Source organism: Canis lupus, chromosome 19 (genome assembly GCF_048164855.1).
Source record: "Canis lupus baileyi chromosome 19, mCanLup2.hap1, whole genome shotgun sequence".
NCBI classification, from domain to species: Eukaryota; Metazoa; Chordata; class Mammalia; order Carnivora; family Canidae; genus Canis; species Canis lupus.
The window spans coordinates 39,407,102-39,476,374 of record NC_132856.1 but is presented as its reverse complement, the minus strand read 5'-3'; the positions used below and the strand labels follow the sequence as shown (position 1 = coordinate 39,476,374).

Sequence of the window (69,273 nt, the reverse complement as noted above, 5' to 3'; positions counted from 1 at the left end):
TCAATAAACAAAAGTTCAGGACCAGAAGACAGCTTTACTGGTGAATTCTACCAAACATTCAAAGAAGGATTAATACAACCCTTCTCAAACTCTTCCAAAAAATAAAAGAGGAAGGAACTCTTTCCAACTCATTTTACAAAGCCAGACAAGGATACCATAAGAAAAGAAAATTACTGGCCAGTATCCCTAATAAATGTAAATGCAGAGGTCATCAACAATATATTAGCAAACTGAATTCAATAAGACATTAATCCATGGTCAAGTGGGATTTATTCCAGAGACACAGGATGATTTCTTTTTTTTTAATAATAAATTTATTTTTTATTGGTGCTCAATTTGCCAACATACAGAATAACACCCAGTGCTCATCCCGTCAAGTGCCCACCTCAGTGCCCGCAACCCAGTCACCCCAACCCCCCACCCTTCTCCCCTTCCACCACCTCTAGTTTGTTTCCCAGAGATAGGAGTCTTCCATGTTCTGTCTCCCTTTCTGATATTTCCCACTTAATTTTTCTCCTTTCCCCTTATTCCCTTTCACTATTATTTATATTCCCCAAATGAATGAGACCATATAATGTTTGTCCTTCTCCGATTGACTTATTTCACTCAGCATAATACCCTCCAGTTCCATCCACCTCGAAGCAAATGGTGGGTATTTGTTGTTTCTAATGGCTGAGTAATATTCCATTGTATACATAAACCACATCTTTTTTATCCATTCATCTTTCAATGGACACCGAGGCTCCTTCCACAGTTTGGCTATTGTGGACATTGCTGCTATAAACATCGGGGTGGTTTAATATCCACAAATCAGCCAATGTGATACACCACATTAACAAAATGAAGGATAAAATCATGTAATCATCTCAACAGATGCAGGGAAAAAATTGACAAAATTCAACATTCATTTATGATAAAAACTCTCCACAAGGTGGTTATAGGGGAAATGTACTGCAACATAATAAAGGCCATATATGCCAAAGACATAGCTAGCTAGCATCATATTTAATAGTGAAAAGCTAAAAATTTTCCCCTAAGGTCAGGAACAAAAGAAAGATGTCCAATCTTGCCACTTCTATTCATCATAATATTGGAAACCCTCGCCAGAGCAATTATACAAGAAAAAAGTAAAGGACATCCCAATTGGAAAGGAAGAAGTGAAACTATCACTATTTGCAAATAGCATGATTTTAGGAAACCTTAAAGATTCCATCAAAAAACTGTTAGAATAAACAAATTCAGTAAAGTTACAGGATACAAAAGAAATACACAAAAATCTCTTGTATTTCTTTATACTTATAAATGAACTATCAGAGAAATTAAGAAAACAATCTCATTTATAATTGCATCAAAAAATAAAATACCGAGGAATAAATTTAGCCAAGAAGGTGAAAGACCTGTAAAACTCAAAAACTACACATTAATGAAAGAAGTTGAAGAAGACACAAATAACTGGAAATATATTTCATGCTCATGGATTGGAGGAATTAACATTAAGATATCCATACTACCCAAAACAATATACAGATTTCAATGCAATCCTTATCAAAACTCCAATGGTATTTTTCACAGAAATAGAAAATGACCATCATAAAATTTGTATAGAATCACAAAAGACCCTGAAAAGCCAAAGCAGTTCTGAGAAAGAAGAACAAAGCTGCCAGCATCACATTCCCTGATTTCAAACTATATTACAAATCAATAGTAATTAAAACTATATGATATTGGCATAAAAAGATACACATAGGTCAAAGTACCAGAATAAAAATCTCATAAATAAACTCATATACATGTGGTCAATTAATTTACAACAAAAGAGTCAAGGATATACAATGTGGAAAGGACAGTCTCTTCAATAAATTGTGTTGAGAAAATTAGCCACATGCAAAAGAATGACATTGGCCCACCATCTATATACCATGCACACAAATTAACTCAAATTGAATTAAAGACTTGAATGTAAAACCTGAAATCATAAAACTTCTAGAAGAAAACAAGTGGTAAACTAGTTTACATAGATCTTTGTGATTTTTTTTAAATCTGACATTAGAAAGTAAAAGCAAAAAAAGCAAAAGTAAACGAATGAGATTACATAAAACTACAAGTCTTCTGGACAGCAGAGGAAGCCATCAACAAAATGAAAAGGCAATCTACTTAATGGTAGAAAATAATTGCAAATCATATATCCGACACGGGTTTAATACCCAAAATATATAAAGAACACATACAACTTAATAGAAAAAAAAATCTGACAATCCAACTTAAAAACGAGCAGAAAATCTAACAGACATTTTCCCAAAGAACACATACAGATAGCCAACAGGTACATGAAAAGATGTTCAACATCATTGGTCATTAGAGAAATGCAAATCAAAAAAAAAAAAAAAAAAGAAATGCAAATCAAAACCACAATGAGAGGGGCGCCTGGGTAGCTCAGTCAGTTAAGCATCAGACTCTTGGTTTTGGCTTAGGTCATGATCTCAGGGTCCTGGGATTGAGGCATGTACAGGGATCCATGCTCAAGGGGAGTCTGCTTTTCCTCTCTCTCTGCTCCTCCCCCTTCTCGCTCACTCACTCGCTCTCTGGAATAAATAAAATCTTTAGGAAAAAAACCCACAATGATATATAACTGCACACCTGTTAGAGTGGCTATCACTTTAAAAAAAAAAAAGACAAGAAATAACAAGTTGGTGAGGATGTGGAGAAAAAGGGAACCCTTGTGCACTGTTGGTAGAATGTAAATTGGTGTTGCTACTATAGAAAACAGTATGGAGTTTTCTTAAAAAATTAAAAATAGAGCTATCATACAATCTAGCAATTCCACTTCTGGCTATTTATCTGAAGAAAAAACCACAATTTGAAAAGGTATATGCATCGCCCTAATCATTGCAGCAATAGCCAAGATACGGAAACAACCTAAGTGTCCAACAATGGATGAATGGATAAAGAAATTGTAGTATGTGTGTACATACATACATGGAATGTTATTCAGCCATAAAAAATAATAAAAAATAATGAAATCAGGGGCACCTGGGTGGCTCAGTTGTTGAGCATCTACCTTTGGCTCAGGTCATGATCCTGGAGTTCCAGGATTGAGTCCCTCATTGGGCTCCTCAGGGAAGCCTGCTTCTCCCTCTCCTTGTGTCTCTACCTCTCTGTGTCTCTTGTGAATAAATAAATAAAATCTTTTTTAAAAAAATAATGAAATCATGTTATTTGTGACACTATAGATGAATGTCATGGGCATTATACTAAGTGAAATAATTCAGACAAAGAAAGATAAATGCCATATGATTTCTCTTATATAGAATCAAAAAAAAATAAAGTAAAAACAACAAAAGACAAGCTCTTAGATACAGAGAACATATTGATAGTTGCAACAGGTAAGTGGGAGAAATGTATATGTTTTGTTTTGTTTTTATGGGAAAAAAACCTTACCATATGACCTAGCAATTCCACCCTGAGTATATATCTGAGAATTGAAAACGTATGCCCATGCAAAAACTTGTACATATTTACAACTATATTATTCATAATAGTCAAAAAGTAGAAATAACTCAAATGTCCATTAATTGATGAATGGATTGAAAAATGTAGTATATACATGCAATGGAGTATTATCTGGCCATAAAAAGGAATGATATACTGACATGCTACAACATGAATGGACCTTGAAAACACGTACTGAGCAAAAGAAGCCAGCCAAGAAAGCCATTTATAGTATGATGTAAATCATATGAAATATCCAAAATAGGCAAATCTAAAAGGACATAAAGTAGACCCATGGTTTTCAGAGATTGGGGTAGGGAAGAATGGATATTGACTGCTAATAGGTATGAGGCTTATTTGGGGGCTTATGAAAATATTTTCAAATAAGATAGTGGTGATAGTTGCACAACTTAGTAAATAGACTAAAAACTACTAGATTATACAGTTTTAAATAGTGAGCTTTATAGAATGTATTATATCTCAAAAAAAAGACCTTGACAGGGGTGTCTGGCTGTCTCAGTCAGTGGAGTATGTGACTCTCCATCTTGAGATTGTGAGTTTGAGCCTCAAGTTGGATGTCAAGATTACTCAAAACTAAAATGGTTTTTAAAAAGACTATTATAGAGAAAAATTTTAAAACACTATAGAAAGACATAAAAGAATTATTTTTTAAGACATAAAAGAATTCTTAAGCAAAGAGAGGAATAGTCCATGGTCTTAGAAGGAACTCAGTCTCAGAAGATAGCCTTTCTCCCCCCAAATCAATGCACTTACAGCAAAAATCCTAGCAGGACTTTTCAGGGAATTGACACTGACACTATGAAATGCTTGATGGAAACCTCTATCTTTAATAATAAGTTTGAATAGTTTGTCACATAGGAGATATCTGAATTTGTAAATTTTTTAAAGTTTAGATATGAATCTACCTGGTCTTGTTGTCTTACCTTATTTATGGTGGATCTTTAAGAGCCTTCTCAATTTATCAAGTTTTACATAGTTTCTTCAATTAATTTTGGTAATTTAGATTTTGTTAAGAAATCATTTCCTCTTAGTTTTCAAATTTGTTACCATGATATTCTCATATTTATTTCTCTTTGTGATTATTTTGTCTTTCTCATTGCATTTTTGTTCTCTCTCTCCATCACCAAGGCGCATGGAATGTTTATCTTTAATACTGGTCTTTTAAAAAATACTACCTTTTAAATTTACTTTACACCACCCATTTTTGTTTTCCATTTAATTTAAACTTTTTTTAGATTTTTTTTATTTTTTAAAATATTTTATTTATTTGTTCGTGATAGACAGAGAAAGAGAGAGAGAGGCAGAGACACAGGCAGAGGGAGAAGCAGGCTCCATGCCGGGAGCCCGACGTGGGACTCGATCCTGGGTCTCCAGGATCATGCCCCAGGCTGAAGGTGGCGCTAAACCGCTGAGCCACCCGGGCTGCCCTAATTTAAATTTTTATCATTATTTTACAACTTTCTAGATTCATCTTTTCTCTCTCCTTCTAGTTTCCTATGGTGTATTGAGGTTCTGAAATCTTAGGGGAAGACAGGAGATGCTATCTGAGAAGACAGTAGGGAGTTGTATGGAGATACACTGCCATGGTCCCTCCTGCTCTCCTGTGTGACTGATAATGAAGAGGGTTGTGGATGGGCCCTCCTGGAGGAGAGCCCTGGTATGAAATGGCACCCAAGTGCCCTATCTTTCCACTCTGAACTCTGGTACCACTCTGGCAGGAGGGAAGTAGACAGGCAGTACAAGTTCCCAGGGAGCTTTTTTCTGAGGAAGACTTAACTCTGTGGTAGATATCCTAATCCTTATGTCACAATGCAGTTGTGAACTCATAGCTGTCCCCCTCATTTTACTCATGCCAGACTTTGGTAAGTAGAGAAATCAAGGCTAATGAACCATCTAGAGACAAGCCATGGGGATCCGATTTTGTGTAAGAGACATGGCCAGATTTATTAGGCAAGATAGGAGTGGGTGGGAATCACCTGGGACTTCACAGGTCTTAGTAAAAGAAGGGATACTGAAGCAGGGTGTATCTGAGACTGGGCCATAGAGAGAAAAAAGCAGTCTTAACTCATCCATTCATTTCCCATTTAATTCTGATGACAGACTGAGGGCAATTTAATTGTAATTGTAATCGAAGATGTTGAAGAAATAACTGAACTTAAAAAGAGGCGGAAGCAGAAACTCAAGGTGGGTAAAATCTCCTTGTAGTTAAGAGATATCCAGAACATTTGTTTCTGTGTCGTGAAAGTGTGGAATTGTTCTTTTTATAGATTCAGAGTTAAAATAATCAAGAGTCAACTCAATATTGGCTCATTTTTCCTCCACTCCCTGCTCAGCATGAGCTCTCTGGTTCTCCATCTGATTGTGACATGAAGAGTGAATGGAGAGAATGAAAGCCATCAAGAAACAAATGGGGCTGGGAGGTGAGGTTGTGAGGACTCTGAATTAGAGAGTACAATGTTCAAAATATGGGCTTGAGTAGAAAATGGGATGAGGGTGCTGAAAACCCATCACAGTACTGAAGTACACTGTTGTGGCCAAGAGAAATCAACCAATGATGGTTTGGGACTACATTAGCAGAGAATACCAAGCAAAGGCATTATAAGGCCAAATCTGCCAAACCCAATAAGCACTGAAGAGGTAGAGCATGACTAACACAATCCTTCACATTCCTAATATACCCTTCTAGCTACTAATGGTTTTTCTCTTGATCCATATACCTGTGATATAGTCAGGAGGGTGCTATGACTCTGAAGGCAGAGTGATGTGCCCATAGTGATAGAGGAGGCCTCACTGATCAGGTCTTCTGGCTCTTAGACAGTGTCCTAACTCCCCTGAATTCTCCAAAGAAGTGATAACAATTAAGAGAATCTGGGCCCCTTCCAGGAAGATCTTGGAAATTGATGGCAGGAAGTTCCCTGAGTGGTCTCTCTTATCTCCATCTAGAAAAAAAGTTTAAAGAAAAAAACAAAAGCAGCCACAGAGATTCAGGCCTGGTGGCGTGGCACCCTCGTACGCAGGACACTGCTGCACGCAGCTCTCAGTGCCTGGATCATTCAGCGCTGGTGGAGGCTGACCTTGGAGAGCCTGCTGCAGAAGAAGCGAAAGGCAGCCTTGGTTACCTACGCAAATACAGAGAGGGCAGTGGTCAAGATCCAGTCTTTGGTCCGTATGTGGCGTATCCACTGGCGATACTGTCAGGTGCTCAACGCCATCGATGTCATCCAATGCCACTGGCAATGCCACAACTGCTATACCTGTGCTCTCCTCCGGGGACACTGTGTAGTCACAGCCACTCACCTCCAGTTCCACATTGAGATCATCAACCCATAAGGGCTGGCAAAAAAGGGCTCTGTGTCTCCTATCCCCAGTAAAGAGCTAACCTGGTTTGTTATGTCTCATATTCTCCCCCAGCTAATGGAAATGTTTGGTTCTAGGCCATGCTGCCTCCTCTTCTCCCTGGGAAAGAACTTCAGTGAGGTTTTCCCCTTGAGACCATGGACCCCGTTCTGGACTATGACCATATGCTATTTACTCAATTGTCAAAATAGAAACTAAGGTCCTAGTCTATCCTGATATATGACAGAGCCAGAAGTCTCAGTTCCCATTCCCAGCTCCATCCCTTTCTTCTCACCTGGGGAATCTGAAAATAGGTGGGTTGCATCATCCTGAAGACTCTAAGCACCTCTGCACATGAGAAGAGACCTGAGACTGTTTTCTATCAACCTGGGGTCAGGGGTTGGCCAGGATACCTCAGACAATGTATCTTTGACAAGCACCTAGAGAAAAATGCCAACATTTGCCTGACTCTACCGGAAACAGTGCAGTGCTGCCCCAGGTGAAGGACAGTAGGCTGGCCTTAGTGGTAAGTGCAATTGGGCATGGTGAAGAACAGGTGATGACCCTGGGAACTAATATAAAACAGGAGTTTGGGGCCCTTGGGTGGCTTAGTGGGTTGAGCATCTTGTATGTTTCTAGGAATTTGCCCGTTTCTTCTAGGTTATCTAATTAGTCTGTGTATAGCTGCTCATAATAATCTCTTATGATTCTCTGATTTTCTGTGGTAAGAGTTGTAATATACACTTTTATAATTTTATTTATTTTAATCCTCTCTTTTTTTTTCTTGGTTAGTCTAGTGAAAGGTATGTCAAAATTGTTTATCTTTTAAAAAGTAGCTCTTAGGTTAATTGATTTTTTTTAATTATCATATTATTGTCTGTTTCATTTATTTCTACTCTAATATTTTTTTCTCATTTTGAACTTTTTTTTTTCTAGTTCCTTAAGGTATAAAGTTAGGTTGTTTATTTGAGATCTTTCTTTTTGTATTAATGTAGACATTTTCACTACAAACTTCCCTCTTAGAACAGCTTTTGCTGCATCCCATAAATTTTGATATGTTGTATTTTCATTTTTATTTGTCTCAAGATACTTATTTCCATTTTTATTTCTTTGACCCATCGATTGACCCATGGAATATATTGTTTAATTTCCAATATTTGTAACTTTTTCAATTTCTTCTTCTTTTAAAAAAATATTTTATTTACTTATTCATGAAAAACACACAGAGAGAGGCAGAGACATAGAGGGAGAAGAAGGCTCCTCGCAGAGAGCCCAATGTGGGACTCAATCCCAGGACCCCAAGATCACACCCTGAGCCAAAAGCAGACACTCAACCACTGAGCCACTCAGGCATCCCTCAATTTCTTCTTCTTATTATTGATTTCTAGTTTCATACCATTGTGGTCAGAAAAGACATTTGATATGATTTCAGTCTTCTTAAATTTTCCAATACTTTTTTGAGACCTAACATATGATCTATCCTGGAGAATGTCCCATGTGTGCTTGAGAAGAATGTTATTCTGGTGCTATTGGATGGAATGTTGTGGATATATCTGCTAAGTCCATTTAGTCTATATTATTATTCAAGTCCATTATTTCTTTATTGATCTTCTGTCTAGATGATCTATCTATTGTTGAAAGTGGGGTTTGAAGTCTGTTGCTTTTATTGTATTGCTATTTGATTCTCCCTTCACTTCTATTAAGATTTGCTCTAAAGATTTAGGTGCTCTGGCAAATATCTATTTACAATTGTTATATCCTCTTGATGAATTAACTCCTTTGTCACTATATAGTGACCTTCTTCATCTTGTGACTGATTTTTTTAAAGTAGTCTCCACACTGGATGTGGAGCCCAGCGGGACATGGAGCCCCAATGCAGGGCTTAAACTCACTACCCTGATATCAAGACCTGAACTGAGATCAAGAGTCAGACACCTAATCAACTGAGCCACCCGGGCATCCCACTTGTAACTGATTTTGAATAAAAGTATTTTCTCTAATAAAAGATTAGCTTGCCCTGTTCAATTTCTGTGGGTTATCATTTTCATGGAATCTTTTTACATCTCTTCACCTTCAGCCCATGTGCATTCTTTAAGCTAAGTGAGTCTTTTATAGGCAGCATATTGTTGATCTTGCTTTTTAAAAATCCTTTCTGCGTGCCTTTTGAATGGTAAATTGAGTCTATTTGCATTTAAAGTAATTGTTAATAAAGGATTTATTGACATTATGTTAATTGTTTTCTGATTATTTTGTAGTTCCTGGTTCTTTTAATCCTTTCTTGCTGCCTTTATAATTTATTTTTTGTAATGATATACTTTAATTTCTCTTTATTTTTTGTGTATCCACTAGAGGATTTTTGTGTGTGTGGTTACCATGAGGCTTACATAAAATATCTAATAGTTATAGCAATCTATTTTAAGACATTGACAACTTACTTTCAATTACATACAAAAACTCTATGCTTATACTTTTTTCCCCACATTTTTTATCACTCTACATTTTTTCTATTGTGCATCCATTAACAAATTATTGTAGCTATATTTTATTACTATTGTTTTTTTTCCAGTCTCTTGTTTTTAAAAAAGAATTGAATATAGTTGACACATAATGTTACATTAGTTTCAGGTGTACAACAGTTATTCAACAACTCTCACATTGTGCTATGCTCACTGCTCACCACAAGTGTAGCTACCATTTGTCACCATATAACACTATTACAACACCACTGACTGGGGATCCCTGGGTGGCTCAGGGGTTTAGCGCCTACCTTCAGCCCAGGGTGTGATCCTGGAGTCCTGGGATTGAGTCCCACATCGGGGTCCCTGCATGGAGCCTGCTTCTCCCTCTGACTATGTCTCTGCCTCTCTCTGTGTCTCTCATGAATAAATAAATAAAATCTTAAAAAAAAAAAAAACACCATTGACTATAGTCTCTATCTTGTACCTTTTATTCTCATGACTTAATCACTCCATAATGGGAAGCCTGTATCTCCCACTCCCCTCCATTCATTTTGCCCATCCCTCTGACCTTCACACCTTCCCCTCTGGCAACCATCTTTTAACTTCTATACTAGAGTTAAAAGTGATTTACGTACCACCACTACAATATTAAAGCATTCTGAATTCGACTATATATTTAACAATGAGTTGTATAATTTCATATGTTTTCATGTTGTTTCTTTGGGGGAAAGGAGGGCCAGACAGAGAGGAAAAGAGAGAATCTTAAGTAGGCTCTATGCCCTACATGGAGCCTAACACAGGCTCCTGAGATCATTACCTGAGCTGAAATCAAGACTTGGACTCTTTTTTTTAATATTTTATTTATTCATTCATGAGAGATACACAGAGAGAGGCAAAGACACAGGCAGAGGGAGAAGCAGGCTCCATGCCAGGAGCCCGACGAGGGACTTAATCCGGGGACTCCAGGATCATGCCCTGGACCAAAGGCAAGCACCAAACCACTAAGCCACCCAGGCGTCCCCTTAAAGGTTTTATTTATTTATTTATTCATGAGAATACACAGAGAGGAGAGAGAGAGAGAGAGGCAGAGACACAGGCAGAGGAGATGTGGGACTCGATCCCAGGTCTGCAGGATCACACCCTGGGCTGTAGGCAGCACTAAACCGCTGAGCCACCGGGGCTGCCCCAAGACTTGGACTCTTAATCAATTGTGACACGTGGGTGCCCCATGTTTTCATGCTGTTTCTTAGCATTCTTTCATTTCAACTTGAAGACTCTCTTTAGCATTTCTTGTAAGACAAGTCTAGTGGTGGTGAAGTCCTTCTGCTTTTCTTTGTCTGTTCTTGATCTTTCCTTCAAGATGAAGGACATTGTTGCTAGGTATAGTATTCTTGGTTGGCATTTTTTTCTTTCAGCATTTTTGACTATATCGTCTCATTCCTTTCTGACCTGCAAGGTTTCTGCTGAGATATCCACTGATAGCCTGTGTGTGTGTGTGGCGGGGGGGGGGGGGGGGGGGCACTGCCCTTCTATATGCCAAGTTGCTTTTCTTCTCCTGCTTTCAAATTTTTCTCTTTGTCTTTGACTTTTAACAATTTGATTATAATGTATCTTAGTCTTCTTTGGGTTGATCTTGCTTGGGGTCTTTGAAGCTTCAGTTACCTCGATGTCCATATCTCTCCCAAAATATAAGGTGTTTTCAGCTATTATTTCTTTAAATAAGCTTCCTGCCCCTTACCCTTTCTTCTTCTGGAATTTTATGATGTGTATATTTGTTTAGTTAGTGTAATTCCATTTTTCATGTAGGGATTCTTCATTCTTTTCATTCCTTTTTTCTTTTTTGTTTCTCTAACTGGCTAACTCCAAATGACCTGGAGGCACAGATGGGCCTGTCTTCTAGGTGGTCTCTGGTGGGCAGGACTGCTCATGGATTGTGACTAGGATGGGCTGGAACGAAGTCACAGAGCTGTTTCATGAATCTGCTGTCATGCCAAAAGTGACTGTCCCACTTCCAAGGGAACTGATGGGCATTTCTTGCAGTGGGTCCCCAGGCTGGCAAGACTTCCTAAATCTAGATTGAAGCTGGGAGGAACCGGAGCCAAACTACAGGGCCATTTCATAATGTCCAGGGGTGCAGAGGGGCCTGTTTCCCATTGGACCACTGGGCTGTCAGGATTGCTTGCAGACTGCTGTCAGGAGGAGTTTGAGTTGAGGGCCATTTCATAATCTGCATCAGACCAAGTTTGACAGGCTTGCCTCCAGGGGCTCCCAAGCTGTGGCTGAGAAGGGCTAGAACTGGTTCACAGGCCACTTCCATGTCCACAACTAGGGCCAAGGTCTGGGGCCTATTGTCTGAGACATAGGCACACATGACTTCTCCCGGGTTCCTTGATATATAATGCTGGTTATAAGATCAAGGCCAAACGGGGGGCACAGAGCTATTTCCAGGTCTGTTGACAGGACCATGTTTGGTGAGTTACCCACAGGGCATGGGCCAACATTCTCAAAATGGACCTCCTACGTCTTGAATACACTGGAGTTTCACGGTCTCTTATCTGGATTCCAGAATTCCCATAAAATACTTTTGTCCATGAGTGGCTGCCAAGTTATTGCTTCTGAGGGGCAATATGAGCAGGGAACTTCCTTTTCCACCATTTTGCTGATGTCATTGTGCTAAAATATGCATTTTTTTAAACTCCCAAAGCAAAAAAGTAAAAAAGAAAGAAAATGAACAGAAGACATTAACAGATATTTCACTGGGGTGTATATAGATGGCAAATAAGCACTTGAAAGATATTCAACTTAATTAACCACTTTTTAAATGCAAATTAAAACCACAGTGAAGTGTCACTACATACCTATCAGAACCTCTAAAACAAAAAATAGTGACAAAACCAAATGCTGGTGAAAAGATGGAGAAACTGTATCTTTCATACATTGTTGGAGTGAATGTTAGATGGTATAGTAACTCTGGGAAACAATTTTGAAGTTTCCTAAATAATTAAACATGCAATTCTCATACAATTCAGAAATAGAGCTCTTGGGTATTATTCCCAGAAAAAAAAATGGAAATTTATGTTTACACAAAAGCCTTTATATGAGGTTAAATCTAGAGAAAACATGGCAGAAAGGAAGGACCAGGAATCTATCTCCCTTATCTAGACAACTACTGCACTAGAATCTAATATAGCTGTTTTTGGAGCTCTGGACTCTATTTGAAGTATTATAACTTCCAGAAACTTGGATGGTAAATTGTAGTTAATTTTGGTCAGTTTCAGCTCTTAGCATAGTACTGATTACCCAACTCTGACCCCCTCTAATCCCAAGCACCATGGTAGGCAACCATGCATGAGTTCCATAAAAATTTGTACTCAGCTTTCAAGAGCCAAGATGAGCAATAAAGATTCTGTCTTCTATCAGGTATCTATGTTCAGATTGTTTATTGATGCTTGTGATCACAGAAGTGCAGAAACAGAGGCAAGCAGCCACGGTTGCAATCCCTACCACAATTGTTGCAATACCCTCCCCCTCCAGCTGAAATGATTTCCAGGGAATTTACAGAATTTACCTTTTCTTACCCTTCACTTTTCTCTTTTTCTGTATTTCAAAACCAGACATTTAAGGACTAGAACACATGTACAAGGGAATTTAAGAAGTCATCATGTATGTCAGGGAAAGGTGTGGGCTCAGAAAAGACCAGAGAAGATCTAAAGTGTACACTTTAGATTAATCCCAAGCACAGAGACATTCTATAACAAACCAACAGCAACAACAACAAACCTAGCAAAATCAGAGAAAAAGTGAAAATCTGACCCACTAGAATTACCACACTTTAAGATTCAAATGTCTAGTATTCAACAACAACAAAATTTACAAGGCATACAAAAAACATGAAACTATGGCCTATTCAAAGGGAAAAAAATTAAGGGTGCCTGTGTGGGTCAGTCAGAGTCTGACTTTTGATCTTAGCTCAGGTTTTGATCTCAGGGTCATGAGTTCAAACCCTGCATTAGGCTCTAGGAAAAATCGAATCAACAAACCCTCTGAGAAAGGCAAGATGGAAGCTTTGCTAGAAATAGACTTTAAAACAACTGTCTAAAAGGCACTCAGAGAGCTAAAAAGAAGATATGGAAAAAGTCAAGAAAATGATGTAAGAACAAAATGGAAATATTAAAGATACAAAACATTTTTAAAAGCAATTCTGGGATTGAAAAATACAATAACCAAAATGAAAATTTCCTCAGAGGGATTAAAGCAGATCTGAGTAGGCAAAAGAACTAGGTAACTTGAAGATAGGAAAATTGAAATTATTGAGTCTGAAAAGCTGAAAGAAATATTGAATAAAAGTTAACGCAGCCTAAAGACCTGTGGAAAACCACCAAGCTGTCCAACACATGCACTGTGGAAGTCCCAGAAGGAAGAGAAAAAGAGAAAAGTATAGAGAGATTATTGAAGAAAGAATGGCTAAAAACTTCCCAAATTTGATGAAATGCATGAATATAAACACCCAACAAGCTCAGTGAACCCAAGACATGCACACTATAATCAAACTTCCAAAAGACAAAGACCAAGAGAGAATCTTGAAATCGTTAAGAGAGAAACAACCCATTACATATAAGAGATTGCCTATAAGTCATCAGCAGATCTCTCATTGGAAACCTTGAAGGCCAAAGGTGGTTGTTTGATATATTATTGTCAACCAAGAATCCAATATCCAATTAAACTGTCCTTCAAAAATAAAGGAGAAAAAATTTTTAAAAGGAGAAATTAAGACATTTTTAGATTTTAAAAATGCTGAGGGAGTCTGTTACCACTAGACTTGCACTTGATAATGGTAAAGGGCAAGTTGAAATGAAAGGACCAAAAGGAAAAAAAAAGACAAAAAATTTTAAAATATATATATAAACACACACTGAAAGAAATGAAAGTACATTATGTAACTCAGCCACATAAAGAAATAAAGATTTCTGACAAAGGAAAATACATTGACAATTTTAAAGCTATTATTTTAAATAATTATTTTAAATAATTCAAATTATTATTTTTCTCAACACCCAAAAACCAAATAATCCAATTTAAAAATGGATAGAAGTGGGATGCCTGGGTGGCTCAATGGTTGAGCATCTGCCTTCAGCTCAGGGTGTGATCCTGGCCTGGGGATTGAGTCCTGCATCGGGCTCCGAGCCCGATGAGCTTCCCCCTCTGCCTATGTCTCTACCTCTCTCTGTGTCTCTCATGAATAAATAAATAAAATTTTTAAAAATGGACAGAAGACATACAGATGGCCAACAGACACATGAAAAGATGTTCAACATCACTCATCATCAGAGAAATGCAAATCAAAACCACAGTGAGATATCACCGCACCTCTGTCAGAATACCTAAAATCAAAAACACAAGATACAAAAAGTGTTGGCAAGGATGTGGAGAAAGAGGAACCCTCATGTACTGTTGGTGGGGATGCAAACTGATGTAGCCACTGTGGAAAACTATGGAGGTTCCTCAAAATTTGAAAAATAGGACTATCTTATGATCCAGAAATTGCACTACTGAGTATTCACCTAAATAATACAAAAACAGTGCGGGGGGGGAGAATAAAAAAACCCACTGATTCTAAAGGATATATGAACCCCTATGTTTGTTGCATATTTACAATAGCCATATTATGGAAGCAGCCCAAGTGTCCAACAAAAAATGGATAAAAATGATATGATGTACATACACACAGTGGAATAGTATTTAGCCATAAAAAGCTTGAAATCTTGCCATTTGAAACAACATGAATGGATCTAGAAAGTATAATGCTAAGCTAAATGTCAGAGAAAGACAAATACCATATAATTTTACTCAGGTGGACTTTCAAAAACAAAACAAATGAACAAAGAGAAAAAGAGACAAACCAAAAAACAGACTCTTAAATATAGAGAATAAACTGATGGTTACCAGAGGGGAAAGGGAAGGTGGTGGGGAATGGATGAAATAGGTGGAGAGATTTAAGAGTATCTTTACCATGATAAACATTAGGTAATGTATTGTTGAATCACTATATTGTGTACCTGAAACTAGTATAACATTGTTTATTAACTATACCAAAATTTTTTTCCGAAATTTTTAAAATAAATTAATAACTATTTTAATTTTTTAAAGTTATTATAACTTTGGTTTATAACTCTACCTTTTTGTTTTCTACATGATTTAAGAAACTAATGCATTAAAAATTATTAGTCTAGAATTTTAGACACACAATGCATAAAGGTGTAATTTGTGACATCAGTAATTGAAAGGGGAAGGATAGAGCTATATAGGAACAAATTTTGTGTGTTCCTAAATTTTATCTGATACAAACTCGAAGTAGAGTATTACAACTTCAGGATGTTAAATGTAATCCCCATGGTAACCACAAATAAAATCACTCTAGAATATACATGAAGGAAACAAGAAAGAAAAGTAAAAGCCTCACTACAAAAAAATTAAATGCAAAAGAAGGCAGTAATGAAGGGAATGAAGGACAAAGAAGCTTTAAGACATAAAAAACAAATAGAAAAATGGCAGAAGTAAGTTCCTTGTTTATCTGTAATGATTTTCATGAATTAAACTCGCCAATCAAAAGACAGTGTTTGGCAGAACAGATTTTTAAAAATATGACTCATTGTATGTCAATTATATCTCAATAAAACACATAAAAAAATATGACCCAACTATATGCTGTTTACAAGAGATTCATTCACTTTAGATCAAAAGACACAAATAGATTGAAAGTGAAAGGATGGAAGAAGATATTCCATGCAAATAGTAACCAAAAGAGGATAGGGACACCTATACTAACATTAGACAAAATAGATTTTAAATCAAAACGGTTATAAGAAATGTAAATGAACATTGTGTTTTAAAAGGTTCACTACAGGGATCCCTGGGTGGCGCAGCGGTTTGGCGCCTGCCTTTGGCCCAGGGCGCGATCCTGGAGACCCGGAATCGAATCCCATGTCGGGCTCCCGGTGCATGGAGCCTGCTTCTCCCTCTGCCTATGTCTCTGAGACTCTCTGTGTGTGACTATCATAAATAAATAAAAATTAAAAAATAAATAAATAAACTAACTAGATCTAACAAACATATGCAGAACTCTCTGTGCAGACACAAATAGCATACAAGTTCTTCTCAAGTGCACATGGGACATTCTCCAGATTAGACCATATCTTAAGCCACTAATTTAGTCACAATAGATTTAAAAGGATATCATACCAAGTATCCTCTTTGGCCACAACAGGATAAATTTAGAAGTCAATAATATTAGAAAAACTGTAAAATTCAAAAATTAATACATCCTTAAACAACCGTGAGTTAAGGAAGAAATTACAAGGTAAATTAGAAAATCCAACCCACCAAAACATAGGATGCAGTGAAAACACTTCTAAGAGGGAAATTTGTATTTGTAATTGCCCACATTAAAAAAGAAGAATGATCTCAAATCAATGACTTAACTTTACAACTTAAGAAACTAAAAAAAGAACAAAGAAAATCAAAAGCAAACAGAATAATAAAGTTAGAGCAGAGATTAAATAGAGAATAGAAAAGCATTAAAGAAGAAAGAAAGAAAAAAGAAAAAAAAGAAAAATATTAAAGAAAAATCAATGAAACCAAAAGTTGTTTCAAAAGATTGACAAAACTTCGACTAAGAAAAGAAGACAATACTCAATTTACTAAAATCAGAAATGAAAGTGGAAACATTATTACCAACTCTACAGAAATAAAAGGATTATAAGAGTGCTGTGAATAATAGTGTGTCGGGGCAGCCCCGGTGGCGCAGCAGTTTGGCGCCACCTGCAGCCTGGGGTGTGATCCTGGAGACCCACATTGGGCTCCCTGCTTCTCCCTCTTCCTGTGTCTGCCTCTCTCTGTGTGTCTATGAATAAATAAATAAAATCTTTAAAAAATAATAATAATAATTGTATGTCAATGAATTGTATAATCTAGATGAAATGGAAAAATTCTTGAAAACACAAAAGCAAGATTAAATCATAAAGAAATAGAAAATCTGAGTAGATACTGATCGAATCAGTAATCAAAAACCTCCTAACAAAGAAAAGCCCTAGACCTAATGTTTTCATTGCTAAATTCTACCAAACACTTGAAGAACTAACAGTAATCCTTCTCAAACTCTTCCAAAAAAATTGAAAAGAAGGGTATACTTTCTGACTCATGTTATAGGTCCAGCATTGCCCTGATATCAAAGCTAGACAAAGAAACTGCAAGAAAATGAAACTTCAGACCAATATCCTTAATGAATATAGATGCAAAAATCCTCAACAAAATACTAGCAAACAGAATTCTACAGCACACAAAAAGGATTATACATCAAGACCAAGTTGAAAATATTCCTAGAATACAAAGATTGTACAACACACAAAAATCAAGGAATGTAATATACCACATGAACAGAATGAAGGAAGAGAAAACCACATGAGCATCTCAGTTGATACAGAAAAAACATTTGACAAAATCAACCCCTTTTTCATGATACAAATACTCAACAAATGAGGGATAGAAAGAAATCACCTCAACATAAAGCCCACATATGAAAAGTCCAGAGGTAATATCATACTTAATGGGGAAGACTGAAAGCTTTCCCAGGAATAAGACAAGGATACTCATTTTCACCATTTCTATCCAGCATAGTATTCAATGTCCTGGCTAGAGCAGTTAGACCAAAAAAAAAAAAAAAAGAAGAAGAAAAAGAAAAAGAAAAAAGAAATAAGAGTCATCTTAGTTGGAAAGGAAGAAGAAAAATTACCTGTTTCCAGATAAGAGGATTTTATATGAAGAAAACCCTGGGGATCCCTGTGTGGCGCAGCGGTTTGGCGCCTGCCTTTGGCCCAGAGCGGATCCTGGAGACCCGGGATTGAATCCCACGTCGGGCTCCCGGTGCATGGAGCCTGCTTCTCCCTCTGCTTGTGTCTCTGCCTCTCTCTTTCTGTGACTATCATAAATAAATAAAAATTTTTAAAAAAATTAAAAAAAAGAAAACCCTAAAAATTCCATACCAAAAACAAAACCAGAAACCTGTTAGAACTAATAAATGAATTCATCAAAGTAGCAGGATACAAAGCCAACACATAAAAACTAGTTGTACTTCTATACACTAATAATTAAAAAGACAAAAAAGAAATTAAGGAAACAATTTTGAGAGCATTTGTTATGATGAGCACTGGGTGTTATATGTCAGTGATAAATCACTAAATTCTATTCCTGCAACCAACATTACACTATATATTAACTAACTAGAATTTAAATAAAAATTTGGGAGAAAAAAAAGAAAAGAATTTCACTCAAAGTAACATCAAAAAGAAGAAAATACTTAGGAATAAACTTAACCAAGGTAAAAGACTTGTACTTTGAAAACTATAAAGCATTACTGAAAGAAATAAAAACACAAACTGAATTACATTCTATGCACGTAGTTTGAAGGCAATATTGTTAAGATATCAATATTACCCAAAGGAATCTACAGATTCAGCACAATCCCTATTAATATCCAAATGTAATTTGTTGCAGAAAGAGAAAAATCCATCTTAAAATTCATATGGAACTTCAAGGGACCCTGAATAGCCAAAACAACATTGAAAAAGAACAAATTTGGAGTTATCCCACTTCTTGATTTCAAATCTTATTACAAAGCTAGTAACAAAACAGTACAGTACCAGCATAAAGACAGACATATAAATCAATGGAATAGAATAGAGAGCCCAGAAATTCACCTTCATATATATGGTCAATGATCTTCAACAAGTTGCCAAGATCATTCAATAGGGAAAGGACAATCTCTCAACTAATGGTACTGGGAAAACTGGATATCCACATACAAAAGTGTCCAGAAGATAGTAGCTTATCTTACACCATATTAAAAAATTGGCTGAAGGGCTGCCTGGGTGGCTCAGTCAATTAAGCATCTGCCTTCGGCTCAGGTCATGATCCCAGGTCCTGAGATCAAGCCCCACGTCGTTGTTGGGCTCCCTGCTCAGCAGGGAACTCTGCCTTTCCCTCTCCGTCTGCCTCTCCCCTTGCTCATGCTCTCTCTCTCTCAAATAAAATCTTTTAAAAATTGACTAAGAATGGATCAAAGACCTAAACTTAAGAGCTAAAATTTTAAAACTCTTAGAAGAAAACCTCTTCTAAGAAGAAGACCTCTTCTTTTCTTAGAAGAAAAACTCTTAGAGGGAAACCTCCATGGCACTGGATTTGAGAATGATTTCCAGCTTCATGACACCAAAAGCACAGACCACAAAAGAAAAATATAAATTGGATTATACCAGAATTAAAAACTTCCGTGCATCAAAAACAAAAACAACAGAGAGAAAAACCAATTTAAAAATAGGGTCAAATCTTTGCAAATTATATATCTGATCAGGTATTAAAGTCCAGAATATAAAATAATCCAGAATATACAAAGAACACCTATAACTCAACAACAAAAACTAATTTTAAAAATGAGCAAAGGATTTAATAAGTATTTCTTCAAAGAAGATATACAAGTAACCAATAAACATATGAAAAGGTACTCAACATCACTAATCATGAGGGAAATACAAATTAAAACTACAATAAGCTACCACCATACACACATAAAATGGCTACTATCAAAAAAGAGAAAGATTAGCAAGGATGTTGGCAAGGATGTGGGGAAATTAGAACTCTTGTGCACTGCTAATGGGAATGTAAAATTTTATAGATGCTATGGAAAACAGCATAACAACTTCTCAGAAATGTAAAATCAAATTACTGTATGATCCAGCCCCTCCAATTTTGGGTATATATCCCCAGGAATCAAAAGTAGAATCTCAAGGGAACCTTTGTACACCCATTTTTACAGCAGAATTATTAGTAATAGCCAAAAGGTGGAAGCAGCCAAAGTATCCATCCATGGATGAATGGATTTTAAAAATGTGGCATATACATACAACGGAACATTATTCAGCCTTAGAAAAGAAGGAAATTCTAACATATGCTACAACATGAGTGAACCTTGTAGACATGCTAAATGAGAAATGTCTATCACCACCACCACCACCACCAATAATAATAAAAATACTGTCATTCCACTCAAATTAGGTTTTTATAGTGATCAAATTCATGGAAACAGAAAGCAAAATGGTGATTGCCTGGGACTAGGGGAAAGGGAGAATAATTGTTTAATGGGTACAGAGTTTTAATTTTACACGATGAATAGAGTTCTGGAGACAGATGGTGGTGATAGTTGCACAGCAACGCAAATATACTTAATGCCATTGAGCTGTTTACTTAAACATTATTAAAATGACTAACTTCATGCTATGTGTATTTTACTACAATTTTTTAAATGGTAGTTTTTAAAGAATTGAGGGAGGAAGAGCAAAAGATTATACGGCCCTCCATGCTGCATAACTACAGAGGGGACAACTTACATGGACCTCACTGTAAAGAAGTCTCTGGTGTTGGTCAACTTGGTGGCCCTGAAGTCCCAACTATCCTACCCATAGCAGACATTGCTAATCAATCTTTTCAAAGGTCCTATTCAACCAGCACTGGACTCAGAATCTATCTCCACGCTGGACCCCAGACAAACCCTACCACTTCCTCAGAACTGATTTATGAGATGCCATCATTAGTTCAATGACCTCTTTGAACTGACAGAGAGGTAGGGACACAGATATAGCAGACCTGATCACTCCTTTATTGGAAGGGGTATGCACTGTTGCACTCTACAAGCCTGTGTGCCTAAAGAGATTTCAAGTTGAAGATTCAGTTGACTTTCTTTGAGGATGTAATCGCCCTGAATAAAACCACGGGTACGGCAGTTGTGCCAGCGCCAATAGATTTGGATGATGCGGACAGAGTGGAGCAAACGGCAGTAACGAACACGTATGGGCCACATACGGACCCAGGATTGCAGCTTGACCACTGCCCATTCTTGGTGCACATAGAAATCTAGGGCCAGTCGCTTCCTCTTCTCCACCAGCTTCATCAGGATCTGCTTCCACCAGCGCTGAATGATACATGCTCTGAGTGCCGCATGCAACAGTGTCCGGCGCACCAGGGTGCCCCGCCACCAGGCCTGGATGAACATGGCAGCTTCCTCTTTCCTGGTGTTCTTTATTTGGGGGCCTTGCAAGAGAAAATGGGACACTTAGGAAACTCATGAATTTCAGCCCTGTGGTGTGCCAAGAAGAAGCCCTGATCTCTGTCAACAATCTTCCCCTTCTCTGACATTCAGCAGAGCTATTGTGGGCAACAGCTGGACCCAGGGGACCAAGCAGGGGTCCTGCATCTGCCATTCTCTGATTAATGGACATGGACACAGCATCTTGCCCACTGAGTCTCAGGGTCTCCACCTGCACTTGCAATGTCATCCAGTTTTGCATGGATATGGTTGGCCAGTCTAGAGCAAAAACACCATGATCTAGAAGTAAAAGAGATACAGGTTTCACCTAGACCTGACTATCTACCTAAGATCCATGTCTCTTCCCTCAGACTCTCAGATGGAGAAGTGGCATCTTTTATCCCCCTGCCCTCTCACCTCTGACTTCAAGTTATACCCACAATCTACTGTCTCCCCTCTGCCTCACCAAAGTATGAAAAGATTTTTCCACCTCATACACTTTATTAAGAGCTTAAACATAAGTTAACACATACATTGTACAGAGATACACATACACACACGTGTATACCCAATCTTCCTAGACCTCTACCTTTTCCATCCCCCAAACACAGCCCCCAACCGTGTGGTCTTATTTCATACTCTTTGCCCACCTTCTTGGCACAATCCACACATCTTAGCAAGACCCACATTTCATCCTCAGGAAGAGTCAATCCATATTCATTCTAGCTCTGTGTATGGTGACTATTCATCTCACTTTGCCTGGTACACTTCAGGTTTATGCCTGTTGTCCTGGGGTAATGTTGATAAGTGTCCCTTTCACTCACTGAACCATCTCTCTTTAAACAATAAGTTACATGTTCACAAACTTTTGGGGTACTCTTCTAGACCCAAGGGTCAGAGATGTCACAAGTCAAGGCTCTCCCCAACACAATAGAGCCTGGAACCATCTACCATGGAGGAATGAGGAGGGTAGGGGCAGTGGGTGTGGGTGGGATTGTCAGGGACAGAGTTGCTTCCTCTTCTCCCCTTTGCTCCTTCAAGCTCTGTTCTATCAATGTGACTTCATCATCTCTGACTATAACTTGGAAAATTTGCTATCCTGTAATCAGAGATTAGAGAGAAAAACATTGGAGAAAGTAAGGGCGCTCTCTTTATCACTAGGTGCCAAGTCAACCACACAGCTTCCTGGTCTTTCCCAGGACCTCAGACATGAAAAGAGGGGAAATCCCATCCTGAGGTATCTATGGGAAATTTACTGCCCTCTCAGTAAGTTTTGGTGGATCTGACTATCTATTATAAAACATTAAATGCCTGTGACTTGGGCTGAGTGGTCAAATCCCCCTCAGGTCTGCACTTCACTAAATTACCCATGGTTAGGGGCAAGATGGTCCCATCACTCTCAGGTCTGTCCTCCAGCCATACACTGGCAGCAAAAGTGGAGGAAAGGTGATAGCTATGATGTCATAAGGGCTCCTATGACTCAGGCACAAGGATGGCTTCCAACAATTGAGCCCCTTTCTAAGAGAAACCTAGAAGACCTGCCCTTTCTTTCCTACCAGAAAGTCCAGAGCTCTGGCTACAAAGAAAAACACCCCAAATACTAACCCACTGACAAAAGTGTATAATGCAGTGAAACGCTGGAACACCTGCACCCCGATGTTTATAGCAGCAATGTCCACAATAGCCAAACTGTGGAAGGAGCCTCGGTGCCCATCGAAAGATGAATGGATAAAGAAGATGTGGTTTATGTATACAATGGGATATTACTCAGCCATTAGAAACGACAAATACCCACCATTTGCTTCAATGTGGATGGAACTGGAGGGTATTATGCTGAGTGAAGTAAGTCAATCAGAAAAGGACAAACATTATATGGTCTCATTTATCTGGGGAATATAAAAAGTAGTGAAAGGGAATAAAGGGGAAAGGAGAGAAAATGAGTTGAGTGGGAAATATCAATGAAGGAGACAGAACATAAGAGACTCCTAACTCTGGGAAATGAACAAGGGGTAGTGGAAAGGGAGGTGGGCTGGTGGTTGAGGTGACTGGGTGATGGGCACTGAGGGGGACACTTAACGGGATGAGCACTGGGTGATATGCTATATGTTGGCAAATTGAACTCCAATAAAAAAATAAAAAATTAAATTAAAAAAAAAAAGTGTAGGGCAGCCCCGGTGGCTCAATGGTTTAGCGCCGCCTACAGCCCAGGGCGTGATCCTGGAGTCCCAGGATCGAGTCCCACGTCAGGCTCCCTGTATGGAGCCTGCTTCTCCCTCTGCCTGTGTCTCTGCCTCTCTCTCTCTCTCTCTCTCTCCTCTCTGTGTATTCTCATGAATAAATAAAAATAAAAATCTTTTAAAAATTGTATAATGATACTCCTTAAAGCCTGGCTGGTATTTGTTAAATGGATTGCAGTTCATTTAAACAGTGATATTCCAAATAACAGAATGAGTGTGCTATGTACTGATATAGAGAGGTGTATAAGATTAGCAATCATCAAATCAAGATGAACTCAATGTAAGTATATATTTATACACATGTATTGTAAAAGCATTATTTTTAAAGGGAGTGAGGATTAGGGAGCTATACATTAAAATTAGCAATAATCATCTCTGATGAAGAGAACAGAATTGAGAGAACAGAATAAACTCCCTCATTATGGCTAAACTTCCTATGTCTGGCCTAACTCTAGGTCATCTAGTTATCAGGCCCTTGGGAAAACAGGAGCTGTACAGATCAGAAAATTGAAGAAGGCTCCAGGACCAGCCAAGGTCTTTATCTCAGGCTCAAGTGGCCTCAAGTACTCTCCTGCCTTCCTCTTCCCCTGAGAGCTCAAGTCACAGACAGGAGATGGGTGAGGGACGACCACTACACTAGGAGGGCCCCACTCCTGCCTGCTCCTGGCCTCTGAAGATCCACATGATCATTGTGAGGATCTGGTTCCCTCTCGGGGTCACAGCCCCAAGGGTCACTGAAGCATACATTTGCAATGTATAGAGTATGGATGGGGAGGCAGTGTGGGGCTCTGGGAGGATGTAGATAAGATATACGCTCCTTTCCCCCACCCCCTACCACCATTTCTAGATTCCCCTTACCTTTGAACAGCATTTCTGCTGGTCTAGGCGGTTTGATGAGGGGGAGCAGTTATCCAGCCCTTCATCCCTAAAGTATCTGATTCTCTAGTTATCATACTTCTCACCATGCTTGTGTTCATCTACTATTATACCTGGGCACCAAAGCACCAACAGACCTTCCAGTGAATCACTCAAGCAGTATTCATAGTTTTCCCTGTCTACATAGTGTGGCAGCAGCCCTGTTGCCTTCTCCTGATGACCAGGGTTAATTACCCTGCCAGTATGGTGACTCCTTTTATTACCTGGTTGTCTCTTGGCAAAGGATTCTGTAGTGACTGAGACTCAGCCATAGCTTTAAGTTTAATGGGACTCTTACTATTACCCTTGATGACTGATTGCCTTTCTCCCTAGAAACTAGAACTTCCAGTCAGATGGAAGCTACAAGGACACAAAGCCCAAATTCCCACATGTATAACTGGAAGAGATACTCACAAACGCATTACCACTGCCATGTTCATTCTGAGACACATTCATTCTACCTATTAAGGACCCAGAACTATGTAATGGACATTGATTTAGGGCTTGGATTAGCAAACTACGGCCAGCAGGTCAAATCCAGCCCACTGCCGGCTTTTGTAAATCCTGCAAAAAATGGTTTTTACATTTTTTTAGTGGTTGAAAAAACAACAAAAAAAATCTCATGACACATGAAAATTATAGGAACTCAAATTTCAGTGTCCAAAAATAAAATTATATTGGATCACAACCACATTTATTTGTTTAAATGTTGTCTATAGCCACATTTGTGCAATGACAGATTTGAGTATTTTTGACAGGGACAGTATGTGGTCTTCCCATCACTTACCACTGCTGCTTAACACACAACAAATTGCAGTGGTGCTGTTATAACTAAGCAGTGTTTTGAGTGCCGCATGTATTGCTGTGCTGTGACTTATTTTTTTTATCACTAATACATACATATCTGTCATGTCAAACAAGAAAGGAGGGGGAAAGTAGACTTTAAATGTCACATTTTTAGGACAATAGCAAAGAACTGTGTTCATTATGCAACGATGTTATAGCTGTGTTAAAGGAATACTGTATATCTGTATTACCAGACTAAGCAATCTACAGTACTCTTAACTCACATGAAAGTGATGATCATAAAGTTTAGAAATTTTAAATGAAGTATCTCATCACAACAGAATTTCTTTACAAAAATTAAAAATGAAAATGAGGCTGCAATCAAAGTTAGTTTGCAGATTGCTCATTTGTTAGCCAAGAAAGAAAAGGTGTTTACTAGTGATGAGCTAATTAGATCATGTTTAATTGCAGCAGCTGGAAAAGAAATATGACAAAAATAAACTTAACACTACTAGCCTTTCAATGGGAATAGCTGCTCTAAGAGTTGAAGACACTAGGAACAGAACCAATAGTCAATTTAAAACAAGGCAAACAATGGGACGCCCAGGTGGCTCGGCTATTGAGCACCTGCATTCGGCCCAGGGCACGATCCTGGAGTCCTGGGATGAGTCACACATCGGGCTCCCTGCATGGGGTCTGCCTGCCTGTCTCTCTCCTTCTCTCTCTCTCTCTCTCATGAATAATAAAATCTTTAAAAATATATATATAAGGCAAATGGTATCAAGTGGTTTTTTCTTGGCTCTTGATGAGTTAACAGATATTACCAACAGCTCAGCTGTTGTTCATTGAAGGGGTGCATGCCAAGTTTGAAAGGGCCTGGAGAATTCAGCTTTATGAATAATCTGCATGAAACACATACAGATGAGAATATTTGTTGAAGAGATTGAGAAGACACTAATTTAATACCACCTGAAGTGGAATCTGTTAGGATGTGATAAAATTGTCATGGTGAAAATACATTTGAAGAAAGAAAAAAAGGCTTTGTTGGACAATTTTACAAAGTTTTGGTTTTGGTTTTTATTTTATTTTATTTATTTATTTGACAGAGAGAACACAAGCAGGGGGAGTGGCAGATAGAGGGAAAGGGAGAAGCAGGCTCCCTGCTCAGGAGCCCGATGCAGGGCTCAATCCCAGGACTTCAGGATCATGACCTGAGCCAAAGGTCAGTGACTTTTACTTTAGTGACTGAGCTACCCAGACACCCCAGTTTACAAGGTTTATAAAATATAAAGTGCTTACAGCCTTTGGTTACTCATTATATTATTCATCAATAGATATTTTCTGGAAAGTATTTTAATCTATTGTGTTACTGAAGCAGTAATGTCAACGGTAAGCTTCACTTGCCATTGTTGACTTAAATATCATCAGTCTGTGAGTTTTTATCAGAAACAGAAGCTGAGTATTCTGACTTACCAAGCACACTGCAGCTCCATGGCTTGAACACAGCAGGAGTAGTAGCTGCATAAGCCTCGCTAACTTGGGGCCTATGCTGTTGGGTCCATATATTGCCTCTGTCTCTGCCTCCATGATCAGAATCCATTGTTCCAGTACTGGAATGAGTGACAGAAGCTGGCTGACATCAATCAGCCCAGTCATTTTTGTTTTCTTCACTGTTTAGTGCCTTTTCTATGATAGATGTTCCTTAGTACCATACAAAGATTTTAACTATGTTCACACTCCCATATGTCCAGCTATCTGCTTCTAGCCCAGACCTCCTTGTCTCCAATGTTTCAGTCTTTATGTAGCCAGGAAACTGATCAGTAAGCCATTCACCACTGCTGAAAAGTCCGTATATATTCTATCTCATGCCACTTGTCTTGCCACACAAAATGGTGTACAACCTGAAACTCTGCCCATCGAGAGGGACTTTCTCTCACCACTCAGTCTTTCAAGGCTACCCTTGAATGAGCCCATAGCTCAGCCGCTATTTTAGGATGACATACACATACCAAATTTAGCAAGCTGTAAATCAGCCTCAGGCATTTTCCTCTTATGTTAGCTGGTCTCAAGGGGTTCCCTATAAGCCCACACAAGTATGAGATGAGAGGGGATCATGGCACAATGATGGTGGTTACTCAAGAGTTGAGGATACTTGCCTATGTAATTTGCTCTTTCAGTTTCCCCTTGTCTGTCATCATTGCTATCCATGAGGTTAGAGAGGAGTGTCACATGTCTTCAGACTCACAGGGTTTGGGGGAATTTGAGAATTCAAGATTTAGGGGGCCATCAACCCAAATGACCCTATCATGTGTCAGAGTTTCATTCTTTCTCCTGCCCTGATATTGGCAGAGCACCCTGCCTTGATGGAGAGTTTAACCTTTTTAAGAGGTTGGAAGTCCAATGATTAAGTCCTGGGCCTGGCCCTCAGATTCCAGTACAGATGAGAGTTTCTTTATATGCCATCAAGAAGGCCCTCTGGCTTTCACATTTACCCTTTTAATTGCCAGTTACTTGTTCTCAGCCTTTGGTTATCTTTTTCTAGAGCTTCATAGAACCTAGAAATAGCCATCCAATCTTTTATAGTTAATTCCTCCAATAGTTTTGTTTCTTTTTTTAATGCTTTTTAAATAGATTTTATTTTTTGAGAAATCTCTACACCCATTGCAGGGCTCAAACTCACAATACCAAGATCAAGAGCCACGTGCTTAACTGACTAAGCCAGCCAGCTGCTCCAATTCCTCCATACTTTCCAAATTCCTGCTGTGTCACACCAGCTAGTGCCTCCTATATGTGATCCCATTCACCCTTGAAAGGGTTACCATTTAAACTGCCAGCCTGTACCAGGGGCAATCTGTGCTGCACTTACCACTATTATATGAGGTCCCCATTGCTAGCTGGGTGATGATAAAGTGAAAGATCTCTTCAGAACTCCATTTTATTGTCTACTTTCTCAGGCAACCTCTGGCATTAACTGTTGTAGTTTGGGTTCTCCAGGAAAGGAGATGGAGTGTAATGTTTGGGATGTTCATTACGGAATGCCTTTGGGATCAACACTTGTGGGAAAAAACAGTAGGAAGCAGGATTGGGTAGAGGGAGAAAATCCAGCAATTCAGCCAGCAACCTCAGCAGGCACCACAGAAGTTCAGTTGCTGAAATGGCCCAGCAAAATTGCCCCACATTGACAGAGCCAAATGGCCAGGTCTTTATGCAAGGACTTGGATCAGTCATTATGGGTGGTATCTGAAGGGCTTGATTTTGGGCAAGGTAGGCCTTTTGCAGGTGGAGCAGTCCCTGAAGGGGCTGACAGCTGCTCTCAGACTCCCAGGAGTGGAGGCAACAGGTTCTCCCTTGAGGGGGAGTCTATGTAATTCATCTTCATGTCTACCAAAAGCAAGATCCGTTTAGCTCAGTAGGAGAATATTTTAAAATTTAAAAAATTTTTAAAGAATTATTTATTTAAGGACTCCTGGGTGGCTCAGCGGTTGAGCCTTCAGCTCAGGGCATGATCCTGGGGTCTAGGGTCAAGTCCCACATCGGGCTCCTTGAGGGGAGCCTGCTTCTCCCTCTGCCTATGTCTCTGCCTCTCTCTGTGTCTCTCATGAATAAATAAATAAATAAAATATTTTTTAAAAGAATTATTTATTTATTTTAGAGAGAAGGGGGCAGAGGGTGAGGGAGAGGGAGAGTCTCAAGCACTCCCCACTGAGAACAGAGTCCGATGCAGGGGTGGATTCTATAACCCTGAGATCACCACCTGAGCTGAAACCAAGTCAGACACTTAACTGACTGTGCCACCCAGGTCCCCCAGGAGAGCATTTTTTCTTATAGGTGAATATTACTAATTCACATTTATTGATTCCTAATATGTATGGACTTACTGCCATCTTATATTGTGCTTTAAATCTATCATTTTTTCTTATGGTCTGCTTTCCATTTCCTATTTTTTGTCAGATTGAGTTTTCAGTGAATTTTGAGGTTGGTGAGCTTTTTCTCTTCTATTGTTTTAGGAATTGTGGCAGAGACTGTGAGTTGCTTACCCATATCCATATCCCACTTCTTCCTCACCAAAAGAACTGTGATTTCATTGGGGTTTGCAACATGCTCACTTAAGTAAATGACATTTCTCAAGCTCCCTTGCAGCTAGAGTGGTCATATGATACTCACTGGCCAATGAGATGTCACTGAGTGTTTTTTTCTGGAAGGCTCTTTAAAAATGCAAATGGGTCCTTTTAGTCATTTTACCTTCACTCTCTTCTTCCTTTAAAAGTAGACATGATAGCCAGCACTTTGATAACCACTTTGAGGGCATGAGGACAAGGCTCACATCCCTAAGATAGTGAGGGGGAGCAGATGAGAACATAGTAGCTTAGTTCCATGTACCAAGCCTGGACTGTCCATGCTTAGATTTATGTGATGTAAAAACAAACCAGTGGTTTGTTTATCTCATCATATTTTAGATTCGTTTTTGCTGAACATAAGTTCTAATTTATATAGAAGTTGTACACCTTATTTCTTTTCTTCTAGTACTTAAATTCATTTTAACACTTTCACTTTAAATTTTACATGGTGCAGCACCTGGGTGACTCAGTTGGTTAAGCATATGCCTTTGGCTCAGGTCATAATCTCAGGGTACTGGGATGGAGCCCCATGTTGGGCTCTCTGCTCAGTGGGGAGTCTGCTGCTCCCTCTCCCTCTGTTACATCTCTTATTCTGTCTCTCAAATAAATAAAAATAAAAGCTTTAAAAAATTTTAAAAGATAACTCTTTCAAGCAAATCAGTACCTATCACTTCTACCCCAAAGCAGACAAGAAATTCAACCCAATTTTCTTTACTTCATCCCTGCCTCCAGCATCCTCTCATGTTGGTATCATCTGATAAAGTACACAATTTTTTGGACAAGCAAGACAAATCTTGCTTGTCACAATAAGTCTTACTGATGTCTATACTCATCACTACTTCTTACATCACTCTCCTGGATTCACTTTTCTTTGTCATGAAATTCATTTCCCGGAAATACTTTCAGAGACTTTTGATGTAAACTTTTTTTTAAGTCGACTCTACATCCAGCATGGAGCCCAATAGAAAGCTTGAACGTATGGCCCTGAGACTAACACCTGAGCTGAGATCAAGAGTCAGACCCTTAACCGATTGAGCCACCCAAGCACCCCTTATGTAAACTTCGAACTAATAAAAATGTCTTTCACTTTGCCCTTATGTGGCAAACACTTAAAAAACACTGGCAAACAACTTAAATGTTGTTGTAGGTGGTATATCATTCAATGCTTATTACATTTCTTTTCTTTCAGAACACTGAGGATGTCACTCCACTTTCTCCTCATACCCAGGGTATGTGCTGAGAGATGTCAGTCTGAAACTTACCCCTGGGTGGGTAGTTTGTGGATTTTTTTTCCCTCTTCAAATGTTTACATATATTTATATTCATCAGTTATGAGGTTTTGCTGCGACCTGTTTGAAGCACCATCTGTTTTCCTTCACCTTTTTTAGGGCAATTGAGCCTCTTTAATGACTTCTGGGAAATTCATTAATGCCTTGAATGTTTCTATTCTTCATCTCTGTGCTTCCTTTCTCAGAAACACTAATTCAACCATGACTAGAACTTATGGATGGGTGTTCCATTTTTAAACTTACCTTTCTTTAACCTTTTCAGTTTTCTGCATCTTTCCCTTTTCTGCTGCATTTCAAGAGGAGCTCTTTTGTCAAAGTTTCCACTCATTAACTTTGGTTATGTCCATTCTGCTATTCATCCCATCTATCAAATTCGAATTTTAACACTGTTCCTTTCTAAGATCCATAAATAGCTCTTTTTAATAATGGTTTGTACTTTTATGGCTAATATGTCTCCTCCCATCCACTGAGAATATTAATTTCACTTCTCTAAGTCTTTCCCTTGGCCATTGTGTTCCTTGCTGTTGAATTTAGGGATGCTTTTTCATGCAGTTGGTTTCCTCTTGGTTGGATATTCATCTTTGTTTTGCGATTTTTGTCTGTTGATTGATTTCCGTGTCCACAGATTGCAAGAGAGGTACAGGATAGGCTCTTATGGTGGGTGGTCTCCTGGGCAGGAGTCCTGCTGTGCAAGGGTGTCACCTGGCATCAGGCCCTTCCACGGCTCCCAAGACCAATCACAGCTCCTCCCTGGAGATAGGCCCTCTCTTGCCAACCACATAGCTCAACTAGAGTTGGCTACTCCTCCTATGGTTATATCCAATTAGCCCCTACGGTAGCCAACAACCTCTGCTGCCTCCTGAACCAGCTGCTTCCAAGCTTGGCAAGACTGCATGACCATTCTCTTCTTTTATAGGAGATCTTTTTCTAGAGCTTTGAAATATTTTCTTTCAGTGTTTTCACATCTACCTTCTGTCCTTTAAGGAGTCCACATAATTTCTGTCCATTGAAGTTCCCTTCCTAAATTTTTAGGTACTATTAGAAATATTTTAATTTTTTTTTTATGATAGTCACAGAGAGAGAGAGAGAGGCAGAGACACAGGCAGAGGGAGAAGCAGGCTCCATGCACCAGGAGCCCGATGTGGGATTCGATCCCAGGTCTCCAGGATCACGCCCTGGGCCAAAGGCAGGCGCCAAACTGCTGCGCCACCCAGGGATCCCCTATTAGAAATATTTTAAATAAATATATTCTTTTTCTGTTATTCTTATGAGTTTGTACCAAGAGAAGGAGACTTGAGCCTGTGTGGAATATTTTCATCTATTTTTTCATGGACATTTTTTTCAGTTTTCTTTATGGTTATGTTTCCTTGAGGTTTGAGGTAAAAATGTTGAAGCAGATTTTAGTAAGTGACTGACAGTTTTCTTCTGCAGATGGTTTATCTCTATTTTTAAATGGAAATTTTAGTTTCCTCTCTTCCTTGCCTTCACTTTATTCCCTTTCCTTCCTGAATAATTTAGTCTGAAAGTCATTAGGCTGGGCAATGCAACATAGGTATACCAGGGCAAGAGATATTTTGACACAGAACAGGGCATGGATCCCAAGAGAGTGAAGAAGGTATTGGCAGAAGAAGGCTTCCCAGTTTGGATCCCAGGCAAGGTGAAAGGGGTCTGGACACAGGGGCTCAAGGATATGGCAACAGTAGGTATCATACTATGGGCCAGGTGAAGAGGGCATGCCTAGTGGTATAGGAAGCCAGAAACTCTAGCACAGCAAGGAGAATATCTGAAGACATAAAGAGAGTGTCCCATTTAGTGAGAAGGGCATTCACACAGGACAGCAACCAATGAGTGATACATAAAGAGGATAATGGCCCAGCAGGGTGTCAGAGATCAAGCAGAGTGAAGACAATGTCACATAGCCAGCAGCAGCCATGGAAGATTAGTTACATACAGAGGAGATCAGATAAGAAAATTTATTAAGTATGGTAGTGGCACAAAAACAGACACATAGATCAATGGAATAGAATAGAAAACCCAGAAATGGACCCTCAACACTAGAGTCAACTAATCTTTGACAAAGCAGGAAAGAATACCCAATGGAAAAAAAAGTCTCTTCAACAAATGGTGTTGGGAAAATTGGACAGCCACATGCAGAGGAATGAAACTGGACCACGTTCTTACACCATATACAAAAATAAACTCAAAATGAATGAAAGACCTAAATGTGAGACAGGAATCCATCCAAATCCTAGAGAACACAGGCAGCAACCTCTTGGACCTCAGCCCCAGCACCTTCTTGCTAGACATGTCTCCAAAGGCAAGGGAAACAAAAGCAAGGATGAACTATTGGGACTTCCTTGAAATAAAAACCTTTTGCACAGCAAAGGAAACAGTCAACAAAACTAAAGGGCAACCGATGGAATGGGAGAAGATATTTGCAAATGACATAGCAAATAAAGGGCTTAGTAGCCAAAGTCTAGAAAGAACTTATCAAACTCAATACCCAAAAAACAACCCTGTGAAGAAATGGGCAGAAGATATGAACAGACATTTCTCCAAAGAAGACATAACAAACACACGGGCAACAGACACATGAAAAAATGATCAACATCACTCGGCATCAGGGAAATACAAATCAAAACCACAATGAAAAAAAAAAAAAAAAAAAAAAACAAAAAAAAAAAAAAAAAACCACAATGAGATACCACCTCGCACCAGTCAGAATGGCTAAAAATAACAATTCAGGAAGCAACATATGTTGACGAGCAAGGGGGCCTCTCTTACACTGTTGATGGGAATGCAAGCTGGTGCAGCCACTCTGGAAAACAGTACGGAGGTTCCGCTCCCTTCAAGGAGCCTGCTTCTCCCTCTGCCTATGTCTCTGCCTCTCTCTGTGTGTCTCTCATGAATAAATAAATAAAATCTTAAAAAAAAAAAAAAAAAAGTAAAAAAGAGAACTACCCTATGACCCAGCAATTGCACTGCTAGGTATTTACCCAAAGGATACAAACCTAGTGATCGAACGGGCACATGCACCCCAATGTTTATAGCAGCAATGTCCACAATAGCCAAAATATGGAAAGAGCTCAGATGTCCATCGACAGATGAATGGTTAAAGAAGATGTGGTATAGGGGCATCTGGGTGGCTCTGTTGGTTAAGCATCTGCCTTTGGTTCATGTCATGATCCCGGGATCCTGAGGTTGAGCCTGGTATTGGGCTCTCTGCTCAGCAGGGAGTCTGCTTCTCCCTCTGCCCCACCCTCTGCTTGTGCTCTTGCTCTCTCTCTCTCAAAAAAAATGAAATTTTAAAAAAGAGAAGATGTGGTGTGTATACACAATGGACTATGACTCAACCATCAAAAAGAATGAAATCTTGTCATTTGCAACAATAGGGATGGAACTAGAGGGTATTATGCTAAGTGAAATAAGTCAGAGAAAGACAAATACCGTACGATTTTACTCATACATGGAATTTAAGAAACAAAACAGATGAACATAGATGAAGGGAAGGGAAAAATAAAATAAGATGAGAACAGAGAGTGAGGCAAACCATAAGAGTTGATGAACTCTAGGAAACAAACAGGGTTGTTGGAGGGGAGGTAGGTGGAAGGATGAGGTAACTGGTTGTTGAGCATTAAGGAGGGCACTTGATATAATGAGCATTGGGTGTTATGTGCACCTGATGAATCATGAAATTCTACCTCTGAAACTAATAATACACTGTATGTTAACTAAATTGAATTCATATAAAAATTTTTAAAGAAAATTTATTGGGATCCCTGGGTGGCGCAGCGGTTTAGCGCCTGCCTTTGGCCCAGGGCGCGATCCTGGAGACCCGGGATCGAATCCCAGGTCGGGCTCCGGGTGCATGGAGCCTGCTTCTCCCTCTCCCTATGTCTCTGCCTCTCTCTCTCTGTGACTATCATAAATAAATAAAAAAAATTAAAAAAAAATAAATAAAAATAAAGAAAATTTATTAAGTAAAATGGAAGCCAAGTGTCTTAATCTTGGAAACAGAAGGTACAAATAAAGAAAGGAAAAAACTAGAATGAACTCTTTGATTTTAGATTTGGATTAGAGATATCAGCGTCAACTCAGACATTGCAATATATATGATAGCAATGTGTGCTATGTGTATGCACAAACATATATTCCCTATCTCTGTCCACTGAGAGGCCTAGGACCAGCAGGGCCCCAATAATGATGAACACACCTTCCTATGCTCTGCTGGGCCACTCCACTGCTCCCCAAATTTGCTGTTTTTCCCTGGTGCCAGTTTTTCTTTCACTATTTTTTTTATTGCAGTTCAATTTGCCAACATATAGCATAACACTGAGTGCTCATCCCTCCAAGTGCCCTCCTCAGCGCCCATCACCCAGTCACCCCCACCCCCGCCCACCTCCCCTTTCCACTGCCCCTTGCTCGTTTCCCAGAGTTAGGAGTCTCTCACGTTCTGTCTCCCTCTCTGATATTTCCCACTCATTTTCTCTCCTTTCCCCTTTATTCCCCTTCACTAATTTTTATATTCCCCAAATGAATGAGACCATATAAAGTTTGTCCTTTTCTGATTGACTTACTTCACTCAGCACAATACACTCCAGGTCCATCCACATCGAAGCAAATGGTGGGTATTTGTTGTTTCTAATGGCTGAGTAATATTCCATTGTATACATAAACCACATCTTCTCTATCCATTCATCTTTTGATGGACACTGAGGCTCCTTCCAGAGTTTGGCTATTGTGGACATTGCTGCTATAAACATCGGGGTGCAGGTGTCCCGGCGTTTCACTGCATCTGTATCTTTGGGGTAAATCCCCAGCAGTGCAATTGCTGGGTCGTAGGGCAGGTCTATTTTTAACTCTTTGAGGAACCTCCACGCAGTTTTCCAGAGTGGCTGCACCAGTTCACATTCCCACCCACAGTGCAAGAGGGTTCCCCTTTCTCCACATCCTCTCCAACATTTGTGGTTTCCTGTCTTGTTAATTTTCCCCATTCTCACTGGGTGAGGTGGTGTCTCATTGTGGTTTTGATTTGTATTTCCCTGATGGTCAGTGATGCGGAGCATTTTCTCATGTGCATGTTGGCCATGTCTGTGTCTTCTTCTGTAAAATTTGTTCATGTCTTTTGCCCATTTCACGATTGGATTGTTTGTTTCTTTGCTGTTGAGTTTAATAAGTTCTTTATAGATCTTGGATACTAGCCCTTTATCTGATAGGTCATTTGGCTGCCAGTTTTTAAGGTGAGTGTGACCACTTTCCTTGTTTGGTTGCTGAAGCTGAATTTTCATGGCACTTAACACTTGCACTAAAAGATGAGAATCAGCCCCACTTTACAGCCGAGAAAACTGGGACTCAGAGAGGTAAAATGACATGTCCATAGCTACACAGCAATGAGTGATGGAGCAAGGGATCCGATCTAGGCTGTTTGGCTCCAAAGTCCTTGCTTTTTACTCTGAGACACTGAACATAAAACAGAAAGGTAGGCAAGGAAAAAGGAGACAAATCTTTCAAAGAGTGACAGACCAGGACCTGTGTGAGACACAGGAGCAGGATATGGAAGGACAGAGCAGGAAATACAGATTCATGCTCCAGTGCAAGCCAGAGAGCTGGAACATAAGACTGCCAGGCAGCATCTCTGAACCTCTGTAAGCTGAAGAACTAATTTGTCAGGGCAGAGTAGAAGGAGCAGGACCAGACATAGGGCTTCTGAGCTTGCAGTCTGGATGGAGAATAACCCAAGACCCCAGGACTCTGTCTACAGAAAACCACAGGATAGCAGTGCCCTGATGGGCAGAGGGACAGCCTAACCTTGATCTCTTAATCTCTTAACCTAGGCCCCAATCCCACCCCAGGTGGCATCTTTTCATAGGAAGTGACTGTCAGTTCCAGCAGGACCAACCTCTGCTTAGACTGGACCTGGAGACCGGGTGAGGGACACATGGTCAATCCTTCTCAATTCTGGATCTGTAAGATGCTAGGACTTGACACTCACTAAAGGGTTTGGCTAGCAGTAGAGTGCCTTGTTTCCCATCTCTACCCCTGTGGAACCTCCCACACCCACCAGATTTGAAGGGATTGAATCCTAGTCTCCATTTGGGGCTGGAGGTTGAGGGACAGCATCTGAATTAGGAATGAGGACTGGGGCTATGCACTCTAACAATGTCCAGTTTGGGTCTCAGATTCTGACTTGGAGGCCATGTATGAGGATTCAGTTCCCAGTGTGGCAGGGAGCTCTGAAGGAGGCCATTGAGAGGACATGATTACCCATCCACTTGCAAGCTGGACCCAGGCAACTGAAAGTTCCTCACCTCCTCCCTCCTCCTTGGAATATGAATGCCACCCACCATTCCACAGTGAGAGCCATTTTCAAGGATACAGCCTTGAGAGAGTATTGTGGTTTTGAGAACATGTGGACAGTATATGTGACTGAAGCTTATTAAGGCCTCTATATAAATTTTAAGATTCTGGCAGGAAAGGGGCTCCTGGGTGGCTCAGTAGGTTAAGCAGCCAACTCTTGGTTTCAGGTCAGATCATGATCTCATGGGTCATGGGATAGAGCCCTGAGTTGGGCTCCACACCCAGCAAGGAGTCTGCTTGAAGACTCTCTCCCTCTGCCCCTCCTCCACTCTCTCTCTCTCTCTCTCTCTAAAATAAATAAATCTTTTTTAAAAAGGGAGTGGGGGGGATCCCTGGGTGGCGCAGCGGTTTGGCGCCTGCCTTTGGCCCAGGGCGCGATCCTGGAGACCCGGGATCGAATCCCACATCAGGCTCCCGGTGCATGGAGCCTGCTTCTCCCTCTGCCTATGTCTCTGCCTCTCTCTCTCTCTCTCTCTCTATGTGTGTGACTATCATAAATAAATAAAAATTTAAAAAAAAATAAAAAATAAATAAATAAATAAATAAATAAATAAATAAAAAGGGAGTGGGAACACCTGGCTGGGTGGCACAGTGGTTGAGCGTCTGCCTTCAGCTCAGGGCGTGATCCTGGGGGTACCGGGATCGAGTCCCACATCAGGCTCCCTGCAGGGAATCTGCTTCTCCCTTCGGCTACATCTCTGCCTCTTTGTCTCTCATGAATAAATAAAATCTTTAAAAAATAAAAAGGTTCTGGCAGGCAGGTGAAATCTCCTCACCTGGCAGCCACCCAAGACAAGCTTCATACGTAAGTTCACTCGCTTATTAAAACTGTCACCTGCCAATCTGGAATGGCCGGCCTCCTCCTTCCATCTCTCCTTGCCCTCTGTATATGGGGCCAGTTCATGAACTGATGCGAGCCACAATCACAGAGCTTGGGGTGGATAGGTTCTTCTCAATCATGGGGGTAAGAGAACAAGCCCTGAGCAACTACAACTGGGTGGCTGAATTCTTGACAAACGTGCTGCCATTACTGTCACTAACCACTTCCCTCCAGACCTCTATTATATGCAACCTTGGGGAGGGGCACCATTTACATGAAGGATGCTCCCTTCATTAGCCAACATGGCAGATCTGTTCCACCAACTTTTCTACTTATGGCAGACCTTGCTAATTAATCAGTCTCTGCTGAGTCTGGGCAAAGCTTCAGAATCCTTCCCCTCAAATAAACTTGGGGCCTCGGACAACCCCTACCCATTCCTCAGTGTTAGCATATGAAATGCTAAGTATCTGCCATCACTTGCCCTGACCTCCTGGAACTTGTGAAACAGAGAGGCAGGGGGAAGACCACTTCACTGCTTTATTGGGAGGGGAATACACTCTGACACAATGCAAGGCCCTGAGCCCATCAAGATCTCTAGCTCGAGATGCAGCTGGTTGGCAGTGACTCTGTAGTGTCCCTTGATGAAACCCCGGGAAGCACAAGAGTGGCACCTCCAGTAAGCCTGGATAATGCGGGCAGCATTGAGCAAACGGCAATAGCGCCTATGAATGCGCCACATGCGGACCCAGGACTGCAGCTTGACTGCTGCCCACTCCTTCCGTGTAAAGGTTTCCAATGCTGCACGCCGCCTCCTCTCCATCAGCTTTGTCAGGATTTGCTTCCACCAGCGCTGAATGACCATCACTCTGATTACTGCATGCAGCAGTGTCCGGCGCACCAAGGTACCCCGCCACCAGGCCTGGATCTTTATGACTTCCGGATCACTGGTAGAGGGCTCATTTTGGTCTCCTGGGATCTTGCAAGAAGAAAGAGGGGACATTCAGAGAATGTTCTCCACCCACATGAGTCCTAGGGCATGCCAGAAAGGGACCCTGATTCCCTATCAACAATCAGCCCTTCTTCTGAAGCTCAGGAGCACTGGACAAGGCACTGGATGGAACCAGAAGATCAAGTAGGTGTCTTGTCTCTACCACTCTCTGGTTAATGGACATGGACCCAACATGTTGACCTCTGAATCTCAAAGTCCCCATCTATAAAATGGGAGTACATCTGTCCTGTCTACCCAGTTTTATATTGGATCAACTTGGCCAACCTAGGGCAAGAAAACCATAATCTATGGAGCAAAGAATTACATGTTCCACCTGAATGTGTCCAACTGATCAGGACCTAGGATCCTTCCCTTCAATCCCACCCACTTGCTAGAGAAGTAACATCATTTTCTAATCCTGTCCTTTCATCCTTGACTCCAGATCCAAGTCACAACCTGCTCTCTTCCTCTTCCATGTTACAGTATTGTTCCCCCCCCATAAAGTTCTACCTTTTATCTCTTCCCCATCCTTATTTTTCTTGACTTTCACACTTTGTCTTAATTAATGAGCAAACATACTTGCACAAGCTCAAATACACACACACACACACACACACACAAAATTGATTAAGCCCAGCCTCCCATACATTGCCCATTCCATTCCACAAACACAGCCCCTAGATTCCCAGCCCCAGCCCTGTGTGGTCTTGAGGGAGGGGGCTCATACTTTTTTAACTTCCTTATTAGCATCCTCCACTTTCTTTGTCTCCTCTGTATTTATATCATCAGCCTGAAAAAGAAATGGGGAAAGAGAACAAACAAGAATGAGTTTATTCCTGTTCTTAGCTCTAGATCATGCAAAAAAAAAAAAAAAAAAAACAAAACAAAACAAAAAAACAAAAAACAGTAGCCACAAGGACTAAGACACAAGGTCCAGAGAAATCCAAATCAGGGTTCTTCCTACCTCCACCTTATTCTCTGAGGCCAGTGGTTCTGAGGCTAAATCGGTTGGTTCCTCTTCCTGCTGAGGCTCATCTTCAGGGAGTTCACCAATATTTTCAGGCTGGTCCTTCTCCTGAAATCAGCAGTTAGGGAAAAGGCAAGAGTAAAGTTACCCTCCTTCCCTCTTCATTTAGTATCCCACACATCCCCAGCTTCTGGGACTTCCCAGAGTATTCACATGCCAGAGAATTCCTTCATCCTGAGAGATCTATGGGGACATCCCTAAAAAGCCTGGATTGTCTGTCTCTTTTACTCACCATTGGTCCCACATGGATTGGGGTGTAGATGGTTCAAATCCCCTCAGGTCTGTGTTCCTCTAGCCATGGATGGGTAGATAGAGTGGAAGGGAAGACCTATGATGTCATAAAGGCAGCTATGACTCAGGCACAAGATAGTTGAGCCACCAGTAGTTGAGCTCCCTCCAAGGAAAAGACAAACGTGTTGTGCATTCTTTTCTGCTGGAAATGGCCAAAGCTCTGAATACCAAAGCAAGACACCAGAAATGCTGGCCCATTGATGTAAAGGTGTGTAAAAACAACCAGTCATTGGTAATATTCCCAGTTGGTAGACTTAATATATTTTCTTAAAGATGTTATTTATTTATTCATGAGAGAGACAAGACACACACAGAGAGGCAGAGACACAGGCAGAGAGAGAAGCAGGCTCCATGCAGGGAGCCCAATGCGGGACTCGATCCAGGGACTCCAGAACCATGCCCTGAACCAAAGGCAGACGCTTAACCACTGAGCCACCAGGGAGTCCCATATTCCCAGTTAGTAAACTTGAGAATTGATTTAAGTTTAACTTAATCCTGGGTCTCCAGGATCACGCCCTGGGCGGAAGGCAGGCGCTAAACCGCTGAGCCACCGGGGCTGCCCCTAATTTAAAGTTTTAAAAAAGATGGCACCAGTAAATCCTTACCTATCAGTAAGTACTTTAAATGTAAGTTGGGGGCAGCCCCAGTGGCGCAGCGGTTTAGAGCTGCCTGCAGCCCAGGGCGTGATCCTGGAGACCCTGGATCGAGTCCCACGTCGGGCTCTCTGCATGGTGCCTGCTTCTCCTTCTGCCTGTGTCTCTGCCTCTCTCTCTCTCTCTGTGACTCTGTGAATAAATAAATAAAATCTTAAAAAATAAATAAATAAATGTAAGTGGGTTAAATTCTCCAATCAAAAGACAGAGTGACTAAATGGACAAAACAAAAATGACCCAAGTATTTACAGAGACTGCTTTACAGAGACTCACTTCAACTTTAAGGATACCATATAAGGGATGCCTGGGTGGCTCAGCAGTTGAGCGTCTGCCTTTGGCCCGGGGCATGATCCTGGGGTCCTGGGATCAAGTCCCACATCAGGCTCCCTGTGAGGAGCCTGCTTCTCCCTCTGCCTATGTCTCTGCCTTCTCTCTGTGTCTCTCATGAATAAATAAAATCTTTAAAAAAAAAAAAAAAAGGATACATACCATATAAGATAAAAGTGAAGGGATGGAAAAAGAGATTCCATACAAATGGAACCAGAGACTTACATTATCTGATTTCAAGACTTAACTGTCTTGAAAGACTATAAAGTTACAATAATCAAGACAATGTGGTTTTAGTGTAAGATGATACAAACAGATCAATGAAACAGAATAAAGAAGTCAGAAATAGACGCACGTTTACACAATGTATTGATTTTTTTTTAATCCAGAAAATTTAGTGCAGAAAGGAAATGCGTCTTCAATGGGGGGGAGGAAAAGGAATCTTGACCCTTATCTAAAATTATAGACAACACACACAACACACATGAGACAGGATGGGTCATAGGCCTAAACAAAACTAAAGCTAAAACTGTAAAGCTTGTAGAAGAAAACCCATGAGAATTATTTTGTGACCTTGGAGTTGACAAAGATTTCTTAGACATGACAGAGAAAACACTAAGTATAAAAGATAGAATGACTTCATCCAAATTAAAACTGTCTTTTCACCAAAAGACAGCATTTTTAAAAGTCAGCTGGGGAGCTCACTCCAGCAGCACATATATTAAAACTGGAATGATACAGAGAAGATTAGCATGGCCCCTATGCAACCATGACACACAAATATCTGAAATGTTCCATATTTTTCAGCATGGTGACCAAAGTCAACAAGACTATATGGTGAGTTTGAAAGTTGCTAAGAGAGTAAATCTTAAAAATTCTCTTAAAACTGACTGGGTGGCCCAGTCAGTCAAGCGTTTGGCCAGCTCAGGTCATGATCTCAGGTACTTGGGATTGAGCCTCACATCTGCACTCCATCCTCAGCAAGATGTCTGCTTGTCCCTCTGCCTCTGCCTCTCCCCCTACTTGTTCTCTCTCTCTCTCTCTCTCAAATGAATAAATAAAAACTTTCCCAAAAAAAGTTATCTTAACAAGAAAAAAACCCCTCTGGAACTGTGTAGTGATAGATGTTAACTGGACTTATTGTGGTAAGGATTTTGCAATATATACAAATATCAAATCATGCTGTACATCTGAAACTAATATAATCCTGTATGTCAATTATACCTCAAATTTTTAAAAGGTCAAAAAAAATTTTTTTAAGGTCACAGGCTGAGGAAAAGAACATTTGAGAGAGAGAGAATGTATATATTGTGTATATATACATTATACATATACATATATACATATACATATGTATACATTATACATATACAAAGATGTCATATCCTGGCTAGAACTTCTGCAACTTGAGAATAAAGATAAGAAACCCAATAAAATGTCCAAAGACTTAAATCAATACTTCATAAAAGAAGATATACAGGGACACTTGGCTGGCTCAGTAGAGCATGTGACTCTTGATCTTGGGGTTGTGAGTTTGAGCCCCATGTTGGATGTAGAGATTACTTAAAAATTAAATCTTTATGGGGCGCCTGGGTGGCTCAGTCAGTTAAGCATCTGCCTTCAGCTCAGGGTCATGATCAGACCCACATCAGGCCTGCTTGGCAGGGAAACTGCTTCTTCCTCTCCTATGCCCCTGCTTGTGTGTGCTCTCTCTGTAAAGTCTTTTTTTTAAAGGTTTTATTTATTCACGAGAGACACAAAGAGAGGCAAAGACATAGGCAGAGGAAGGAGAAGCAGGCTCCATGCAGGGAGACTGATGTGGGACTCGATCCTGGGACTACAGGACCATGCCCCGAGCCAAAGGCATATGCTCAACCACTGAGCTACCCAAAACGTAAAATCTTCAGGGGCATCTCAGTAGCTCAGTCAGTTAAACATCCAACTCAGCTCAGGTTATGATCTCAGGGTCATAAGATCAAGCCCCACATCAGGCTCCAAACTTAGGCATGGAGCTTGCTTAAGATTCTCTCTCCCTCTCTCTCTGTCCCACTCCCACCCTCTGTAACCCACCCACCCACCCACACGTGAACAGTTTCTCAACATCATTACTGATTAGGGAAAGGCAAAACTAAAACCACAATGAGATACCACTATTTATCCATTAAAATGGCTAATTTTTTTTTTTTATTTTTAGAAACTGAGAACCAAATATTGGCAAAATGGAACAACCAATTTGGAAATTAGTTTGGCTGCTCCTGATAAAATTAAGCATAAATCTATTCTGTGACTCAGCAATTCCACTAGGGGGCATTTACTCAAGAGAAATGAAAATGTATGTTCACAAAAAACTTGTACCGGAATGCTGAAAGCATTAAATTTATAACAACTAAATACTGGAGACAAGTCAAATGTCTATAAATAGGAGAATGGATAAATATTATGGATATACTCATAAAATGTTATTAAACCATAAAAAGCAAAGAACTAATGATACAAGCAATGATATTGACAGATCTTACAAACATCATGTTGAGGGGGGAAAATCAAACAAAAAACAGAGCATATTGTATAATTCCATATATAAAGTTTGACAACATACAAAACTAACACACAAAACTAACATATGTGATAGAAATCAGAACTGTGGTTGCTCTGGGAATTGGGATGGATTAGAAAAAGGAACAAAGGAACTTTCTGGGGTGATAGAAATGTCCTATACCTTGATGAGGTATAGATTTATGAGATATATGCATTTGTGAAGATCCATTTAACTGAATATTAAACATTTCTTGATTTCACTATACACAAATTATACCTTGATTTTTTTATGAAATTAAAGCCATTTTCAGAAAAATAGAAGTCAGAAAACAAAATTGCTAGCAGATTCACACTACAAGAAATGTTAAAGGAAGATCCTAAATGGAAGCCCACATCAGCAGGTAGAAATGATGGTCCAAAAGTAGTAAATGTTGGGCAAATAGAAAAGACCATCTTTTTTTTAAGTTTAAAATTTTAATTCCAGTATAGTTAACATACAGTGTTATATTAGCTTCTGGTTTACAATATAGTCATTCAACAATTTTATACATTGCTCAGTGCTCATTACAACAAGTGCACTCCTTATTCCTGGTTATATATTTCACTCCTCCCTCAGCCACTTTTCCTCTGGTAACCATCAGTTTGTTCTCAACATAGTTAAGAGTCTGCTTCTTAGTTTTTCTCTCTTTCTATCTTTTCTCTTTGTTCATTTTGTTTCTAATAATCCAGATGTGAGTGAAATCATGTGGTATTTGTCTTTCCTCTGATGTATCACGTAGCATTATATTCCCTAGATCCATCATGTTTTGTAATGGCAAGCTTTCATGCTTTTTGTGGCTGAATAATATTCCCTCATGTATATACATACCACATTTCTAAAATTATTTATTTATTTATTTATTTATTTATTTATTTATTTATTTAAGAGAGAGAGAGAGAGAGAGTATGACTGAGAGGGGCAGAGGGAAAGGGAGAGAGAATCTCAAGCAGATTTCATGCTGAGCATGGCACCTGATGCAGGACTTAATCACAAGACCCTGATACCAACCTAGGCTGAAACCAAGAGTCACACACTTAACTGACTAGGCCACCAGAATTCCCACATATTCTTTATTCATTCATCTACTGATGAACACTTGGGCTGCTTCTATAATATGGCTATTGTAAATAATGCTGTGATATAAGGGTGCATATATCCTTTAAAATACATGTGTTTATATCCCTTTTTTGAAATTCTTTATATGAATTCAATTTAGTTAACATACAGTGTATTATTAGTTTCAGAGGTAGAATTTCATGATTCATCAGGTGCACATAACACCCAATGCTCATTATATCAAGTGCCCTCCTTAATGCTCAACAACCAGTTACCTCATCCTTCCACCTACCTCCCCTCCAACAACCCTGTTTGTTTCCTAGAGTTCATCAACTCTTATGGTTTGCCTCACTCTCTGTTCTCATCTTATTTTATTTTTCCCTTCCCTTCATCTATGTTCATCTGTTTTGTTTCTTAAATTCCATGTATGAGTAAAATCGTACGGTATTTGTCTTTCTCTGACTTATTTCACTTAGCATAATACCCTCTAGTTCCATCCCTATTGTTGCAAATGACAAGATTTCATTCTTTTTGATGGTTGAGTCATAGTCCATTGTGTATACACACCACATCTTCTCTTTTTTAAAATTTCATTTTTTTTGAGAGAGAGAGAGCAAGAGCACAAGCAGAGGGTGGGGCAGAGGGAGAAGCAGACTCCCTGCTGAGCAGAGAGCCCAATACCAGGCTCAACCTCAGGATCCCGGGATCATGACATGAACCAAAGGCAGATGCTTAACCAACAGAGCCACCCAGATGCCCCTATACCACATCTTCTTTAACCATTCATCTGTCGATGGACATCTGAGCTCTTTCCATATTTTGGCTATTGTGGACATTGCTGCTATAAACATTGGGGTGCATGTGCCCGTTCGATCACTAGGTTTGTATCCTTTGGGTAAATACCTAGCAGTGCAATTGCTGGGTCATAGGGTAGTTCTCTTTTTTACTTTTTTTTTTTTTTTTTTTTAAGATTTTATTTATTTATTCATGAGAGACACACAGAGAGAGGCAGAGACATAGGCAGAGGGAGAAGCAGGCTCCTTGAAGGGAGCGGAACCTCCGTACTGTTTTCCAGAGTGGCTGCACCAGCTTGCATTCCCATCAACAGTGTAAGAGAGGCCCCCTTGCTCGTCAACATATGTTGCTTCCTGAATTGTTATTTTTAGCCATTCTGACTGGTGCGAGGTGGTATCTCATTGTGGTTTTGATTTGTATTTCCCTGATGCCGAGTGATGTTGAGCATTTTTTCATGTGTCTGTTGCCCGTGTGTTTGTTATGTCTTCTTTGGAGAAATGTCTGTTCATATCTTCTGCCCATTTCTTCACAGGGTTGTTTTTTGGGTATTGAGTTTGATAAGTTCTTTCTAGACTTTGGCTACTAAGCCTTTTATTTGCTATGTCATTTGCAAATATCTTCTCCCATTCCATCGGTTGCCCTTTAGTTTTGTTGACTGTTTCCTTTGCTGTGCAAAAGGTTTTTATTTCAAGGAAGTCCCAATAGTTCATCCTTGCTTTTGTTTCCCTTGCCTTTGGAGACATGTCTAGCAAGAAGGTGCTGGGGCTGAGGTCCAAGAGGTTGCTGCCTGTGTTCTCCTCTAGGATTTGGATGGATTCCTGTCTCACATTTAGGTCTTTCATTCATTTTGAGTTTATTTTTGTATATGGTGTAAGAACGTGGTCCAGTTTCATTCCTCTGCATGTGGCTGTCCAATTTTCCCAACACCATTTGTTGAAGAGACTTTTTTTTCCATTGGGTATTCTTTCCTGCTTTGTCAAAGATTAGTTGACTCTAGTGTTGAGGGTCCATTTCTGGGTTCTCTATTCTATTCCATTGATCTATGTGTCTATTTTTGTGCCACTACCATGCTGTCTTGATGATTACAGCTTTGTAATACAACTTGAAGTCAGGAATTATGATGCCTCCAGCTTTGGTTTTCTTTTCTTTTCTTTTTTTAAGATTTTATTTATTTATTCATGAGAGACACACAGAGATAGGCAGAGACATAGGCAGAGGGAGAAGCAGGCTCTCTGCAGGGAGCCCAATGTAGGAATTAATCCCAGAATTCCAGGACCACACCCTGAGCCAAAAGCAGACATTCAATACTGAGCCACCCAGGTATCACTGGTTTTCTTTTCAACATTACTTTGGCTAATTGGGGTCTTTTCTGGTTCCATACAAATTTTAGGATTATTTGTTCTAGCTCTGTGAAAAATGTTGATGGTATTTCAATAGGAATTGCATTAAATATATAGATTACTTTGGGTAGCATAGACATTTTAACAATATTTGTTTTTCCAATCCATGAGCATGAAATGTTTTCCCTTTTTTTGTGTGTCTTCCTCAATTTCTTTTTTTTTTAATTTTATCTTTTTTTTTAAGATTTTATTTATTCATAGAGACAGAGAGAGAGGGGCAAGACATAGGCAGAGGGAGAAGCAGGCTCCATGCAGGTAGCCCGATGTGGGACTCGATACCGGGTCTCCAGGATCACACCCCAGGCTGCAGGCGGCGCCAAACCGCTGCACCACGGGGGCTGCCCCTTCCTCAATTTCTTTGTAAGTGTTCTATAGTTTCAGAATACAGATCCTTTACCTCTAGTGTTTTTGTATTCTTTGGGTAAATACCCAGTAGTGTGATCATAAAGTGGTTCTCTTTTTAAAATTTTGAGGAACCTCCATACTGTTTCCCAAAGTGGCTGCACCAGTTTGCATTCCCACCAGCAGTGCATGAGGCTTCCTTTTTCTCCACATCCTTACCAACACTTGTTTCTTGTAGTTTTGACTCTGGCCATTCTGACAGGGGCAAGGTGATATCTCATTGTAGTTTTGATTTGTGTTTCCCTGCTGACAAGTGATGTTAAGCATCTTTTCATGTGTCTGTTGGCCATCTGGATGTCTAGAAAAGACCATCTTTTAAAATTCCTTAAAATACCACGGACCCCAGTGCCAGTAAGATGGAACAAGAGTACTACAGTTAATCTCTCCCAGTAATGACAACTGAAAACTCTGCATAAGAGTGCAGAAAGCAACTGGACCCTGGAAAGTGGACAATAGCAGGTGGATTAGGGAAGAAAATCTTGAAGAACAATCAGTTCTGGTTTCCATGTCATAATTGAAGACAGCCCAAAATGCAGAACTACACTTGTGTGGATGGCAAATAATCTGAGAGGAAGCCCCTCTTTCTTACCAGAGCATCAGAAAAAGTCACCTCCTCAAGCAAAGATTATGGACATTTTTTTCCTCCTCCTCCCCCATTTTCCTGTTTGTTTGTTCTCATGACTCATCCCATGGTAAAGTCACAGAGCTGCACTGCCACAGTGGTGGCCCTTTGAGCTTGTGAAAAATCACCTCCTTGGTTAGAGGAAACATCCAGGATACAGTCCAGAATTACTTACTCAACATATGAAGAGCCAGGAAAATCTGATTAATTCTTAAGGAAAAAGACGATCGTTTAATATTAGAAGTGTCAGACAACAATGTTTAAAGTTATTATACACATCTTCCATGATAGCAAAAGTGAACCCTTTCTAAATGAATGGAAACATAGTTCTCAGAAGAGACAAAAATGAAAACAAAAGTGGGGTGCCTGATTTCTATGCACTAACAATGAGACTGAAGAAAGAGAAATTAAGGAGTCAATCCCATTTACAATTGCACCCAAAAGCATAAGATACCTAGGAATAAACCTAACCAAATAGGTAAAGGATCTATACCCTAAAAACTATAGAACACTTCTGAAAGAAATTGAGGAAGACACAAAGAGATGGAAAAATATTCCATGCTCATGGATTGGCAGAATTAATATTGTGAAAATGTCAATGTTACCCAGGGCAATTTACACGTTTAATGCAATCCCTATCAAAATACCATGGACTTTCTTCAGAGAGTTAGAACAAATTATTTTAAGATTTGTGTGGAATCAGAAAAGACCCCGAATAACCAGGGGAATTTTATTTTATTTTATTTTTTTTTTTTTTTCAGGGGAATTTTAAAAAAGAAAACCATAGCTGGGGGCATCACAATGCCAGATTTCAGGTTGTACTACAAAGCTATGGTCATCAAGACAGTGTGGTACTGGCACAAAAACAGACACATAGATCAATGGAACAGAATAGAGAACCCAGAAGTGGACCCTCAACTTTATGGTCAACTAATATTCGATAGAGGAAAGACTATCCACTGGAAGAAAGACAGTCTCTTCAATAAATGGTGCTGGGAAAATTAGACATCCACATGCAGAAGAATGAAACTAGACCACTCTCTTTCACCATACACAAAGATAAACTCAAAATGGATGAAAGATCTAAATGTGAGATAAGATTCCATCAAAATCCTAGAGGAGAACACAGGCAACACTCTTTTTGAACTCAGCCACAGTAACTTCTTGCAAGATACATCCACAAAGGCAGAAGAAACAAAAGCAAAAATGAACTATTGGGACTTCATCAAGATAAGAAGCTTTTGCACAGCAAAGGATACAGTCAACAAAACTAAAAGACAACCTACAGAATGAGAGAAGACATTTGCAAATGACGTATCAGATAAAGGGCTAGTTTCCAAGATCTATAAAGAACTTATTAAACTCAACACCAGAGAAACAAACAATCCAATCATGAAATGGGCAAAAGACATGAACAGAAATTTCACAGAGGAAGACATAGACATGGCCAACATGCATATGAGAAAATGCTCTGCATCACTGGCCATCAGGGAAATACAAATCAAAACCACAATGAGATACCACCTCACACCAGTGAGAATGGGGAAAATTAACAAGGCAGGAAACCACAAATGTTGGAGAGGATGTGGAGAAAAGGGAACCCTCTTGCACTGTTGGTGGGAATGTGAACTGGTGCAGCCACTCTGGAAAACTGTGTGGAGGTTCCTCAAAGAGTTAAAAATAGACCTGCCCTACGACCCAGCAATTGCACTGCTGGGGATTTACCCCAAAGATACAGATGCAATGAAACGCCGGGACACCTGCACCCCGATGTTTATAGCAGGAATGTCAACAATAGCCAAACTGTGGAAGGAGCCTCGGTGTCCATCAAAAGATGAATGGATAAAGAAGATGTGGTTTATGTATACAATGGGATATTACTCAGCCATTAGAAATGACAAATACCCACCATTTGCTTCAACGTGGATGGACCTGGAGGGTATTATGCTGAGTGAAATAAGTCAATCGGAGAAGGACAAACATTATATGTTCTCATTCATTTGGGGAATATAAATAATAGTGAAAGGGAATAGAAGGGAAGGGAGAAGAAATGGGTAGGAAATATCAGAAAGGGAGACAGAACATAAAGACTCCTAACTCTGGGAAACGAACTAGGGGTGGTGGAAGGGGAGGAGGGCGGGGGGTGGGGGTGAATGGGTGCGGGCGCTGAGGGGGGCACTTGACGGGATGAGCATTGGGTGTTATTCTGTATGTTGGCAAATTGAACACCAATAAAAAATTTATTATTAAAAAAAAAAGTGGGGTGCCTGGCTGGCTCAGTTGGTAGGGCATACAACTCTCGATCTTGGGGTCATCAGCTCAAGCCCCACAATGGGTGTAGAGATGACTTAAAAATAAACTTTAAAAAGAGGAACCATGTAGAAATTCTAGAACTATAAAATGCAATTAAAAAATAAAGAACTCCCTGATAGGCTCATCAGCAGAATGCACAGGACAGAGAAATCAGTCAGTAAGCTTGAATACAGAGGAATAGAAATGAGAATCCAAACAGAGAGAAAAAAAATACTGAGAAAAAAATTAAAAGAGCCTCAGCAACCTGTGTGACAATATTAGGTCTAATACTTATTAGTCCCAGAAAGAAGAAATTGATGTAGAAAAAACTTTTGAAGAAAGGCTAAGAACTTCCCAAATTTCTGAAAGGCATAAATTTACAGATTCAAGAATCTCAGCAAACACCATAAATGATATACTCAATGACCAAAAAAAAAAAAAAAAAGCAAATGAGCAAAGGACTTGAATAGGCATTTATCCAAAGAAAATATCTGAATGCCCAAGAAGTGCATGAAGATACTTGACATCGTTAGGGAAATGCATATCAAAACTGCAATGTTGGGGTGCCTGGGTGGCTCAGTAGGTTAAGCTTCTGCTTTCGGCTTTAGTCATATCAGCGTCCTGGGATGGCGTCCCCGCATTGGGCTCCCTGCTCAGCAGGGAGTCTGCTTCCCCCTCTGCCCCTCCCCACTGTTTGTGCTAATGAAAAAAAAACAAAAAACAAACCTACACTGTGACACCATCTCACACTCAGGATGGCTGTATCAAAAACAAAACAGAAAAAAAAAACAAAAAACAAAAAAACAGAAAACAAGTGTTGGCAAGGATGTGGAGAAATATGAACCCTTGTACACTGTTGGTGAGAATGTAAAATGGTGCAGCCACTGCAGAAAACCGTATGGAGATTCCTCAAAAAATTGGCAATAGAATTTACCATATGTCTCAGCAATTTCACTTGTAGGCATACACCCAAAAGAAATGAAAGCCATCTCGAAGAAAGATTTGTACAGCCAAGTTTGTAGCAGCATTACTTACAATAGCTAAAACATGGAAGAAACCCAAGTGTCCACTGGCAGAGGCATAAACAAAATGTGGTATATACACACAATGGCATATTATTCAGTCTTAAAGAGAAAGAGAATATTGCACTTGCTACAATATGAATGCACCCTGAGGACATTATGGTAAGTGAAATAAGCCAGTCACAAAAAGGCAAATATTGGGCAGCCCGGGTGGCTTAGCAGTTTAGCGCCGCCTTCAGCCAAGGGCATGATCCTAGAGACCCGGGATCGAGTCCCATCAGGCTCCCTGCATGGAGCCTGCTTCTCCCTCTGCCTGTGTCTCTGCCTCTGTGTGTGTGTGTGTGTGTGTGTATCTCATGAGTAAATAAAAAAAATCTTAAAAAAAAAAAAGGCAAATACTGAATGATGCCACTTATATGAGGTACTTGGAGTAGTTGAAATCATGGAAAGTAAAATGTTGCCAGGGGTTGTGGGAGTTATTGTTTCACAGGTATAGAGTTTCAATTTGCAAGCATTAGAGGAATGCACAGTGGTGACAGCTGCACTAACAATGCCAACGTATCTCATGTCACCGAATTGTAAGCTTAAAGATGGTTACAATGGTGGGGCACCTGGATGGCTCAGTCCATTAAGCATCCAACTCTTGATTTCAGCTCAGGTCATGATCTCAGGGTCATGGGATCCAGCTCTGCACCAAGCCCTCCGTGCCCAGCATGGAGCCTGCTTAAGATTCTCTCCCTCTCTGCCCACACCCACAACCCCTTCAACCCCACCCCCACTCCATATGCAATCTCTCTTAAAAATAAATAACCTCTTCTAATAATAATGACATCAGCATAAAAAATGATAATGATAAACTTTGTTACATCTTAACACAATAAAAAACAAAGATACATCCAAGAAAACCATACCCAGGCATATCACAAACTGTTGAAAATCAAAGATGAAAAAAATTATAAAAGCAGCCAGAAGAAAAATGATGTATTATTTATAGAGGAGCAAGGATTCAAGACTGTGGATTTCTCCCAATAGGAGTGTACCATGGGAAAGGGGTTCATGTATTAAGGTGCACTTCGGTGTTGCTATGCCATGGCTTTTGGGAAGTGTGTGTATGCCATCACTGAGCTCAATGTGAGGCAAGACACAGGAAGCGAATTCTATCACCATCTTCTGATTCAGAACAGGATTTTCAGGGCTTTGATCTGAACCTGACCCCTCTGGCCCCAGGAGAAATGAAGGCAGGCAAGAGCAGGTCTGTCTGAGGGGAAGCCTCCTGAGCATGGTAGCAGGAGAAAAGCCCTGTGGCTTCCTCCCGAGGGGACCATGCTGCCTCTTGGGAACTACAGGCTCAGTGGTTGAGCCCAATGGGTTAAAAAAAGGTTAGAGCAGAACCCATAACATTTCCTTCTTCCCACTAAGAGGATACTTTCCTGCACTTCTACATCTCTGGTCTGTCTCTCCTGGCTCCGCCAGTAGCAGGAGTGAATTGTCCAATAGATAAAATCAGCAGAAAGAACATTCTTGTGACAGCCTGGCTGGCATTCAGACCAAGGGCAGAGCTATTCTCAACTCTGACACTTGTCCTCAGGTAGTAGGCAGTGTGGTATCCCCCTACCCCACCCATCTCTAGCTTCCTGAACTGGCCTGGGTGGGCCAGGTAAGCCTGACATGCAGGCCTAGCTTTCTTCATTTCAATTCTGACTGACAGCCAGCCCTGGTACATAACTGGACAGCCATGGCTCCCTAGCCAAGGGGTCTGCAGCTTCTGACCCCTCGCAGCCCAGAGCAGTGGGTGGGGAGCTGGCCTAACAAGGTCACAGAGGATACTCAAGAGACCAGGAGGTGGATGAGGTCTCCATCCCCAGGTTCCATGAAAGGACAGAAAGCCCTTATGCATCAGAGATGCTGGTAGGAGCCCTGCCCCCCCCCCCCACAGTCCTGCCATCACCCTCCCTCCCCAGTCGAGAAGCTTCAAGAGACAAAGCCCAAAAGAGGAGGCTTTTAATACAAAGAGGGCAGGGCCTGGTCTAGAAAGGACTTAAATAAAGGGGAGAGGAGTCAGGAGCCTGCCGCAGGGGGCCTGGGGGCCCTGTGGAGCGGGATGATGCAGACGGAGTTCCGAGCCTCTTTGATGCGCCACCAGCGGCCAAGCCTGCAGGGGGTAGAAGGGAAGCAGCTGAGGCCAGGCCCAGCCCCCTGTACCCCATCTGGTAGCCCAGCCAGTGCCACCTCCCAGGGTGCCTCATACCTGTGCTCCTGCCCGACCCCAGCCACCAGGAAATCCCCCGAACTGGAGAACTTGAGGCTATTAATAAAACCCACCTGAGAAAAGGGAGAGATGTGGGAAAATGTGAGGACAGACCCCTCCCACACCTTCCCCTACCCCGCCCCCCCCCCCCCCCCCGCCACGCCTCCCTAGCACCACAGCCCTGGCCTCACTGCCACAGGCTTGGCCCTAGGAGCTTAAATCCCTGCTCTGCCCCAGCAGATCAGGGCCCCCTGATCAGTCCCTGACCCCTCAGGGCCTCAGCCTCCACGTCTGTGAGATGGAGGGAAACATCACGCTGGCCTCACAGGCAGTTTGTGAGGATTTAAGGAGACAGTGAAAGCCAAATACGTCACGTTTCAGGGGGTGGCCTAAGGCGTGGCTCCCAGCTGTGAGGTCCCGGAGACCCCATGGCCATCACCAAGCCCTGCGCTGTCACCAGACGTTACCGACCATCCTGCCATCTCCCTCAGGGCACCCTGTGTCCACACCCCCTAGCCTGGGCCCAATCTGGCACCATTGGTGCCATCATAGCATCAGACACCCCCATGCCTTTGCACATGCTGTGCCCTGCTGTCCTAGCCTTGTTCCCCTGTACCCAGGACAGGGTGGAGGTGAATGTTTAAGAGGAGAGGTGGGGGGAGACAGGAGTGGAGGAGGGAGGAAGGGTTCCTATCAGGCCCTGTGGTAGGAACTGGCACTATAAAATAACAAGTCATAGCCTTGCCCTGAGGAGCCTCCCTTCTGGCAAGAAAAAAAACAATAAGGGGCTAATCCCAGGTGCCCTGAACTCTAGGGCCTCAGGAGTGTGGCAAAGATAGGCGAGGCATTCAAGCCCCACTTACCAGGGGAATGTCGCAGAGAGGTTCAAGCTGCCGGAAGCCCTCCCCACACTGCCAGAGCCTCACGCAAGAGTTGTGGGAGCCTGAGGGGTCAGGGAGATAGTGAGCGCCCCCGCACTGGCCCACCCTGCAACCCCCTCTTTTCTGCCTCAAAGGGCACCCACCTGTGGCTACAAGGTCTGTGTTGAGCAGGGCCGCCACTGCTGATACCCAGAAGGGCTGCTCGAGGCCTGGCTCCCCCCGCAGCCCATGGGCCTCACGCTGCAGGGCGAGCGGCCGCTTCTTAGAGAGACCCCACAAGGCCACAGAGCTGTGGACAAAGAACATAATTGGCAAGGGGCTGGGGTAGGGCAGAAAGGCCACTCAGCAGAAAGGAATCCCACTGCCACAAGGGAAGGTTCCTGGAGCCAAGTCCAGGAGCAGCGGTAGTGGTGCAAGGCATCCCAAAGGCAGCTCTTACCCATCATCTGCGCCCGATACCATGTGCTCCTCGTTGATAAGCTGGATGCTGTCGATGGAGCCCCTGGCAAAAGGAACAGTGAGGGGCACAGCCCCACCCCAGCCCCTCTCCCCTGACCTGGCCCAGTGGATAGCCTTACTGGTGGCCATAGAAGACAAGCTGGGACTCCTCAGGAATCTTCCACACACGCACCGTCCCGTCCCGGCCCCCAGCCGTCACACAGCACTCCCTGCTCAAGGCATCCAGCGCAGCGACGGCATCCTGGTGCCCAAAGCTGGAGGGGGAGAGGGGGCAGAGGGAGGATGGGGTCCCATGTGCACTGGCACATGCATCTGCACACCCTTTCCCCGTGCACACTCACAGTGTCTCCACATAGGAGTTCTCCGCCACGTTCCACACCTTCACAGAGCGATCATGGGATGTGCTATAGAGCTGGTGGGTTCCTCTGCGGAATGCCAGACCCTACAGATACATGGACAGGAAGCAAAAGTGGACCTGGACCACAGCAGGCGAGACAGAAGTCCTCGCCAGGGGAGGATTTCCTCCTAAAAAGCACGTCACAAGCCCAGGGAGGCAGCGGTGCACTCCTGAGCAGCCTCCCCACTCCCTAGGCAAGCTCAGTCTCCCCGCAATTCCCCTTCACCTCCTTTATGTCCCTGAGGATGGACACCCTCTGCCTCATTCAGCCCATTGCCCCAGCCCGGCCCACTTGGTTGCTTGGTAAATGCCCACAGCTCCTACCGACACGGCATCCCGATGGCCTGTGAAAGTGTACAGGTGCTGGCAGCTCTGGGCCTCCCATATGAGAATGAGCTTGCTGCGGTCACCCGAGGCCTGTGGAGATGAGGACAATGGCCACAGGCACCCAATGTGTGCCCCCGACTCTCGCCCACCCCCCGGGGCCAGCACTGCCTTACGAGGTACTTGCCGTCAGAGGAGATGGCCATGCAGAGAATATGGCTGCTGTGGCTGGGGGGTTGCCCCTCAACACCCTTCTTGGCCCGTGGGATCACGTGAAGCTTCCGTCCAGTCTCCACGCTCCCTGACAACAGGAAAGAGAAAGTTACTGGGACAGAGGGTAGGACTGGCTGGCAACCCCCTCAGGGGCAGCACGGGGCTGTGGAGAAAGTGGTGCCTTCAGAGCAGAACTCAGCTCGGCTGCCGTGAGCCCCTGTATAATCCCCAGGTTCCTCATCTGTCACCCAGTGACAGTAACCCCCCAAGGGCAGCCACGAAGCCCCAGAGAGGATAGGAAAGTGCCTTAGGACCAAGGGTACGAGTTCTTCCAGTTTCTCCTAAGGGTGGATGAAAACAGTACTCAGCTGTCGAAGGGGGGTACCCAGGAAGACCGGGATGCAATCCCAGGACAGCACAGAGCCTCAAGTGTCCTCCAACTGCCCACCTACAGCACCAATCCCCATTCATCAGTATCCTGCCTCTGTTCAATCGCCTCCAATGACAGCGACGGGGAGCTCAAGCCCCACTCTTAGGCAGAAGCTTTCACTGGCACCCAGAGAACACCTCCTTAGGAATAAACTTATGTCCAGAAGCTTCCCCCACCAGGCCTCAGTCTGCCCTGATTACTCCCTCCTCCACAGATCAGCCCTCCCAAAAGATCCCCGGGTCTGCACCCCCAAGCCAGGCTCACTCACACTTGATAATGGTGCAGTCTTTGGCAGCAGAGAAGATGGCAGAGTCATCGGGGGTGATGACCACACACGTGATGGAGAGCTGGTGCCCCCGTAAGACACGGATGTCAGCCGGGGCTGGGCCCTGAATCTGGGCAAGCAGAGTGAGGTCACTGCCACAGAGGACAAGAAGGCCCCTAGATGCTCACTCACTCGCACACACACCACACGTGCACACACGCGTGTACACACACACACACACACACACACACACACACACACACCATCCTTTCCCACCACCCTGACCAGGGCTGCAAGCATCAGACCCTTACCTGACTCTGTCTGCCTAAGTGCCCCCCAAGTTCCAGAGCAAAAACCCCACAGCCTGAGTCCCCAGTTAGGCCATTCACTCACCTACCCATGTGGGACCCATGATTCACTTCAATCTTACATCAAAGTCCCCTGCCCGCTTACCTCCTTTGCCACCGACTTCTGCAGCCTGCCCCTCTGCTCCAGCTGCACAGAGAGGAGAGGGATGAGCTCCCAAGAGCAGGACCAGCCCAACCCTTCTCTCCCACCGCCTTCCCTCCACAACTCACCACATCCTCCTTCAGGCGCCCTGCCACCTGGTCCTCCTCAAATGCCCGGGCCTCGGCCTTCTCCTCCTCTATGCAAGGACAGACCAGACCAAGTCAATGTAGGCCTAGACTCCACTTTTCCCTTCCCATTCCCACCCCACCCCACTGCCTTGGTCTTGGGCTCCAAACACTCGGGTTGTGTCCCAAGGGAAGTTCAGGCTGCCTTGGGCAAAGGAGAGATCTCCTCCTGCCTAACCCCTGCCATTACTTAGAGATTAGGCTAAAGCCCCCTGAAGGTCAGACCCACCCCAGGAGGCCCATTAGTCTCCCAGCCACCCTCCTTCAGGAAATCCCACACCAGCAGCTCTGGCAATCCACCAGGTACCTGCTCAGCCACCCGTCAGGCGGCTGGGGCACAGCAGGTGGTCTTGGACACAGGCCCTGCCCCTGCCTGCCAGTGCATGGGCTCACCTTGCTGCCTGAGCTGCTCCAGGTAGAGCTTGGCCAAGCGAAGCTTCTTCTCCTGGGCTGTCTCCTCCAGCTCCTCTTCCTCTTCCTCCTCAGTCTTCCTAGGAGCCAGGCTGCGGGAAGGAAGGGAATAGCTCTCAGAGGGCTCACCCCACTCTTCCAGCCACTAAGACCATACCTCCTCACTGCTTCCCCTGGCACTCAACCACCCCCCTCCGTCTCATAGCCAACGATTACATATGCAGAAAACCCAAAGACTGAACTTGTCAAACTGAAAGGAACCACCCAGTCCTCACATGAGGGTGAAAAGAGACCCAAAATCCAAAGAGATCACTGTGAAATCTCTTAACTCTAGAGGGAAAGAGCAGGTTCTACAAGCTGTTGAAGAAAGGTCACATACGAAGGGTCTGGAATCAATAGCAACAGTGGTCAACAAAGGAGCCACATACACAAAATACTGAGCTGTTTACACAAGGTGTGAACCCCTGGAAGGCCACACCAGTTAAACCCTCGATGACCAGTGAAGACACTGTTAGATGTACAAGCTGCCACAGGACTGGCCTTCTCTAAGCCTCACAACAGGATGAGGGACGTGCCCCAACACAAGACAGTCAGCTGGGAATGACAAAGGCATGGGAGACAAGGAACAGGAGCTCCAATACGGGAAGCAGAAAAGGCAGATCCCAGACCATGCATCCCCAGACAGGGGAGCTATGGCCAGCCCAGATCCGATAAAAGGACCTAAGCAGGGGCAGCCCCGGTGGCTCAGCGGTTTAGCGCCACCTTCAGCCCAGGGCATGATCCTGGAGACCCGGGATTGAGTCCCACGTCAAGCTCCCTGCATGGAGCCTGCTTCTCCCTCTGCCTGTGTCTCTGTCTCTCTCTGTCTCTCTCTCTGTGTCTCTCATGAATAAATAAAATCTTTAAAAAAAAAAAAAAGGACCCAAGCAAGAGGCAGACACACTGGGGACGTGCCTACCTCACTCTCACTGCATCTACCCTGAGGACAGGATTCCAGGTGAAACATAACTGGTCTTGGCCTGACCTTGTGAAGCTTTCCATTACATGTCTCATATTCGCACTGGCTAGAGCACTCACCTCACTCAAGACACATCCTACGCAGACTTGCTCCTGGGAGCTACAGGCAGGCCACAGGAACCATCCCCCGATCTTGTGCCTGAAGATACCTAGTATCTGTCAAATGGCCCAACTGCTTCCCCAAGATTCATTTATGACTTTGTCCACAATGTCCCCAGAAGGGACCTTGGAAACTGCCAAGGAAGCCAAGGCTGAACCAGGCCCCAGAGACCATCTAGTACCCAGTGCCCAGCAAGCCTTCAGCCAACAGGCTTGGTTCTGCCCTTCCTGTATATATCTATGGTTAAAACTTCTGCTCAATTCACCCAAACTAATCAATCTATCGTATAGGGGTTCACATGTAGGAGATAGAACTCTATAAAGAAAAGCAAAGGAAGGGACGCTTGGGTGGTTCAGTGGTTTAACACCTGCCTTTGGCCCAGGGTGTGATCCTGGAGTCCCGGGATCGAGTCCCACATCAGGTTCCCTGCATGGAGCCTGCTTCTCCCTCTCCCTATGTCTCTGCCTCTCTCTCTCTTTCTCTCTCATGAATAAATAAATAATATCTTTAAAAAAAGGAAAAGAAGCATATAATCATATGACATCCTGGAAAACGCAAAACTCTAGCGACAGTAGTCAGCAGGGGCTAGAGGGAGGGGGGCATGGACTCCAAAGGAGGGGGGGTGGGAGTGTTGTGTGTGGCAGGAGGGGTTCTAGCGCATGATGAAACCCTTCCACACCTTCAGAGTGGTGGTAGTTACACCACTATATGTGTTTGTCAAAACTCACATACTGTACACTAAAGAAAGTGAATATTACTGTATGTAAATTATACCTGGTTAAGAAAATGAAAAGAAAAAGAAGGAGGAAGAGGAAGAAGGGAGGGAGGGAGGGAGGGAAGGAAGGAAGGAAGGAAGGAAGGAGAAAACCAAAGAAACAATTAAGTCAGGAATGCAGAGTTGGGGCCTCTAAATTCCTAAGTGGTGGGTGCACGGAGGTTCATCATCTCACCATTGCCCCCTATGGTCCAAATACATTTCATTGATTCTTCTGTATCTCATACATTCACAACACATTTTTTTTAAGATTTTTTTTTATTTATTTATTCATAGAGGCACAGAGAGAAAGAGGCAGAGACACAGGCAGAGGGAGAAGCGGGCTCCATGCAGGAAGCCTGACGTGGGACTCGACCCCAGGTCTCCAGGATCACGCCCTGGGCCGCAGGTGGCACTAAACCGCTGTGCCACTGGGGCTGCCCCACAACACATTTTTTAAACATTTAAAAGTGTTCGGCACAGGGCCAGGCACACCGCTACCCACAGTGATCTTAAAAGTAAGTATGTGAAGTCTTCCTGTGACCATGTTAAGGCCAACTTGTGCTCAATGTTAGAAGCTGAATTTCTTTTTCTTTTTTTTTTTAAGATTTTTTTTATTTATTCATGAGAGACACAGAGAGACGGGCAGAGACACAGGCAGAGGGAGAAGCAGGCTCCATGCAGGGAGCCAGATGTGAGACTCGATCCCAGGACTCCAGGATCAGGAAAACTATGGAACTTTTTTTTTAATTCCCTGGGCTGAAGGCGGCGCTAAACCGCTGAGCCACCCAGGTGTCCCTAGAAGCTGAATTTCTAAAGTCAACTCTAAGGAAGGCCCCAGGATTCCCTGGTATGATGGCCTCCATTCCACAGGCTCAGGCGTGGTACCTTGTTAACTTCCTCTGAAACCCTGCAACATGTCTCACCCCTGTCACCTGCAGAATGGAGGTATTCAAAGCCCTCCACAACCTGGATGCGGCCAACACCTGCCTTTCCAACCTGTCCATCTCCCACTTGGGCACATGTAAAGCCCTAGACTTTTCTCTGCTCCCTGAATGTCCTCCCTGCCCTTCCTTATCTGACAGATTCCTCCTTATCTCCCCAGGCCCTATTTAAATGTCCCATTCCCTGTCTCCAGAACACAGAGCTGAAGAATACCCACTTCATTACAACCCATTTTGTCTTCACCTGCCTGCTTACCTCTGCATTGTCAACAGTAAAGCCAGTGCCTGGCATATGTTGAGAACAGCAATTTGACATTGTGGGAAAACAGATGGAAGAACTAGCAAGCATTTCTTGCATGCCTCTCCCCATACCAGCCCGTCCAGCTTGTGCACCTGTCCCTGCCGTGAACCAGGGAGGTCTCACTGGTCTCCCATTGGGACTGGGGGTTCTCCCCACACAGAGACCCTGCCGGGAAAGGAGAGGAAACTTCTCAATCTCCTTAAGACGAGTCCTACTATCAGGCTCAGAACTGGAGGGAAGAGCCAAGACCTAGGAGCCGAAAAGGCCCAGCTCTGCCCCGACTCCCTGAGTCTTCCATACACTATGAGCCTCAGTGTTCCCTTCCTCCAGGTGGGAGAGAGCTCACCTCTCACTCTCAGAGTCGCTGGAAATCTCCTCATTCATCTTGCCGCCTCCCTTGGACTTGCCCCGGTCCCCGGCAGAGTCGGCCTGAGAATTAAATGATCCTTTCGTTAGTCCGGGGTCCCAACCACCGGGCACTGACCAAGCGCGCCTTCCGATCTCTCGAGAGCCGCCGGACTAGGAAAGGCAGTGGCCTCCCCGCCCCCGCCCCCGCCCCCGCCGGCTCCAGTGCAAGGTCTTTCAGGACCTGGCCCCCGGAGAGAGGAACGAAGCCGACTCCAGCTGGGGTCCCGAAAAAAGGGCCGCGGAGGCGCCCGGGGCCCGGGTGTCCCGGGGCGGACGACGCTGGTCCCGGCGGCGGGGCTGACTGTGGCCCGCAGAAGCTTCAGGCTCACCTTTCGCCGCCGCTTGCCGGCCCCCGCACCGGCCGCGGCCCCCGAGGCCGGCCTTCCCCGCTTCCGAGCCGCCGCCGCCGCCGACATGCTGCCCACCGCGAGCGCAGCGGCCGCCACGGAGAACTCACGTGGCTGCTAGCCCCGGAGGTCTGGCACGACTCCGCGCCCGGATAGGCTCCCAGTGCCCCGCGGGTCCCGCCTCCCACGGCCCCATTGGCTGCCTCTGTACGCTCTGTCCCGCCCCCAGGCGCCCATAGGATAAGCGCTTGTGGCCCCGCCTCCAAGGCTTCCTCCGGGCTCCAAGCCTCCTCGGGCGCTTCCGGCCCAAAGCTGCGGCGCCTGCGCCCTGCTGCGGGCTGGCGACCAAGGGGCGGGCCGGACCAGAAGCGCCTTCTCTGTGTTTGCGGCCCTTGGACGCTGGGGGGCGTCAGAGATGCAGCGCCCCGAGTCTCGCAGCTGGGCTCCTCCCCGTCGGGGGCGGGAGCTAGGGTGAACCAGCCTGGCACTAGGTAACGGCGAGGAAACGTAGGCAGCCCGGAGGAGAGGGAGGCGATGCCCGCACCTGGGCCCAAGGTCACGGGGCAGCCGGCGGACACGTATTGCGTGCCTCGGGCCACTCAAGCGGCGCGAGGGACGCGTCAGCCTCCTGGGCTGCGCTGGCTCTCCCGGTCGAGTGTCCAGCGGTCCGTGGGACAGGCTGCTGGGCTCCGCTAGTCCAGCCTCTGACTCACTTGACTGGTGGCCAGATAGCTGGAAAACCACACCCCCACCCCTGCGCTGCCCCTGCCCCACCCCTGGCGATTGTAGGGAGATCACTGCCCCAAGTCACGCCTAAGGTTACAGAGGGTTGCTGGAGAAGGCCCTAGAACCGGAACTGCCGCGGGGGTCCTGATACTAGATCCGTGGCTGCCATCTCTCCCAGGTCCCTCCTTCTTTTAGGTGAGTGCCCTATGGCCCTGCCCACAGCCCCCTGCAGGGCAGGGCAGGGCAGGGCAGGGCAGGGCAGGGCAGGGCAGGACAGGGTGGTGCTGGTGCTGGCCCACTGGTCTCAGACCCTGACTGGCACCCCAGAACTTTTAAACCCCTTGGGAAGGATTTCTGGGCCGCAGGGTCCCAAGTTCTAGAGGGACAGATCTGGCCTCGGGAGTGTGGCCCTTGGGAGCTGCTGCCCACTCTCCTCCATAGTTGGGGTGACTCAGCCCAGCAGCCATGCCACGTCCATCTGAGTCAGCTGAGACAGGGGCGGAGCGGGCAATACCCAGGGAGTGCTCTGGAGGGAGGAGGAGACCAGAAGCAAGAAGAGATTCTCCTCACTTTTCCTCCCTCATCAGGACACTGGATTGCTAAAGAGAATAGGGAACCATTCTTCCGAGGCTCTGGGGCAGACTGGACAGGGTCCTGGCCTGGCCCATGCGAATGGGAAAAGGGAAAGGGGACTGGTACAGAGAGCTGGTTTTGGTCTGGCTTAGAGAATGGAGAGATGGAGTCGGCGGGGAGGCAATGGGGAGAGGGTCACCAAAAGAGCAAACCCAGAGTGGGGCACGTTGGTGCTGTGCCAGCCAGGTGGGATGCAGAGGCCATGAAGGCCTGAGGGCCCTCTTTGTGCCCCAGAAGAGCCATGGCTCCAAAGCGCAAGCCCCAGGTGCAACAGGAGGGCCCTGAAAAAAAGAAGGGGCGGCAGGGTGCAGAGGAGGAGGACAGCTTCCGCTCCACTGCCGAGGCCCTCAGAGCTGCACCCACAGAGAAGCACGTAGTCCGAGTGGACCCAGCATGCCCGCTCAGCCACAACCCTCAGACCCAGGTAATCTGTCGTCCCCTTCCAGACTTGGAGCCTAGGTACAAATACACTCAGACCAGTCCCCCTCCTCACTGGGCCTCGGCTCTGGCCAGGTAGCTCAGGCTCCCAAGAAGCTATGTTTCCCTGAGACCCCAACGGTCATGTAGGGTTATAGCCCATCAGATCCAGGCAAGTCATGTCTGCTCCTCAGACCCTAGGGTAAGCCTCCAAGCTTCTCAGGCCTCCACCTGCCATACTTAAGACAGGATTTCAACCTCCTTAGTCTCCCCAGGGCTCACCTGTAACCCCTAAAGCAGCCCCAGAGGGCCATGTACCACTGAGATCCCTTTTGCATGGCAGAGTGGTGTCCTGTCAGACCTCCAGGGCAGAAGCAGTGTCTCCCTCTGATTCCCTGACACAGGGTACAGCCACATCCTCCCAGAACTTCCCCCAACTGAGTTTAGTCATGTTCCCTCAGATTGTGGCCCCCAGGGCAGAACCATGACCTCAAGCCTTTCCTGATAGAGCCTCCCCTGGATGTCCCAGTGCATCCTGACTGCTGTTCCCCTCAAACCCCTGTCACTGTGTGGCCTGCCCTCCCTACGGCCTGCTCTCCCACCTGTTCCATCTGAGGGCCGTCCAGGCTGGCCTGCCCTCCCCAGAGCACCACCCCCCTCCGGCCCTAGGTGCATGAAGACTACGCCTGCACCCTGAATCAGACCAACATTGGAAGAAACAACAACAAGTTCTACATCATCCAGCTGCTGGAAGAGGGGGACCGCTTCGCCTGCTGGAACCGCTGGGGCCGCGTGGTGAGTGCCACCTTGCCATCCTGGACCCACCTTCCCCACCCCTGCTCACCAGGGTCCCCACAGCTCACTCGGCAACTGCCTGCACCCTCTCTCCACCTCTGAATGCCCAGGGGCTCCTGGCACAGGGCCTGGCACAGCTGAGGCCAACCAGATGTTTCACAGTGGGCAACTGTGGCAGGCACCCGCACCCCCTGCCTGCCCTGCTGCCTGAGGCTGTTGGTTGCAGGGAGAGGTGGGCCAGTCGAAGCTCAGCTACTTTGTGTTGCTGGAGGATGCAAAGAAGGACTTTGAGAAGAAATTTCAGGACAAGACCAAGAACAGATGGGTGGAGCGGGACCACTTTGTGGCCCACCCGGGCAAGTACACACTCATCGAAGTACAAGGAGAAGATGAGGCCCAGGAGGCCGTGGTGAAGGTGAAATGGCCAGGAAGTGTGTTGGTGGGCCCCAGTATGAGGGAGGGGACTGGAAGGAGAGACCCAGCCAGTTGGCTTCTGCCACTGCCCGGCTGTGTGACCTCGGGCATACACCTCCCCTCTCTGGCCTCAATGTGGCCAGTCTCTAATGCCAGGTTCTGCTTTGGCTGTGCCCAGCTGCTCCTGCCCATCCACGCCCTCTACCTCTAGGTGGATGGAGGCTCAGTGAGGAACATAGTTCAGCGGGTACGGCCCTGCTCCCTGGACGCACCCACACAGAAGCTCATCACCAACATCTTCAGCAAGGACATGTTCAAGAATGCCATGACCCTCATGAACCTGGGTGAGGAGAGAGGGGCCAGTCAGGAGGCAGGGGCCACGGGGGTGGCAGGACTACAGGGCTGAGTCTCCCCCACTCTCTCCACCCATTAGATGTAAAGAAGATGCCCCTAGGGAAGTTGAGCAAGCAGCAGATTGCACGGGGCTTCGAGGCTTTGGAGGCTCTGGAGCTGGCCCTGAAAGCCCCCACGGATGGTGGCCCCAACCTGGAGGAGCTGTCCTCCCACTTCTACACTGTCATTCCCCACAACTTCAGCCGCAACCGGCCCCCGCCCATCAACTCCCCTGAGCTTCTGCAGGCCAAAAAGGACATGCTGCTGGTGAGGTTTGGCAAGCAGGCAGGCAGCAGGGCAGACAGACAGACTGGGCAAGGGAGATGGGGGACAGATGGCCAAGGAGGCCCAGATAGGCGGACTGAATGGGTAGCTGGAAGGACAGGGGAGGGGAGGACCAGCCGGATAGATGTGGTGGGAGTGCACAGGTCAGGTGGCTGGGGCCCCAGGTCGTGTGGGAGGGAGGAGGCTGGGATTGAATTAGACAGACAAGCTGTCAGCGTCCATCACTGTAGGTGCTGGCAGACATCGAGCTGGCCCAGACCCTGCAGGCATCCCCTGAAGAGGAAAAGGTGGAGGAGGTGCCACACCCCCTGGACCGAGACTACCAGCTCCTTAAGTGCCAGCTCCAGCTGCTGGACCCAGAGGAACCCGAGTACAAGGTGGGCCATGTCCCACAGAGGAGCCAGGACAACAGTAGGCACTGTCCCTCTGCCCATCTGCCCTCCTGGTGTGCAGAAGAGCCGCTTGCCCTTGGCCTTCTCTCCCTGTGTCTGTAGGGCCTGAGGAGAGCTCTGGGACTGGAAGCACCAGTGGGGGTTTGTCCACACATCTCTCACCCTTGGCAACTAGCTTCTGCTTTTCCTGCAGGTGATACATACCTATTTAGAAAAGACTGGTGGCACCTACCGGTGCCCTGCTCTTCAACACATTTGGAAAGTGAACCGAGAAGGGGAGGTAAGGGAAAGTACCCCCCCCAACCCATTTCCCTCACTACCTGTCCCTAGCTTATGTGCCCATTAGCAAGTCGGTGTAGCAACTCATCAGCTTCCGCCAGACCCAGGCCTTGCGTATGTGTGCATGAGTATACGTCACTGGCCACAGGGGCCTTTTGCTTCGCTCATGCCCTCTGAACAGTGGGGAGAAGCACCTGAGCTTGGATAATGTGATGCTCCCTGTTTCCACCTCCTTCCCCTGAAGGGAGATAGGTTCCAGGCCCACTCCAAGCTGAGTAATCGAAAGCTACTGTGGCATGGCACCAACGTGGCGGTGGTGGCCGCCATCCTTGCCAGTGGGCTCCGCATCATGCCACATTCTGGCGGCCGCGTTGGCAAGGGCATCTACTTTGCCTCAGAGAACAGCAAGTCGGCTGGCTATGGTGAGGTACCTCTCGGGGCCAACCCCCAGGGGGACTAGCCCTAGTGCTTTCCCAGCTTGTGGTGGATCTGGGAGAGGAATCTTTGAATGGCTACTGACTAGAGTGCTCAGTGGGGCTCCCCGGGGACTGGGGGAACTCAAAGGGAGGGCAGTGGCCAGGGATAGGTTAGAAGTGGCAGGCAGCTTCCCTTCCCAGAGAAGGTGATGCAGATCACCCTCAGGATGAGTGAGCCAGCCACAGGTGGGGGCGGGGGAAGGTAGTGAAAGAGGAGGCTTGGAGGTGAAGAAGCCAGAAGCACAAACCCTGTGAGCACAGCCTGATGATAAAGATCCAAGCAAATGCCTGGTGTAGGCAGGGGGCTGGAGTTTATCCAGGGAGTGATGGGGACCCTAACCAGACTTGTATATAGAGCATCTCAGTGGCTGTAGCCATGGGGAGGGCCACTGGGCCAGAGGTGCACGGAAGCCATGCTCTCACCCAGGCCAGATGTGATAGGCATCCAGCCCAGGCAGTGGAGGTGGGGGAAGAGAGTATCCATGAGAGGAATGCATGAGAAGTGGGATGGGAAGCTTGTGTGACAGGGCCGGAGGTATCTCTCATCATCCCCAAGTTTCTGTCCAGAGGTGTCCTCACTAAGACCACCTCCCCAGACTGGATTCTCAGCCAGCGCATCATTGGAGACTCCTACCTCCCACTGAGCCAGGAGAGCCAGGCTGGATGGAGGTGATGATGTTCTAGGATATCTGAGGTTGCCCAGGGCAAGGAGTCCACCAGAACAGAGGAGCCTAGGAAGGAGTAGAGGGTGGCCTTGGGAGAGCCAGTGCAAGGGGGTCCCCAGGTAAGGGGCAGAGGATACCAGTGGCGAAATCAGCAGAGCTGGCCAGAGAGAGAAGGCATCTACCCTGGATTTAGCCACTGGGACTCATAACTGACCTTGGCGTGAGGGGCAGGGGCTGCAGAGGCCTGCTCTCAGGGATCCAAGGAATGGGGGAGTGGGTGGGAGGGAGCACAGCCAGGACAAGGGGGTGTTTTTAAGGATGCAGGAAGAGTGGGCACTTTTCTGGGCTGAGTCAACAAAGCCAGAGGAGATAATAGTGCAGCAGAGTGGGGGACAGGAAGTCAGATAGGAGGGCCAAGCTGCCCATGTTGAGCTTCTCTGTGTCCCCCAGTTACTGGCATATCCTGCGGAGCCCACCAAATTGGCTACATGTTCCTGGGTGAGGTGGCACTGGGCAGAGAGCACCACATCACCATCGACGACCCCAGCTTGAAGCAGCCACCCCCTGGCTTCGACAGCGTCATTGCCCGAGGCTCCACAGAGCCTGGTGGGTCCTGAAAAGCTGGACATGCCTGAGGATAAAGGCCTGGGGCTGAGCTAGGGGACTGGGAAACTTTCAGGGAGGAGGTGGGCAGGGGAGGGGCAGTGGTGGGGAACGAGAAGAACGAGGCTTCCCTACTATGTCATTCACAAACCTTTGCTGATTCAACACATCACTCCTGAGCATCCAGGAGGGCTTCAAAGAAAAGGTGTCAATGACTGAGCATCAAAAGGTAAATAGGCAGGGACGCCTGGGTGGCTCAGCGGTTTAGCACCTGCCTTCAGCTCAGAGCCTGATCCTGGAGTCCCAGGATTGAGTCCCATATCGGGCTCCCTGCATGGAGCCTGTTTCTCCCTCTGCCTGTGTCTCTGCCCCTCTCTCTGTGTGTCTCTCATGAACAAATAAATAAAATCTTTTAAAAAAAAAAGTAAGTAGGCATTTCCCAGGCAGAGGAATTAAGAGGATATTCCAAGCAGAAGGCCCAGCCTGTGCAGTGGTTTGGAGACTGCAAGGTGGGAAGGAGCAGGGGTTCCCTGTGGCAGAGTGGGGAGCATAGGGGGCAGAACTTATTGGTGAAGCTGAGGATCAGTGACCCTTGAGTCACCTGTGGCCCTTGCTATACCTGTAGATCCATCCCAGGACACCGAGCTAGAGCTGGACGGCCAGCGAGTGGTGGTGCCCCAGGGCCAGCCTGTGCCCTGTGCAGAGTTCAGCAGCTCCAGATTCTTCCAGAGCGAGTATCTCATCTACCAGGAGAGCCAGTGTCACCTGCGCTACCTGCTGGAGGTTCACCTCTGAACCGTCTGCCTACCCCTGCCCCTTGCCTGGGGCCTACTGGTGGCCAGACTGTCATCCTTCCTGCCCATCTCTGGTGCCCCCAAATCTCCCTCTTATGTCCCAGACAGTGATTCCCCCCCTCGCTCCAATCCTTGCTAGCCGTGGCATGGCTATGGCTCCAGAGTCTCGCCTCCTAAGGTGTTGGGTGTGATGGACTGCCATTGTTACTGGGGCACAGATACAGCAGCCCATTCAAGTTAGAGGAGCACAGGCTAAGAATGGATGGAATCCCACATCCACCCAGGCTGTCCGCCCTGCCCCAGACTGTCTGTCCGAGAGGTGTGAGCACCAAGGTAGGCTGAACTTCAAAGCATATATACCAAGTTTATTAAATATTGTATCTGCTCACTCCCTGGTCTCTGCTTGTCTGTGCTGCAGCTGCACAAGGCCTGGCTCTCCTTCCCTCTTGTCGGAAACCCACCACACCACACAGCAGCCCTAACCCCACACTAGGGAGTGAGCACTCACAAGGTTGATGTGGGACACACACACACACACCGATCTACATCTGTGTCTGCAACAACGGGCCTCCTGATCCTTGAGCTTTCAAAGGAGACTCTCACCAATTCAGAACTGTTGGGCATTTGGGGACCCACGTGGTGATTCTGCATTTTAGCCCAGACACAACTGGGCAAATCAAGCATTCCTCATGTCTCGGCCCAAACATCCACGTGTATCATATGTGAATATTATTAATAAGTTCAGCATTTACCCAAGGGGTACTGCTCTACAATCATGATGGGAACACCAGTCCCCCCCCTCAGGTAACTCTGTCCCCAAATGGGGGTGCAGGTGCTAGAGAGCAGGTCTGGGACTG

General features: G+C 44.1%; 5 protein-coding genes, 1 long non-coding RNA gene and 1 other non-coding gene across 13 annotated transcripts; 4 read left to right on the top strand and 3 right to left on the bottom strand.

Moving 5' to 3' along the window:
* The first annotated feature begins 5,349 nt into the window (after positions 1-5,349).
* Positions 5,350-6,894, top strand: IQCF2 (IQ motif containing F2). Its single transcript, XM_072786031.1, has 3 exons — positions 5,350-5,434; positions 5,611-5,694; positions 6,454-6,894. The coding sequence occupies exons 1-3, from the start codon at positions 5,417-5,419 to the stop codon at positions 6,838-6,840; spliced, it is 489 nt and encodes a 162-aa protein (XP_072642132.1). The 5' UTR covers positions 5,350-5,416; the 3' UTR covers positions 6,841-6,894.
* A 14,094-nt stretch (positions 6,895-20,988) lies between these two features.
* LOC140610226 (IQ domain-containing protein F5-like) lies at positions 20,989-22,909 on the bottom strand. Of its 2 annotated transcripts, none has more exons than XM_072786033.1 (2): positions 22,803-22,909; positions 20,989-21,440 (listed from the first exon to the last, which is right to left on the bottom strand). In XM_072786033.1, exons 1-2 carry the CDS (start codon positions 22,804-22,806, stop codon positions 21,001-21,003), a joined length of 444 nt encoding a protein of 147 aa, XP_072642134.1. In that variant the 5' UTR covers positions 22,807-22,909; the 3' UTR covers positions 20,989-21,000. The 2 variants fall into 2 exon arrangements, with proteins under 2 accessions (XP_072642134.1, XP_072642133.1); XM_072786032.1 differs by lacking the exon at positions 22,803-22,909 and adding an exon at positions 22,086-22,745.
* LOC140610227 (uncharacterized) lies at positions 22,413-61,268 on the top strand. The gene is made up of 4 exons (XR_012011969.1): positions 22,413-23,277; positions 26,480-26,595; positions 59,842-60,062; positions 60,152-61,268. It is a non-coding gene; the product is annotated as an uncharacterized lncRNA (long non-coding RNA).
* Positions 38,477-40,344, bottom strand: IQCF1 (IQ motif containing F1). The gene is made up of 4 exons (XM_072786030.1): positions 40,205-40,344; positions 39,910-40,020; positions 39,673-39,735; positions 38,477-38,933 (listed from the first exon to the last, which is right to left on the bottom strand). Exons 1-4 carry the CDS (start codon positions 40,205-40,207, stop codon positions 38,487-38,489), a joined length of 624 nt encoding a protein of 207 aa, XP_072642131.1. The 5' UTR covers positions 40,208-40,344; the 3' UTR covers positions 38,477-38,486.
* Positions 41,941-42,047, top strand: LOC140611512 (U6 spliceosomal RNA). The gene has a single exon (XR_012012663.1). It is a non-coding gene; the product is annotated as a U6 spliceosomal RNA (small nuclear RNA).
* On the bottom strand, positions 53,395-61,683 carry RRP9 (ribosomal RNA processing 9, U3 small nucleolar RNA binding protein). Its single transcript, XM_072786029.1, has 15 exons — positions 61,527-61,683; positions 61,136-61,218; positions 57,656-57,765; positions 57,206-57,273; positions 57,081-57,122; positions 56,631-56,757; positions 55,896-56,020; positions 55,720-55,812; positions 55,340-55,440; positions 55,118-55,252; positions 54,979-55,041; positions 54,683-54,828; positions 54,522-54,601; positions 53,659-53,732; positions 53,395-53,562 (listed from the first exon to the last, which is right to left on the bottom strand). The coding sequence occupies exons 1-15, from the start codon at positions 61,611-61,613 to the stop codon at positions 53,469-53,471; spliced, it is 1,428 nt and encodes a 475-aa protein (XP_072642130.1). The 5' UTR covers positions 61,614-61,683; the 3' UTR covers positions 53,395-53,468.
* A 201-nt stretch (positions 61,684-61,884) lies between these two features.
* PARP3 (poly(ADP-ribose) polymerase family member 3) lies at positions 61,885-68,804 on the top strand. Of its 6 annotated transcripts, none has more exons than XM_072786028.1 (11): positions 61,885-62,035; positions 63,138-63,327; positions 63,990-64,115; positions 64,342-64,530; positions 64,741-64,873; positions 64,963-65,189; positions 65,438-65,584; positions 65,793-65,879; positions 66,123-66,300; positions 67,470-67,625; positions 68,248-68,804. In XM_072786028.1, exons 2-11 carry the CDS (start codon positions 63,145-63,147, stop codon positions 68,415-68,417), a joined length of 1,596 nt encoding a protein of 531 aa, XP_072642129.1. In that variant the 5' UTR covers positions 61,885-62,035; positions 63,138-63,144; the 3' UTR covers positions 68,418-68,804. The 6 variants fall into 6 exon arrangements, 5 of the variants coding, with proteins under 5 accessions (XP_072642129.1, XP_072642125.1, XP_072642128.1 ...); XM_072786024.1 differs by lacking the exon at positions 61,885-62,035 and adding an exon at positions 62,064-62,465; XR_012011968.1 differs by lacking the exon at positions 61,885-62,035 and adding an exon at positions 62,080-62,465 and having other exon boundaries at positions 66,123-66,305.
* Positions 68,805-69,273: the final 469 nt, after the last annotated feature.

Coding starts and splice junctions, on each gene's coding strand:
- IQCF2 (XM_072786031.1), top strand. Junction 5,695..6,453: donor GGCGGAAGCAGAAACTCAAG/GTGGGTAAAATC, acceptor ATCTCCATCTAG/AAAAAAAGTTTAAAGAAAAA.
- LOC140610226 (XM_072786032.1), bottom strand. CDS start 22,107: ATGTGTGGATTGTGCCAAGAAG. Junction 21,441..22,085: donor GTGTGGATTGTGCCAAGAAG/GTGGGCAAAGAG, acceptor TTCTCTTGCAAG/GCCCCCAAATAAAGAACACC.
- IQCF1 (XM_072786030.1), bottom strand. Junction 39,736..39,909: donor CCTCAGAGAATAAGGTGGAG/GTAGGAAGAACC, acceptor TTTCTTTTTCAG/GCTGATGATATAAATACAGA. Junction 38,934..39,672: donor CTAATAAGGAAGTTAAAAAA/GTATGAGCCCCC, acceptor TCTTCTTGCAAG/ATCCCAGGAGACCAAAATGA.
- RRP9 (XM_072786029.1), bottom strand. CDS start 61,613: ATGTCGGCGGCGGCGGCGGCTCGGAAGCGGGGAAGGCCGGCCTCGGGG. Junction 55,253..55,339: donor AACTCCTATGTGGAGACACT/GTGAGTGTGCAC, acceptor CTCCCCCTCCAG/CTTTGGGCACCAGGATGCCG. Junction 55,042..55,117: donor CTTGTCTTCTATGGCCACCA/GTAAGGCTATCC, acceptor TCCTTTTGCCAG/GGGCTCCATCGACAGCATCC.
- PARP3 (XM_072786028.1), top strand. CDS start 63,145: ATGGCTCCAAAGCGCAAGCCCCAGGTGCAACAGGAGGGCCCTGAAAAA. Junction 65,585..65,792: donor CAGAGGAACCCGAGTACAAG/GTGGGCCATGTC, acceptor CTTTTCCTGCAG/GTGATACATACCTATTTAGA. Junction 65,880..66,122: donor AAGTGAACCGAGAAGGGGAG/GTAAGGGAAAGT, acceptor CTTCCCCTGAAG/GGAGATAGGTTCCAGGCCCA.